Source organism: Lampris incognitus, chromosome 4 (genome assembly GCF_029633865.1).
Source record: "Lampris incognitus isolate fLamInc1 chromosome 4, fLamInc1.hap2, whole genome shotgun sequence".
Classification (NCBI taxonomy): Eukaryota; Metazoa; Chordata; class Actinopteri; order Lampriformes; family Lampridae; genus Lampris; species Lampris incognitus.
In genome coordinates, this window is record NC_079214.1 from 67903219 (window position 1) to 67963845 (window position 60627).

General features: G+C 48.0%; 2 protein-coding genes across 2 annotated transcripts in view; one reads left to right on the top strand and one right to left on the bottom strand.

Moving 5' to 3' along the window:
• Nucleotides 1-2670: 2670 nt before the first annotated feature.
• Nucleotides 2671-23698, bottom strand: nucb2a (nucleobindin 2a). The gene is made up of 13 exons (XM_056278159.1): nucleotides 23610-23698; nucleotides 21352-21495; nucleotides 20456-20563; nucleotides 15151-15283; nucleotides 12925-13028; nucleotides 12588-12773; nucleotides 7474-7564; nucleotides 7253-7311; nucleotides 6938-7030; nucleotides 6738-6827; nucleotides 6474-6644; nucleotides 4919-4979; nucleotides 2671-4822 (listed from the first exon to the last, which is right to left on the bottom strand). Exons 2-13 carry the CDS (start codon nucleotides 21493-21495, stop codon nucleotides 4584-4586), a joined length of 1479 nt encoding a protein of 492 aa, XP_056134134.1. The 5' UTR covers nucleotides 23610-23698; the 3' UTR covers nucleotides 2671-4583.
• A 25602-nt stretch (nucleotides 23699-49300) lies between these two features.
• Nucleotides 49301-60627, top strand: part of plekha7b (pleckstrin homology domain containing, family A member 7b) — a 176292-nt gene continuing 164965 nt past the window's right edge. Inside the window, exons 1-3 of the mRNA XM_056278536.1 lie at nucleotides 49301-49406; nucleotides 49537-49613; nucleotides 49741-49798. Coding sequence (XP_056134511.1) covers nucleotides 49324-49406; nucleotides 49537-49613; nucleotides 49741-49798 — 218 coding nt within the window. The 5' untranslated portion in view covers nucleotides 49301-49323. The remainder of the gene's footprint in view (nucleotides 49407-49536; nucleotides 49614-49740; nucleotides 49799-60627) is intronic.

The window sequence follows — 60627 nt, forward strand, 5'->3', positions numbered from 1 at the left end:
CTTTGCGCCTGGTTTAAAATAGGGCCCCATTAGACTAATAGATCCTCATTAAGTGTACAGGTCAGGAATAAGCATGCGTCACTGATTTGTCTTTAAAAGCAAAGATTCCCTTACACACACACACACAAAGCATACTTGAAGTTAATATTATGACGTAAACTTAAGTAAAGTTCAATGTACTAGTAGTATACTTGTAAGTGCACTATCTCAACACTTAAAACTTTTCTGTGTACTTGTCAGTATAAGCAAAGTGTACTTAAGTATAATTATGTTTAAAGCATACTCGCCGGTTTTTGGTTTAAAATAAGTATACTAATGGCACACTTGAATAAAGTACTTCTTTGTAAGGGTTGGTAAGCCCAGGGCAAATCCAAAGTGGATTCCTGAATGCAGGAGAAGTCATTTGACCCACACACTTTGATGAAGAGCTCGCTATCTCCGGCTGCTGAAGGTCTGTCATGGTCATGTAGAAGCTTTACAACTCAAGCAACAGCCGGTTCAACGACGCTGTCTAATGTGCCTTGTGTAATGGTTGTATTTCCAAGCTGTCCATGCATAACCATGTTTGCTTTGCATTGCATATGCATGATGTGATGGTTCGAACACTAACAGACCAACATGTCACACAACTCGGGTGGAGGCTGGTTACTGCTTTACTGCTTCTCAGCCAAGCTGCGGCATGATCAGATTACTTTTCCCGCAACCAAATCTAGAAGAAGAAAAGGAACACCACCAGCTGTGCAGCTAGTGCAACATGTAGTGAAACAAACACTTGGCACAGTTTATAACGGCTGACATGACATGAATAGTGAATTTGGTAGCAGTGGTGTAACGTATAGCAGCAGCTCGTCACCCGTCCCCCTCAAGTTGTGCTCATTTTTGAGGTTAGCTGGCGTGATGTGACGAATTAAAAACCTGCACACCTCTGACCGCATGTTCGACCTCCGTTATAATGGAAAGAAAACCACAAAGTAGAATGGGCTCATCACTTGCGAGATGCTGCTTTAACCTTCCTCAATGATAGGGGGCATAAACAGTCGTCACCTGGTTGCCATGGTCTTCATATAGTTTCTGTTGGCTTTAAGAAGCCACACAATGCAACCCGAATATTACAGCAGTCAAGATGACCCCAACCCCCCCCCCTTACCTTTGGATAGAAACACGCATGCTTTCCACTTCTGCTTAAATAGAGGGAGTTTCGATCTAACACGTGGAACAAGGAAGAAAGTAAACTCTGAACACAACATGACCAGACAGTCTGAACTTGCACCTTTTTCATGAGATGGAAGTGAAAGTTCTACTCATTTTCCACCAGCAGTTCCAGGTTTTCTACTTTTCTTATCACATTCACTTGGCATGTACCGCCAGGAACGATGGGGTATTTGACGCAGACCAAGTGCAATGGCTCCTATCACCCAAGACATCTGATATGATACTTGATATATAGGGGCTTCGTGGTTCTAGCTGAAGGACATGTATAATATTGTAGCGAATTCGGGGGGCGGTCCGAGATACCGTCGCCACAGCCGGGACGCGAACCCGTATCTCCTGCACCGCAAGCGACAACGTTAACCAGTCGACTAAAGGGTCCGTTAGTCAAGGACCAACGTGTCTACTTATCCTACCCCCCTCCTTCGGGAAGCGCGTGCCCGCGCTTAAGCATATCAGCTCCTTGACGCCTCAGGGCGCATGCGCTTCCGATGGCCTTACGGTCGCTCCATCCCACTTCTGACACCAATGTAGCGAATTCGGGGGACAACGCAACCACAGGAACTGCCGCGGCCGGGACGCGAACCCGTATCGCCCGCACCGCAGGAGGCATCGCTAACCGCTCGACTAAAGGGTCAGATCCGCGAGCCAGCGGCCAGCGTGTCTTCTTATCCATGCACGTTACAATATTGTAAACTACTAATAAGACCTGACCCTTTAGCCGAGCGGTTAGTGATGTGGCCTTGTGGTGCAGTACACCCGTATCGAATCCCGCACCGGGCAAGAAAGTAACCGGTGTGGAGTTAGAAAACAACGAGACAGGAGACGTGAGAGTAGACGTAGTCGAGGTAGTTTACTAGCTCCAACTTAGCATGTCATACATATGACGACACTGAACTGACTGTGAACCGGAAGCGGAAGTGCATTATCTGACCCCTCGCCTCTTCCCTTAAAGGTACACCGTCCTCTTAAGTGAATGTCTCTCGATATATAGATGTGGGTCACCACACCGGTTACAATATTGTTTAGAAATTAAACCCATTAGTTTCCCTTGCAGAGCAGAACGATTGCTCGGCTCCCTCAAACGCCGATCCATTCACACACCCCAACACAGAACTTGCACGAAAGAAAGACGCCACTACACCTTCACCCATCAATTCTGGACATCAAACCACTTTATTAAACCACGGCCAGTTCTGAGCAGCTCATACATGCTCGGCCTCTGCGTGTGAAACCGCATCAGACGCTCCGCGTGGCTTTCCTCGCCATCAGCAAGCCAGCCGAGTCTGTCGGGTCTGAAACGGCGGGGGGCGGGGCCAGCCGGGGGGGCGGGGCCAGCCGGCGTGCAGACGCCTCGGCAGGGGGGTGGGGCGATACCGGATCGAACTCCGGATCGTTCGATACGGTCTTCACGGTTCGAGACGCTCCCCATATCGCGAGATCGTGCGTTGTCAGCAGTAGAACGACCGGGATTTCACGCCTACCTAAAACGACCACGGGCGGTCAAAATGACGGCCGGTTTTTAAACTCTGCATTGCGTCAAGATAAATACCCAGCTGAGATACGCACGCATTGCATGTGTTAGTGTGTCTGTTATGAAACGACTGACACCGAAATTTGACATTTTAACAACTTTAACACTGCAGCGGATTCAGGAGGCAGCCGGGACGTGAACCCGGGTCTCCCGCACCACAGGCGACTACGGTAACCAGCCGACTAAAGGGTCTGACCCGTTAGCCCAGGGCTAGTCAGTCTCGCTACACTACTGGTTTTCAAACAATTTAAAATGGCCGCCGTCCAACGCCTGCAAACACCGCAGCGCCTCGGGGGCGGTCACGGCGCGTCTGTACTCACACATGTTGGGACATAACGCCTGAAAAACAAACCGGAAAACACACGCTGCTAATCTTAACACACGGAACCACGCCTATAAAACCCGGAACTGAACGTTGCGACGGAAATGACGTAACAACACACGTGACATGACGCGCAAATTACACGAGGTCATTTTGACCGCTCATGGTCGTTTTAGGTAGATCTTGTAACTTTTTTTAACGCAATTGATCTAAAACACATTTTAATGCAAATATATGCAATTTTAGGGGCGTTCGGGGAGCGGCAGGTCTGTATCTTTTTTTTATTTCACAAAGTTATTAAACTTTGAAAATCCAAAACGGTCAAAAGGACTGCCTTGGTCGCTCTAGTGGTTTTTAGTTTCAAGTTTTAAAGTAAAGCAACACGAAAAGGAAAGATGGCACAAAATGTTGCTGGAACTTTTGCACTGGCATTATGTCTGACTACGTGTCTTGATAATGCCAACATGTTGGGCCCGATTCTTCAAATAAATGCTCACCAAGGCGTCCACTGTGTCGTACCGAATCCACATCCTGATCCTGAACCGGGACACGTATCGAACCGTGAACTTTGTGGATCGTCCCACCCCTACTGAAGAGCATTTTGAGAAAGCTGACTTACTGTGACATTAACCACCATGTAAGCATCTGAAAGACTTGAGGCTGGAAATCAGAAATCAGAAAGTGCCCCCCCCCCCCCGATGATGTGAGTGACATATTTTGGGATAGGCCATCCAGAAGTTCTCCAAATTTAGGTTTGCAATTTAGTGGGGTTGTCTTGTGGTTCATAAGGCTCGGGATAGGATTTATTTTTAACAAACTCTCTCAGCTATCTTGTACTCAACATGTCAGAATGCGATACTGTCCAGGGGGGAAAAAAAACTGTATGAATATGAAAAACAAAAAAAGCAGCTTTACTCAAACACCTTGTGTGAGAGCCTGGGGTATCTGAAAAAGAGATGGTAGTCAAATCAGAAATGCAATGCGACACCTTGAAATCGTGCTTCGTAAACCAGACCCGCCTGGGAGCACGGGTCAGCAGATCAGCTTCATCTGGTTTTCAGTTCTGCTCTTTCACAAAGCGTGGAGTACACAAAAGGAAAGCTGAACAAAAATTGCGATTATCTCTCTTTATGATGTGGCTCCCAGAAAGTGTTGCGAAAATGTTATGATTGCAATCCATTAAACGCAGCCAAAACCCTTTGCAAGGAAAAACCAAACACACACTTTTACACACAATCCATGTACTGGGAATCTGAAACCAGATTCCCTGGGGGAGCAGCTTAAAATTCGATCTTCTATCCCCTGACGCCCTCCATCTCAAGTGTGGTCTGGGGAAAAACAGCAGAGGCCAAAAGGCGTAGCGGGACTTGCTGGTCTGCACTCTGGTGTCGAGGTGGAGTAGCATAGCTACTGAAATTGTCTGTGGTTGTGGGGCCATTGGATCAGGCATGTCTACGTTATGGTCCCAATCCTATCTGCTGGGTTAAAAAAGTGCGCCAGGTCCCGACAACAGTAACCTTACGGTACCGCATGTTGGCCCTGAGGAACGTCTACGTGGCCTGGGGGCAGATCATGGTGTGGGGGAGAATGGGGGAGGCCCTGCTGGGACAAGTCATGAGTCTGAGCAATTTCCTTGTGGTCCACCTGCTGGAGTGTATCCTGATGGTCTTGAGGTACCGGCTGATGGTCCTGGGAGAGGGCTTGGTAACCAGGAGGTAACTCGTTGTCAACACCATGCAGCTCTGGAACACCATTTCCTTTAGGTGGAAGAAAAGACACTAAGCTTAGAAGAAAAACAAAAATAATTTCAGAAGTGTTCCGTAGTGTGAAACGGTGCCGATCGACTCACTCACCCTGTATCTCCGGAGGAGGTTCTACTTTCTGCGTTTTCAGCCGTTCCATATGTTCCACTGCCTGGAAACAACACATTTACATGGTCATACCCGATAACCGAGTAGGTGAGTATTTCTTCAGAGAGGGGCGTGACAGTTACACATTCTGAGTTTTTTGGGATCTTCACTAGAGTCCACATGGATGCTCTTTAGGAACACCTTGATGCGAACTGCGTACTCACGATCCTGAAAGTGGCTGCTCCAAAACTGTTTGCTTTTTGTGTCCTTTGCATAAGAAAGGCCGCGTGTTGGCTCCAGCACAACTCTCTGACATTGACACAGATTTACAAAACTAATGAAATTAGGCTGAGGTGTTTAAAAAGTCTCGGGTGTGTAAAACCCAACGTGTGTGTAAAAACCAACTTCACATCAGTTATGACCTTATTGTGAGCTTCTGCGCAGCAGCTACTACAGTTAAGAGTACTGCCTTAGGTAAAAAACAAACAAAAAAAACATTACAAGTACAACATAAAGGCCCAGACACACCAAACTGACACCAGAGAACCAGCGGCGACGAAGGCTGACTGTTGCGTCGCCTGCGTCTGGGCCAAAAAGTAGCACCTGAACACACTGCAAAGACTACAGCCGACGGCCAGCTCGCATGTACATTCTGCGCCTGCGTGAGAGGAGGAAGCCGTGAAATGTTCAGGTCAGGTGAAGAGGAAGAATGAGAGGAGCCGTCTGTGTGTGGCCTCTTGACTTGGTCGTTTGCTTGCTTTCGTAACTTCCGTTTCTCCTCTCGTGCACTGATTCGCTAAGCTGAACAGCCAATCAGAGTGATCTCTCGCCGCTGATTCAACATGCTGAATCGGCCGAAAAGCTGCTGACAGGGGTCCGACTAGTGCCAACGGGGCGGGACACACCGCAAAAACTAGGGCCACAGATGCTCACCGACAGCCCGACATTGGCCGACCGTTGGCCTGGTGTGTCACGGCCTTAATGGATGTCAACATTCAGACCTAATTAGCAACAGGCTTGTTGTTACCAACAGAGTATAATCTAATAAAAGAGTTCATTCCAGACTACAAGTGAAATACTCTTCAAAATGAGCAATGTTCTACGAAGTGATTTTTTAGGGGGCAGAGGTGACAATCGTAGAGGTTGTTCTGAATGCTTTTAACTGGAGATGGCCTCCAACGGTTCTCAACCCACCAAAAAACTCACATCGAAAGCGACATGGCAAATGACCTCTGCCCCTTTCACCTCCAAATAGCCCTTCAGAGGTATGACAATGGAGTCTAATGGAGAGAAAAAAAATCCCTTTTTAAAATGTTACTGTGTATCTGCTACCCCATCATATTTACCCCAGAAAGTGAAATGCAGGGCAGCCAAATCAAAATGTACACTCCTCTATCTGTGTAGGATTCTGGTCGATTGTTAATGACCCGTTTGGCTTGTATGTAAATAACCGGCTGTGAAATCTGTGGCTTTGGTTGGTTGGCTACATCCATCATTACTGTATAGTGCCTACCATCCTTATTCAGTAACCTGAGGTGGTTAATGGGCCACTCCCTACCTGCTGCAGCTCCATCTTCTGTGCATTGAGCTGTTCCTGTTGTCTCTCCAGCTCCTCTCTCTGTTTCTGGAGGTCAACTGCTTTCTGATTGAGATCCTGCTCTTGCTGGACAAGGTGCTCCTCAAACTCCCTCATCTCCTCATCTGTGTAGGCCTGGTTCTGCTCCAAGGTCTGGGGGGAAACAGGGTGGGTGTGAATTCTTGATTATAATCCAAATTCTTTGGACAAAATATTTTAGGATTAAAGCATTTTTGACTGCGAGACCTCCCAACTGTCTGGCTCGAGAAATTCCTTTTTCTTCGTAGCGACCAGGAACTCGTCTAAGGAGACCAGTCTGTCCTTGTTGGAATCCACCTAGCAGAGAACAGCAGCAGACTTTGGTGTGAGATCACTGACGGTTTGTCATAAAATTCCTTGACATAAAGCTCAAGGCAGCTTTTTAAACATTCGTGAGTGTAGTTCACCTCATTCATAACATGCTCTCTCATACGCAGCCTCTCCTCCTCCATCTCTACCATATCATCCTCTTCGTTGGTGGGGTCATATATCTTCTCCAGCTGAAAGGAGAGAAACTGCGTCATTGCCAATTCCTACTACTGCCATGGAAATATCCTTCACTGCACTCGAGGTTGGGATTGAATGTCAAGGACACTGAAGGCCATTACTATATCACATTTGGTTGGACACTTATCAAAACGGAGACCCGATGGTCATGGCACTGTATCTCTAACCACCGGGCTACACTGACACTTATAGAAATGGAAGAGCTGTGATATTACCTCCTTGGTAAACAGTGCTTCCAGTTCCTGTTCATCAAAGAAGCCATCTCCATTGGTATCTGCACCATCAGGGCAAAGCAACACAAACAACATGAAAAATGAATGGATAACTGCTAGGTGGTCTGCAAATACACCACCCACTTCAGTACGTGAAACACAAAGTCATACACGGCTTTGGAAAACAGGCATTACTTGCCCTGGTCTTACACAGGAGGGCTTACCGTGCAGGTTGAAGAATGTCTTGGGGTCAAAATCTTCAGGGTCCAAACCGTCAGCTTCCTCCCAAACCTCCTTCAGCTGATTCTGGCTACCCTGTTGCACAGTAACAAATGTACATTTTATTTGTTGTTAGCCAATTTATAATAAGCCTCGCTTTGAAGTGTATAAGGTTCATACACCTAAAGTAAACGAGAGTACAAGAAGACCTGATCCTGTTATGTAGGAAGGGCATTGCTTTATTTGTGGTCGCCTCACTGAGATTGAACTTGGACCTTACACGTCAGCCAAACAGCCCAGCTCAGAGAGACCACGGCCCCGTCTGAGGTTTAAAAAAAATGCCAGAATCTGTGGAAATTTGTTGGGAGGGTCTACGGGTATCAAACCACGGCCTGCAGTTTTGTTTTTCCTTTTACCTTTGAGAGTATCTCAGTCTACTGGAGGGGCTGCCCTGCCCATAGACTACAACACTCATAACTCCCCACTCACCTCTGCTGACGTTACAGAGAGCAGAAAAGATGCAACACTTCAGCTGTAAAAGTCTCTTGGTGCATGCTCAATAATCCAGGAAATCACAGAAAGTTGAATCAGTTCATTTGGACACGTTTATTTTTTTTGGATTCCCCCTTTTCTCCTCAATTGTACCCGGCCAATTACCCCACTCTTCCGAGCCGTCCCAGTTGCTGCTCCACCCCCTCTGTGGATCCAGGGAGGGCTGCAGACTACCACATGCCTCCTTTGATACATGTGGAGTCACCAGCTGCTTCTTTTCACCTGACAGTGAGGAGTTTCACCAGGGGGTCGGTAGCGCATGGGAGGTTCACGCTATTCCCCCGTTTCCCCTCCCTGCTGAACAGGCGCCCTGACCGACCAGAGGAGGCGCTAGTGCAGCGACCAGGACACATACCCACATCCGGCTTCCCACCCGCAGACACGGCCAATTGTGTCTGTAGGGACGCCCGACCAAGCCAGAGGTAACACGGGGATTCAAACCGCCAATCCCCATGTTGGTAGGCAACGGGATAGACCACTACACTACCCGGACGCCCGACACAATGTTTACTGAGAGAAACATTTCATCACTCATCTAAGTGACTTCAGTCTCAAATGACTGCAGGTGTCCCCACCCTTATAAACCATGCAGTGGCATAACGACCCAAACCAACGACCGGATTCATATGCCAATTTCCTTGTTGTCCTTCTCCTCTCTTTGATTGGCTGGTGCTCTGTTTGGGCGTCTTCCTGGCTTTGACAAACGCCCAGTTAGGATAACCACACTTAACCAGGGCCTGTTTAATGTGGGATTTCTCTCCTTCTCCGGCTGCTGTGTCGGTGGAGACGTTGTCAGTTGGTGGTACAGCGCGCTGATGACTCAGTTTGTGCTCCAGTGGATGATGAGAGTCAAACCTTAAGTACTGATCAGTATGTGTTGGTTTACGGTAAACATCAACAATCAAATGTCCCCCATCACCAATTTCAATTTCACAGTGTAAGAAGACTACCCTGTCATGTTCCACATCCTCCCTGGTGAACTTGATGTGGTGTCCACAGAGTTAATTGGTCGGTGAAATGTGCTACATCCTGAGATTTAATTTTAACCCAGGTGTCGTCCACAAATCTGAACCAATGGTGTCTCTGGATAGGACCTCCTATCCAGGGACACCACCTAGCCCAGTGTTTCTCAACCCAGTCCTCAAGGAACCCCTATCCTGCATATTTTCTTTGCAACAATGAATAGGTACCGGTTTGTAGTTATTCAACCAATCAGCAATGAATTTTGTCAGATGTTGCACACTTTGCATAATTAAGTGCTGCGAGATGATTGGTCGAGTAAGTACAAGCAGGGCTACCTATGCAGGGTTACAATGAAAATCTGCAGGATAGGGTTTCCTTGAGGACTGGGTTGAGAAACACTGACCTAGCCATTGGTTCAGATGTGTTGATGCCCTCTCACTCTCATTCAAAACACCAAGACATGTTGTAGCTGGAGCCCTGTTTGTCATAGTTGTCAGAGTCCCACAGTTTTTTGGTGTTCATAGAAGGGCAGTGGGTTTCAAATTTCTCCTCCTTTCTCCGAGCCTTCCTTAATTTGTGCTTGAGTTCTTTCTGAATATTCCTCATGGCTAACAAGAACCTTGTACCTAAAAGATTTTTTTATTCTGAACCGTGCACTTTTATTTTCCTTGAAAATATAGAGTTTGTTGTTTGGGTAGTTAGTTGTTGACTTTGGGGTTTACAGATTAATGGTATGTGCTACCTCTTCTAAGTCCAGGCTATGAAAGAGGTCCCAGTTGGTACAGGAGAAGCAGCCTTTTAAAGGTACCATCACTGTTCCAAACATATACAGTTTGTACCTGTGGTTTACTGCTCTTAAGCAGGGGTTTGTAGGTGAGAAGGAAATGGACGGCGTTATGGTCAGAGGTCCCTACCGGGGGTTTAGCCTTCGCTGCGTAGGCATCTTTAATATTGCCACAGCATTTGTCCAGAATTCTTTTGCCTCCAGTATTGGAGTCTACATATTGCCTGAATCCAAGCAGCGCAGCTTCAAGCTTGCAATGGTTAAAATCCCTGACAATAAAGCAAGGCGCTGCAGGGGGAGTTCCAGTTTCCTGTGAACACCGTCAGCTATCGTAGTAGTTTCATTATAAAATATTCAACCCCAGAATTAACGGTTGATAAATTTGAGACTGATTTCATGAGACGGACTGACAACCCTGCTGCACCCACACTACTCCGGACAACACTCGAGTCGACAGCAACCATGGAGGCAAGAAAGAGCCCCAGAGAAGGTTGAATCAGGTCATCTGGACACAACTTTTACTGACGGAAACTTTTCATCGCTCAACTACGTGACATCTTCAGTCTAAACTGACTGCAGGTATCCCACCCTTATAAACAATACAGTACAATACAGTGCCTAACGACCGAAACCAATGACCAGTTTCATATGCAAATATGGCTGTGACCATTGAGCATGTGTCCTATTCACACAGGATCAGGCATTGTTGCAACCACAGCGTTGTAAGATTTCATTCGATTTTGAGATGCTCTATTGATCCCCGTGGGGAAATTCTGCTCTGCATTTAACCCATCCTAGCTGTTTAGCTAGGAGCAGTGGGCAGCTGCTGTGCAGCACTCGGGGACCAACTCCAGTTCATCTTGCCATGCTTCGGTCAGGGACACAGACAGGAGTATGAACCCTAACATGCATGTCTTTCTGATGGTTGTGGTGGTGGGGGGGACCGGAGCACCCGGAGGAAACCCTGGAGGAAACATGCAAACTCCACACAGAGGATGACCCAGGATGACCCCAAGGTTGGACAACCCTGGGGTTCGAACCCAGGACCTTCTTGCTGTGAGGCGAACAACGACTGAAACCAACGACCAGTTTCATGATGGTTGAAACTGGTCAGTAAACGCTGTGTCCAGATGAACTGATTCAACCTTCCTTGATTTTCTTACCTGGATTATTGAGCATGCACCAAGACACCAATTCTACAAACTACCTATAAAACTACACAACTATATATAAAACTATATATAACTATACAACTATATATATATAACTAGAAAATCAAACAAAAACTGTAAAAAAAAAAGCACCATCAAATTATTAAACTACTGAAAAATACAAAAATATGTAACTCGGGTCTGCCTCTCTCTTTCGATGTCTCCTGCTCAAATACTCCTCTCCTCAGCGGAAGAATATGAATGTTTTTTACTTATGTAGATGGAGGAAGGGCGTAGCCACGGGGTGGTGACTCTGTCACATCACAAAACCAAGCCTATGACAATCCATGGTTGTACTATCCATCCATTATCCGAACCGCTTAGCTTTCTCTCAAGGTTGCAGGGATGCTGGAGCTTATCCCAGCAGTCATTGGGCGGCAGGCAGGGAGACATCCTGGACAAGTCGCCAGACCATCACACAGGGCCCACACACACACACACATACATACACACATCTAGGGACCATTTAGTGTGGCTGATTCACCTGACCTACATGTCTTCGGACTGTGGGAGGAAATCAGAGCCCCCGGAGGAAACCCACACAGACACGGGGAGAACATGCAAACTCCACACAGAGGACGACCCGGGATGACCCCCAAGGTTGGACTACCCCGGGGCTCGAACCCAAAACCTTCTTGCTGTGAGGCGACCGTGCTAACCACTGCGCCACCGTGCTGCCAGTGGTTGTAATAACACAGTTATAACCACAGAAGCAGCACTCAGCTTAAATTCACTGCTTTGCATATAAACTTACCACAAAAAGTAAGGAAATGTGTGTTTGGTAGATGATGTCTTTGTTGTAACAATGCTTCTCGGCAATAAATCTTATATCAGGCCGCTGACTGTCAGCACCTGGGGTACCAGAAGCTCAAAACAAGAGTCAATAGCAACAGCAAAATAAGCTGTTTGGCACTGGCAGAGAAGATTTGGCAAATGTTTCATGGGCGCAACCCACATACCCAGCTCTGCTGCTCATCCCACAAATGCATGTTCCTTACAAATGTGGCACCATTTAAAAGGCAGATAAACAGGCTTTCCAACGGTATTAAGATTTACTGCCAAGAAGCATTGTTACAACAAAGACATCATCTACCTAACACACATTTCCTTACGTTTTGTGCTAAGTATAGATTGTATATATCACGCTACTATGGTATTAAGTCAGAATACATTGTTTTAGCGTTGTGTAGGCCTTTAAACTTGGACACAGTGGGGGGGGGGGTGAAGTTTTTCTGGCTATAGGCTGGATCTCCTTCTTCTGGCTCGTTCCCTGTTTCTCAGGGGTCGCCACAGCGGATTTTATAGTTTCCATCAGTACCATGTGGGGGCACAGCACCAACGACAGCTGCTGTTAACCCGGGCCTCGACCGATCCGGTACGGTCTTGTCAATCCGCATAATGATTTGGCAAAATGTTACGTCGGATGCCCTTCCTGACACAACAACCACTAACCCTGTGGACAGAGTACAGTGCTGGACGCCATCCCAGGATTCATGGACTTGTGTCCATGCCTGTCACCTGTCGCTGTAGGCTGGATCTAACAGGACCAAAACACAGTTTACACCGTGTGTGTGCGTGTGTGTGTGTGTGTACCTATTATCAGACTTACAGGGTGGTTGACTTTCGGGTGGTCTGCGTGTTTCTTCTTCATCTCTTCGTAATGCTCCTCCTCTCTCCTCCTCTCCTCCTCATCTAGCGTCTTCAGGTGTTCCCGTCTGTCGTGCTCCTTCATCATCTCGTACCTCTTGAACTCCTCATGTCTCTCCTTGTCGTAGTTCTCCAGGTCATTAGTGGCCTTTGAGAATGAAATGTAAATGCAGACTTCTTCTTGGCGTTGTTGTGATCAGTATGACTCGCCGTGCAGGGAGTTCTACTTAAACTGTTTGCTTTGTACAAGTGGACAGTCAAACTTGTCTTCATAGTTCTTAGTAACACACAGAACTTACGGATTTGATGAGCCGGTCCAGGTCCTCAACTTCAAATGTGTGTGGGTTCATGTGGTTTAGGTACTCGAACTGTTTCAGGAGTGCCTGGTGATCCACAGCCACATCTGCTCAGTGGAGAGTTATTCACATTAATCTCACACCACAGACGACAACCCACGTCCACCCCAAGTCACGTTCAACTCACACGCCGTCTGCTGCTGCTGGACTGGCTGTGTGTTGCTGCTGTCAGATGTACTGATATCTGCATCACACCACACCACAACAGCCTGGTGATGTGAAGGGCTTCAGGTTTTTTTTGTGGAATTTTTTCCCTTTTTTCTCCCAGTTGTATCCGGCCAATTACCCCACTCTTCTGAGCCATCCCGGTCGCTGCTCCACCCCCACTGCCGATCCAAGGAGGGCTGCAGACTACCACATGCCTCCTCCTATACATGTGGAGTCAACAGCCACTTCTTTTGACCTGACAGTGAGGCGTTTCACCAGGGGGACATAGTGCGTGGGAGGATCACGCTATTCCCCCCAGTTCCCCCTCCCCCCTGAACAGGCACCCCGACCAACCAGAGGAGGTGCTAGTGCAGCGACCAGGACACATACCCACATCCGGCTTCCCACCTGCAGACACGGCCAATTGTGTTTGTTGGGATGTCCGACCAAACTGGAGGCAACACGGGGATTCAAACCGGTGATCCCTGTGTTGGTAGGCAACGGAATAGACCACCACACCACCCGGACGCCCAAATGAGGGTCATTTTCAATCATGACTATATCAAGGCCTGCAGTGTGAATGTGCAGTACATGATTAAGTACTATTGATTTGAAATAAAAAGTGTCAGGCACTTTTCACAAGGCGGCATACATACATACATACATACATACATACATACATACATACATACATACATACATACATACATACATACATACATACATACATACATACATACATACATACACTACCGTTCAAAAGTTTGGGATCACCCAAACAATTTCATGTTTTCCATGAAAAGTCACACTTATTCACCACCATATGTTGTGAAATGAATAGAAAATAGAGTCAAGACATTGACAAGGTTAGAAATAATGATTTGTATTTGAAATAAGATTTTTTTTACATCAAACTTTGCTTTCGTCAAAGAATCCTCCATTTGCAGCAATTACAGCATTGCAGACCTTTGGCATTCTAGCTGTTAATTTGTTGAGGTAATCTGGAGAAATTGCACCCCACGCTTCCAGAAGCAGCTCCCACAAGTTGGATTGGTTGGATGGGCACTTCTTTGAGCAGATTGAGTTTCTGGAGCATCACATTTGTGGGGTCAATTAAACGCTCAAAATGGCCAGAAAAAGAGAACTTTCATCTGAAACTCGACAGTCTATTCTTGTTCTTAGAAATGAAGGCTATTCCATGCGAGAAATTGCTAAGAAATTGAAGATTTCCTACACCGGTGTGTACTACTCCCTTCAGAGGACAGCACAAACAGGCTCTAACAGGTACTATTTAATGAAGATGCCAGTTGGGGACCTGTGAGGCCTCTGTTTCTCAAACTAGAGACTCTAATGTACTTATCTTCTTGCTCAGTTGTGCAACGCGGCCTCCCACTTCTTTTTCTACTCTGGTTAGAGCCTGTTTGTGCTGTCCTCTGAAGGGAGTAGTACACACCGGTGTAGGAAATCTTCAATTTCTTAGCAATTTCTCGCATGGAATAGCCTTCATTTCTAAGAACAAGAATAGACTGTCGAGTTTCAGATGAAAGTTCTCTTTTTCTGGCCATTTTGAGCGTTTAATTGACCCCACAAATGTGATGCTCCAGAAACTCAATCTGCTCAAAGAAGTGCCCATCCAACCAATCCAACTTGTGGGAGCTGCTTCTGGAAGCGTGGGGTGCAATTTCTCCAGATTACCTCAACAAATTAACAGCTAGAATGCCAAAGGTCTGCAATGCTGTAATTGCTGCAAATGGAGGATTCTTTGACGAAAGCAAAGTTTGATGTAAAAAAAATCTTATTTCAAATACAAATCATTATTTCTAACCTTGTCAATGTCTTGACTCTATTTTCTATTCATTTCACAACATATGGTGGTGAATAAGTGTGACTTTTCATGGAAAACACAAAATTGTTTGGGTGATCCCAAACTTTTGAACGGTAGTGTACATACATACATACATACATACATACATACATACATACATACATACATAGTACATGCATACATGCATACATACATACCGTTCCCCCCCTCCAGGTCCTGCTTGGCTTTAATCAGTGTCCGCAGTCGGTTCACCTCCTGCCTTTTCAGCTCGTCCAGTTTTGTTCTGACGTGATGGCTGACAAAGTCCAACTCTTTGGCCAGCTTCCCTTGCTGAAAGACACATCCGTTATGATGCAATAGTTATCATTGAACACTAGGGGTACAAAGCTCCGTGTTCCTTAAATCTCCATACACTGGAATGAGTAACATCTCCAGTTACTGGCATGAGCTACATACAATACACATCCATCACATACACACAGATGTTGGAATGATTTTACCCAGTATGGGCTGACAAAATAAACACAGGTCAAAGGTGAGCTGGAGAAAATATAACTGCTCATTGTACACTTGTCTCCTTGTCAAATCAGATTAACAAGGTAATCTCAAGTGTTTATGTACATTTATATTGCAAATGGCCGACTGAGAATGTAAGGCGAGTTTAGAAAGCAAGATGTATTTTATATCCACTGCCCTCAGTGGATAACCTGCATTTAAAAAAATTTTTTTTTTTACTACTTTATTAATTTCCCATGGAAATCTGAATGGAAATCCATATGTTGTGGTTTGGAGACAGCGGCACTGATGAAAAGACAGGAGGTGGAGCTGGAGGTGTCAGAGGTGAAGATGATAAGATTTTCATTGGGAGTGATGAAGAAGGACAGGATTAGGAACGAGTATATTAGAGGGACAGCTCAGGTTGGACGGTTTGGAGACAAAGCAAGAGAGGCAAGATTGAGATGGTTTGGACATGTGTGGAGGAGAGATGCTGGGTATATTGGGAGAAGGATGCTGAATATGGAGCTACCAGGGAAGAGGAGAAGAGGAAGGCCAAAGAGGAGGTTTATGGATATGGTGACATGCAGGTGGCTGGTGTGACAGAGGAAGATGCAGAAGACAGGAAGAGATGGAAACGGATGATCCACTGTGGCGCCCCCTAACGCAAGCAGCCGAACGTAGTAGTAGTAGTAGTAGTAGATTAATCCCCCATGGGAAATTCTTTCTCTGCATTTAACCCATTCTAGCTGTGTAGCTAGGAGCAGTGGGCAGCTGCCATGCAGCACCCGGGGACCAACTCCAGTTCGTCTTGCCATGCCTCGGTCAGGGGCACAGACAGGAGTGTTAACCCTAACATGCATGTCTTTTTGATAGTGGGGGAAACTGGAGCACCTGCAGGAAACCCACCGCAGACATGGGGAGAACATGCAAACGCCACACAGAGGACGACCTGGGATAACAACCAAGGTTGGATAACCCTGGGGTTCGAACCCAGGACCTTCTTGCTGTGAGGCGACAGCGCTAACCACTGAGCCACCATACCACCAGGTGGAATGACGGGAGTGCAGTTTGACAGCGGGGATTTTCAACTGCCATCCATTATCCATTATCCAAGGTGCTTATCCCAATCGGGGCTGTGGGAAGCTGGAGCCTATCCCAGCAGTCACTGGGTGGTAGGCAGGGAGACACCCTGTACAGGCCGCCAGGCCATCACAGGGCCCACACATTCACACCTAGGGACAATTTAGTACGGCCGAGTCACCTGACCTACATGTCTTTGGACCGTGGGAGGAAACTGGAGCACCCGGAGGAAACCCACGTAGACACGAGGAAGACATGCAAACTCCACACAGAGGACAACCAGGGACGACCCCCAAGGTTGGACTACCCCGGGACAGTCCAACCTTGGGGGTCATCCCCCAACTGTGCTCCAGTCAATCCACATGCCAAATGTCTGCTCTCTGGCCAACAAAATGGACAAACTGCTGCTTCTAAACGGACAAAACAAGGACTCTTACAGGTCTGCCGCCCTGTGCCTCACTGAAACCTGGATTAGCACATACTGAACAGTACACTTCATCTGCCGCAGGTCCAACTCCTCCAAGCGGACCATGAAACGGAGCTATCAGGGAAAAAAAAAACGGGGAAGGTGGGGGGCAGCATATGCTTCTATATAAACGAAGGTTGGTGTACGGATGTCACAGTGTTGAAGACATTATGCAGCCCTCACTCAGAGACCTTTTTCACTGACTGTAGACTATTTCATTCACCGCGGGAATTTTCATCATTTATTCTGGTCGCTGTCTATATCCCACCCCGGGCCTGTGTTAAAGAGGCGTTAAAACACCTGGCTGATCAAATTACAAACATGAAGCGCAAATATCCAGACTCCCTTACTCATTATCCTTGAGGATTTTAACAGAGCAAAACTCAGCCACGAGCTGCCAAAATACAGACAGCATGTTAAATGTCCCACCAGAGACAAAAACACTCTGGATCCTTGCTACACAATATTAAAGGACGCTTATCACTCTGTCCCCCGTGCAGCCCTGGGACTCTCTGATCACTGTCTGGTTCATCTCTCAACCTACAGACAGAAACTGAAATCTACGAAGCCTGTGGTTAAAACTGATGAAATGGACCAATGAGTCAAAACTGGAGCTTCAGGCCTGCCTGGACTGCACTGACTGGAGTGTTTTTGAGGCGGCATCTACAGACCTGGATTAACTTACTGACACTGTGGCATCTTACATCAGCTTTTGAGAGGACATGTGTGCCCATCAAAACTTTCTGTACCTTCAACAACAATGAGCCCTGGCTCACAGCAAAACTCAGGCAGCTTCATCAGGCCAAAGAGGAGGCCAAGCCAGAAATACACTCACAAAGGAGATCAGAGTGGCAAAAAGGAGCTACTCTGAAAAGCTGAAACAGGTTTTCTGCCAACGACCCAGCATCTGTCTGGAGAGGTTTTAAAGACATCACCAACTACAGGAGACCATCCCCCCACAATACAGAAAACCATCAACTGGCTGACGATCTAAACAGGTTTTACTGCAGGTTTGATAAGCGCACTTCACACCCCTCAGCCTCTCTGGTCACCACACAATCAACTGCACCCCTGCCAGCCCCTCACCGACGACCCCCCACCCGTACTCAGGATCTGTGTTGAGGACAGGCGCCAGCTCTTCCAGAGACAGAAGACCAGGAAGGTACTGGGCCTGGATAGCATGTCACCTTCCTGTCTGAAAGTCTGTGCTGACTAGCTGGCCCCCATTTTCACACTGATCTTCAACAGATCACTGCAGCTGTTTGAAGTCCCACACTGCTCCAAGAGCTCCACTATCATCCTGGTCCCCAAGAAACCCCCTATCACAGGATTAAATGACTACAGGCCGATTGCCCTTATGTCTGTGGTCATGAAATCCTTTGACAGACTGGTATTGCCCCACCTGAAGGAAATCACAGGCCCCCTGCTCGGCCCCCTGCAGTTTGCCTACAAACTGGGACACATGGGATACATGCAAGGGTCGTTTGTGGGCTTCAGCTCAGCGTTCAACACCATCATCCCAGATATCCTCCACTCCAAACTCACCCAGCTCACTGTACCAGCCCCCTACCAGTGGATTAAAAACTTCCTGACAGACAGGAGACAGCAGGGGAGGATGGGGGAAAAATCACATCCAGCACCTGGACGATCAGCACTGGCGCCCCTCAGTGATGTGTGCTCTCCCCCTGTACTCTTCTCCCTCTATACAAATGACTGCATCTCATGAGACCTGCCTGTTAAACTCCTGAAGTTTGCGGACAACAAATCCATCATTAGCTTTATCTGGGATGGTGACGAGTCTGCATATAGATGGGAGGTTGATCAGCTGGCCCTCTGGTGCAGCCATAACAACCTGGAGCTGAACACACTCAAAACAGGGGAGATGTTGGCCCATCCGGGCGCCTGCAGCCAAGCAACCGAAAGCATTCTCCCTATGTGTCCTTCACGGCCTGAAGGTGATGCAATCCATGCGAGGCTTCAGCGTGTAAAATAGCGAGAGCAGCCGACACGAGTTTGAAGGAAGCTGGTGTTACGACTATCTCCTTCCAGTGGAAACGTGAGCCAGGGGAGTTATTCGACACGAGTTCTGGCCATATGCCATTGGATTAATCGGGTGGGATAAGGGGAAAAACTAGAAATAAATTTGAAGAAAAAAAAAAAACAGTGGAGATGACAGTCGACTTCAGGAGGAGCCCCCCAACACTACCCTCCCCCCCTTCACCATACTCAACAGCATGGTGTCTGCGGTGAAAACCTACAGATTTCTGGGTTCCACAATCTCCCAGGGCCTAAGGTGGACATCCAACATAGACACAATCATCAAAAAGGCCCAGCAGAGGATGTACTTTCTCTGCCAGCTCAAGAAGTCCAACCTGCCTCACGAACTGCTGATTCCATTCTACTCTGCAATAATCCAGTCTGTTCTCTGCACATCCATCACTGTCTGAGTTGGATCGGCCACCAAACAGGACAGGGACAGACTACAATGGACAGCTGAGTCTTCAGAGAAAGTCAGTGGTGCCAACCTGCCCTCCAGTCAGGACTTATACACCTCCAGAGACAGGCAGGCAACATCACTGCAGACCCATCACACCCTGGTCACAACCTATTCCAACTCTTCCCCTCTGGTAGGCGCTAGAGAGTACTGCACACCAAAACACTACTACTACTACTACTACTACTACTACTATTATTATTTTTGGCTGCTCCCGTTAGGGGTCGCCACAGCGGATCATCTGTTCCCATCTCTTCCTGTCCTCTGCATCTTCCTCTGTCACACCAGCCACCTGCATGTCCTCCCTCACCACATCCATAAACCTCCTCTTCTCCTCTTCCCTGGCAGCTCCATATTCAGCATCCTTCTCCCAATATACCCAGCATCTCTCCTCCACACATGTCCAAACCATCTCAATCTTGTCTCTCTTGCTTTGTCTCCAAACCGTCCAACCTGAGCTGTCTCCAAACTGTACACCAAAACAACAAGATAGAAAAACAGTTTCTTCCCACGGGCTGTCATTCAAATGAACGCTTATCATTGTCAGATAAAGCCAATCATTTTGCATATACTGTAAAATGTCTGTATACTTTATACTAGTATATAGTATATAAGTATACTTATATACTTTTTACATACACTCTGTCATGTCCATCTACCTCAGGGATGTATGTAAGTAACCTGCTAACATCTATTTCAGCATCTCTGATATATTCTTTGCATCACTGCACTTTATTGCCTCTTATTTCGCCTGTCCTTGTGTATACATCTGAAGATGGTTGTGTTGTTATTCTATGTTAAGTACATTGTGGGAGCCATGAAAGCGGAGTGAAATTCCACGTGCGTGCAAACGTACATGGCCAATAAACCCGAATCTGTTTCTGAATGTACCTCTCAGTGGGGTTGGCAATGTAGACCCACAGTCCTAATTCACAGATAAGATTTAAAACAGCAAATGGAATACCTTTATGTCTTCCATGTCTGTGTTGTGGAGCTTCTCTCTGAAGTGCTGATCTTTTTCCAGAAAATCGATGACTTCCCTCAGGTAGCGGTCATAGTGCAGTCCAGTGTCCTGTCATGTGAAATGAAATCAGCAACATATCTTAAATGCTCTATTTAATGCTCCTCAATGACCATCATCCATACTTTGCCATATTAGGTACAACTTTAAGGCCACAATATGTTTTGATTTTACTTATGTTTCTTATTCCTCTTACTATCAGAAACTATTAATATGAATACTATTGGTTCTACAGACCTAAAACTGACCTCTGTATTACACCATGTGCTTAACAGATTAATCAAAACATCTGCTCATCAAATACTGTTGGCCAAGATGCTCAGATGTGAACGATTACTATCATTTTAACATCTAGCAGTGCTTTTTCTCCTAACTGCCACATACTGTGGCTGCTCTGTGGTGAACATGCACAGCATAGACAAAACTGATTTTATATGCATGCTCCTTTACAAGCAGGAATCTGCCCCCTCCCCATAAAAAGAAGAAATAAATAATCTACCATTCTGCCTCTTAAATCAGTCAACAAGTGAATATCTTTATCACTTCAAATCCAGAAAGTCAAGGCCCTAATGTGTGAATTTACAAAGACAGCAAACCTAGAGCCGTTCTGTCAAATAATTAGCTGGGAGTTGTCACTCTTGTTTCCAACATCAATTATAACTGTACAATGTGACTTTTGATGACAGCAACAAAAAGCTTTGGCTCCATGTCCGGCTGTTTTATATGCCATTTGCTCAAGTTCACAGATGGTGGTTAGACTGGCTACCATTGTGAGGATAACACACTACGTTAGGCTAGTAAAACACAGTAGGGAGAGACATCAAACACTTTGGTTTTACCACACTCGCAGCGGGTTCTTCAGCTTTTTGCTCTGGCTCCTTGACCTTCGTCTTGTCCATGCTGATAGGTACTGCCTCTAGACATAACAGCTGGATCGCCAGTACCAGCCAGCAGCTGGTCACAAAGACCTGACTCCAACACATCTGAAAATAAAATAACAGGAAATGGTCTTTCAATAATTACACTTTGTGTACCTACTTTCAGTCTGTATCTCCACTAAGTGTACAAGACATTGGAGATGGTCTCTTAATATGGAGTTGCACCCCATTTGCCATGAGAACAGCCTCAGGGCCTGATTTCTTTGGGCTTGGAAGGACTCAACCAGGGATTTAAATGTGTACAAGGACGCTGGTCCACCAAGTAGGTTGAGCTGGCTGGTGGTTGATCTGTACCCCAAATAGGATCATCACACCCCACAATTGTTCCACTGCTTTGGGATTTAATGACTCAAGAGGGGATGGCATCGCATAATGTTATTGGAACCATGTTTCTAGATTTCTAGATGACTATTTCCTCTATTTCTATTTAGAAATATTAGCAATAATAAGAATATTTCTAAATATTCTTAACGTTTTGAAATAAAGCATTACTCTGCTTAAAAGCACACATTTGTAGATGGCTACACTGTTGTCATGAAGGGACGCACCTACTTGGCAGTGACATTCAGATATGCGTGGCATATATGCATGGCATTACCATGTTGCTATATTTCTATTAAGGGGAACACTGTGTGGCATGAAGAAACATGTACACAATCAACCTTCAATACTGACATAATGAAGGATAGTACGGATTCATTTAATTGTCTCCACACACTAGTCCTTCCATCGGTGTGAAACAGCGAGAAGGTAAAGATTTTTCAATCCTCCAGTTTCCACTGCTCCATTCTCCTTACCCCACTGCAACCCAGGTTTCTATTTGGTGAAATAAACAGAACTTTAAGGCCACTGGCTGCCATACCCCACTCATTTTAATAGAGCTATGCCTACTAGCAAATTTTTAATTAATCTTACAACAGATGTGGTGTTGGGCAGTCATTTGATTCACTATAGATGGTCTGTTCCATCCATCCATCCATTAGCCAAGCTGCTTATCCCAATTGGGGTCGCGGGGATGCTGGAGCCTATCCCAGCAGTCATTGGGCGGCAGGCGGGGAGACACCCTGGACAGGCCGCCAGCCCATCACAGGGCTAGATGGTCTGTTGCCCTGCACAATTTGGGTCAGCCATATTTGATCTCTTATCAATAAGCTGGCCCTGTGATAGCCTAGCAGCCTGTCCAGGGTGTCTCCCCGCCTGCCACCCAATGACTGCTGGGATAGGCTCCAGCATCCCCGCGACCCTGAGCGCAGGAAAAGCGGTTTGGATAATGGATGGATGGATGGATCAATAAGTTGTATTCAAACAATGGCCTTGTAGTTGGCTGGACGTCACTGGAGTTGTGGACTATTCCAGCTATACATGGGACACTGCTGTGTGGGGGAAACCAGTAAGCATGTCAGTGCTAGATAGACGCATGTCAGTGCTAGATGCATAAGCCTACGTAGCACGCTTACTATCACTTCCCCATTCATGTAAAATGAAATCTCGGTCTTGCGCAAGCCCCCAAACGCACACAAGCCAAAGTCCAGCCACGACTTGTCTCCCTCCGGCTCATCTGCACCGACTGGAGTAGGTTAAGAGAGATTAATAGGCGAGAGTACCTAGGCATCGGGGGGTTTACACACACTTTCCCCTGGTAAGTATGTAAAGGAGAAGCTCCCTAGATTTTAGTGCACATAGCACTTTAGGAGGAGGACCTGAATGAGGTCAGTCCCGGCAACCATGAGCTGGCTGTCCTATGACTAACGTGCAGTTTATTGATGTTGACTGTGTAATACATCACATCTCGTGTAATTATGAGCCATAGTTAGCTCAGGCTGTCAGTCAGTCAGGCTATCTGTCAGTCAGTCAGTCAGTCAGTCAGTCAGTCTGTCTGTCTGTCTGTCTGTCTGTCTGTCTGTCTGTCTGTCTGTCTGTCTGTCAGTCAGTCTGTCTGTCCCTCCCTCTTCCAGGCCACGGGGTGACGTTCTGTCATTGGCCGTAGCGGTAAGGGATAGCCAGTAATTCGCCTCGGCGGTGACTATTGACAGAAAAGGACGATGGAGGAAAGAAACGCGCGCCCCGACAAAACAAACGTTAACATTACTCGGCCTCGACGCAAAGCCCGGCATCGGATCTGGAGCGGCGACGCGGTAATATGATGTTGCGGTACTTACTTTGTCACGCACCCCACACGTACTCCCCTTCTCCCTTCAGACGGTCTTTCAATTAGGGAGGAAGCCGAAACCAGTTGGCTAGCGAGCCGGGGCGGGGGTAGGTTGTCCACGCGTTGTGATTGGACGGCGCTCTCAAGACCCGCCTTCTGTAACGTGTCGTTTCAGTTGCGATGATATTTTTTTCCAGCTGTCTGTCAAACTGGGTTAGCACGTTGCGTTGCACCGAATCATCGTACGTGGCGAGATGAGCTCACCGCAGGTGGGCGGTTCCTTTAAAGCAGCCGGAGCAGGTGGCCTACTGTCAAGCGCGCCGCGGCGCGTGTGATGCGGGAGGACAAAGGTCAAAGGATCAAGTCCGAGAGGCGGGAACGGGGGTTGGAATCTCACGGGGATACTGGGAACAGAGGGAGAGGGGATTAAAATCCCCAGGAAGGCACTATTTACTTTCTTAGGGTTTTTTTAAAAAAAATTTTATTTAAACGACACATTTACAACAACAAGGCAAACATTACAACCGAGAACTTTCCATCCTCTAGATTCTAGAGCAGTGTTTCTCAACCGGGGGTCCGCGGACCCCTAGTGGTCCGTGGTGTAATTGCAAGGGGTCCGTGAAAATAAAATATCTTTAAAAAAAAAAGATCCTATGACATTTATAGAAATAGGATTATTTCTTCAAATGTGACTGAGACCTTTATCCACCTAAACTATAAAGGGTAACAGGACTTTTTTCTCTAATTACATCTGTTTCACAAGTGTAATTTATTGTATTTTAATTAAGAGATCTCGCTCCCGTTTGCATTGTTAAAAGTTACTGCATAAAAATCCTGTTTTTACATATATCTGAAAGTTACTGAATACATATTCTGTTTTGTTACATATATCTGAAAGTTACTGAATACATATTCTGTTTTGTTACACATATCTGAAAGTTACTGAATACATATTCTGTTTTGTTACATATATCTGAAAGTTACTGCATAAGAATTCTGTTTTGTTACATATATCTGAAAGTTACTGCATAAGAATTCTGTTTTGTTAACTATATCTAAGTTACAACTGAAAGCTCTTATTTTTGCCCCAAAGAGTGAATAAATGCTATAATGCAATTTAAAATGCAGTTTCTACTGTTTCTATCAAATTGCAACCCCCCTCCCCCAAGATCAGGTGGAGGGGTCCTCAGGGTAGATCAAAAATACGCAGGGGGTCCAGGACCCCAAAAAGGTTGAGAACCACTGTTCTAGAGGATGGAAAGTGTTCTAGAGTTTTGTATTGTCTAGAAAACACTGAGCAGACACAAACCATACAAAAAAGGCATAAAATAAACCAATTAAGCAGAATAAAACATAAAATAACTTTAGATAAATCAATTAAGCAGAATGAAATGCACTTTCTTAAGTGACACAAGGTTGATGTGTAGAATTTACAATTCTATCCTCTTGGGTCTTCCACTGAAGTGTCTTCATAAACTTCAGTTGGTCCAGAGTTCAGCTGCCCGTATCATTACCAGACCTCCTTCCATAGATCCCATCACTGCCGTTCTTCAGCAACTCCATTGGCTCCCTGTTAGATACCGTATTGACTTCAAGATCCTGCTCCTCACCTTTAAGGCCCTTAATAACCTAGCTCCTCCATATCTCTCTGAACTCCTTCATATCCACACGCCCCCCCCCCGCACTCTCGGATCCTCTTCTGCCCTGCACGTCACTACACCATCGGCCCACTTGACTACCATGGGGTCTAGAGCCTTCAGTCGTTCTGCCCCCCTGCCTATGGACCTCTCTCCCACAAGACCTTCACAACACTGACTCTCTTTCAGCCTTCACATCCCATCTCAAAACGCACCTTTTCACACTGGCATATTCGGTCTGATCCACACTTCATTGAGTTTTGTGCAGATGATGATTTTATACTTATCTGTTGTGTTAACTTTTTATTGTCTACCCTGCTTTGTTTTGATTTTATGCTGTCTGATACAGCGCTGCCTGTTTTTACTGTGTTCTGTAGGGTGTCCCTGAGTGCTCTGAAAGGCGCCCACAAATAAAACGTGTTAATTTAAGAAATAAGAGTAAAACGACATGATGTTACACACTCGTGTACAGTAGGTGGCGGTATGCACCTTATCGTTGTTTGCGAGCCGCCGGTAAACCGAGAGAAGAAGAAGGCTGACTGTCAACCACACGGCAACCTGCTGACCCCGTCCCTGCGATTAATAGCAATTTAGAAAAGTGACTAACGAGGGGCGGAATATCGATAGTGATAAATTGTGGCCGTCAGAGTCTTTTTATCCCCTCATAAACTGGCTTGTCTTTGGATTTGATAAACGTGCCAAGGCACCCTGTCACAGTATTTCAAGTTCCTTTCCGTCACCTCCGTTTCATCGATCAAGCGTGTGTTTCCGGCCTCGTGTGGGCGGAGCTGTAGTGTTCCTGCGGCATAAACACGTGACTCGGCTGAGCAAGAAATGGTTACTTAATTGCTCTTCTTAGTAGCCGTTTCTGTTCTAATAGCTCACCTCCTCCTCTGTCGGCGGTCAGTTGTGTTTTCTGTCTGAATTAATCCAAACGATTTGATTTTGATTCGGATCTTTCTACTTTATTATTATTATTATGTTGTATGTTCTTCGCTCTGTTTTATGAAGATTTAATAAACTCAGTATACGTTTTTTTATTTATTCTTTTTATTTGCGCACTTTCACTCAGCGTGAAGCGCAGTGCTTTGCATCTCAATGTATGAAGTGTGTCACGCGCATAAGCAATATAGTTTGATTGATTGAAGCCTGCTCCACCGTCACGCGGCTGTGCGTAGCGGCTGATTGGCGGCTGCGTCTGACGTCAGTGTACGGGCCCGCCCACCGGCGCCTCTTCCAAATAGTATGCTGGAAGAAAGGTCGTGTCGGTGACGGCAGTGTAGCTGCTGCCTTCTCGGTGCCGGGCTGAGTTTGGGTCCAGCGTTCACCAGCGCCATCATCCTATCTGGCGGCGCGGGAAGAGGGGACCCAGGGGTGGGTGGGAGGGAGGGGGGGAGGGGGTGCGTGTGCTTGGTTGTTGGCCGACTGCCACCGGGGGTCCAGATTAAAGCAGGAACACGGTGCCTGGTGCCCTGCTGCAGGTCGTCCAAACACTTGATCTGTGACCGTCGTCTGTCTGACATCGGGGGGGACGGGACGTGGGGTCGTGGGGGTGGGTGATGACGTCAGGCACTGCGGGGGGGTTGGCAGATTGGTGTAGAATACAGTGTCTGTTAATGACGTCACTTTGGATTAGTTTGGAGGCACACTACCCACTCTGATAGCAGCTAGTCCGATGTTTACATTATAAAAATTGTTTACATTATAAAATCTGTTTACATTATAAAATGTGTTTACATTATAAAATCTGTTTACATTATAAAATGTGTTTACATTAAAAAATACACTCACTGGCCACTTTATTAGGTACACCTTGCTAGTACCGGGTTGGACCCCCTTTTGCCTTCAGAACTGCCTTAATCCTTCGTGGCATAGATTCAACAAGGTACTGGAAACATTCCTCAGAGAGTTTGGTCCATATTGACATGATAGCATCACGCAGTTGCTGCAGATTTGTCGGCTGCACATCCATGATGCCAATCTCCCGGTCCACCACATCCCAAAGGTGCTCTATTGGATTGAGATCTGGTGACTGTGGAGGCCATTTGAGTACAGTGAACTCATTGTCATGTTCAAGAAACCAGTCTGAGATGATTCGAGCTTTATGACATGGCGCGTTATCCTGCTGGAAGTAGCCATCAGAAGATGGGAACACTGTGGTCATAAAGGGATGGACATGGTCAGCAACAATACTCAGGTAGGCTGTGGCGTAGACACGATGCTCAGTTGGTACTAAGGGGCCCAAAGTGTGCCAAGAAAATATCCCCCACACCATTACACCACCACCACCAGCCTGAACCGTTGATACAAGGCAGGATGGATCCATGCTTTCATGTTGTTGATGCCAAATTCTGACCCTACCATCCGAATGTCGCAGCAGAAATCGAGACTCATCAGACCAGGCAACGTTTTTCCAATCTTCTATTGTCCAATTTTGGTGAGCCTGTGCGAATTGTAGCCTCAGTTTCCTGTTCTTAGCTGACAGGAGTGGCACCCGGTGTGGTCTTCTGCTGCTGTAGCCCATCTGCCTCAAGGTTCGACGTGTTGTGCGTTCAGAGATGCTCTTCTGCATACCTCGGTTGTAATGAGTGGTTATTTGAGTTACTGTTGCCTTTCTATCAGCTCGAACCAGTCTGGCCATTCTCCTCTGACCTCTGGCATCAACAAGGCATTTTCGCCCACAGAACTGCCGCTCACTGGATATTTTCTCTTTTTCGGACCATTCTCTGTAAACCCTAGAGATGGTTGTGCGTGAAACTCCCAGTAGATCAGCAGTTTCTGAAATACTCAGACCAGCCCGTCTGGCACCAACAACCATGCCACGTTCAAAGTCACCTAAATCACCTTTCTTCCCCATTCTGATGCTCGGTTTGAACTGCAGCAGATCGTCTTGACCATGTCTACATACCTAAATGCATTGAGTTGCTGCCATGTGATTGGCTGATTAGACATTTGCGTTAACGAGCAGTTGGACAGGTGTGCCTAATAAAGTGGCTGGTGAGTGTATGTTTACATTATAAAACATGTTTACATTATAAAATATGTTTACCTTATAAAATGTGTTTACGTTATAAAACATGTTTACATTATAAAATGTGTTTACATTACAAAATATGTTTACATTATAAAATATGTTTACATTATAAAATGTGTTTACGTTATAAAATATATGTTTACATTATAAAACGTGTTTACATTATACAATATGTTTACATTGTAAAACATGTTTACATTATAAAATATATGTTTACATTATAAAACGTGTTTACGTTATAAAATATGTTTACATTATAAAATATGTTCACATTATAAAATATGTTTGCATTATAAAATATATGTTTACATTATAAAATGTGTTTACGTTATAAAATGTGTTTACATTATAAAATGTGTTTACATTATAAAAATATATGTTTACATTATAAAATGTGTTAACGTTATAAAATATGTTTACATTATAAAATATATGTTCACATTATAAAATGTGTTTACATTGTAAAATATGTTTACGTTATAAAATGTTCCCTTGATGCACACAGTAAATCTACCCCCTGGCTAAAGGGCTTTGTTTTTGTTCAACATTGTCATCATTATTATCGTTGATACTACAGTTCATTCACTCCCTTTGTTTCCTGTTGTTATGACCATCGAATGTAAAGGTGTGAGGTTGTTTATAGATGATTGGTCTGATGATATATATGTACAGTGTTCCTGTATCGTTTGTATTCTTGTCAATAAAAAAAGCTTCAGGGTACGTCGCAAAATAAATAAATAAATAAATAAATAACCTATCCACTCTGAAAGGTGTCTGTGTCCCCAGACCAAATTTAAATTGCTGATGAAGTTCTGTTTTTTTTGTTGTTGTTAAACTGGAAAGCTATGAACTTCCTGCAGTGACCTGCTGAATGTATTTCTACCCCTGTTGACCCTCAGCAGTGGTCCACTAATAAACACAGGAATTTCCAGCTTGGCCGGTGTCTGAAACCTGCTTCAACAGTTCAGCCGACTCCCTGCATGCATCATTAATCCCCACATGCACGATGACTTACTTTTGATTTGACCGATGGGGTCGACCTACCCTCCCCGCACCTCATCGCCATTGTTACTTGACTGCACGTGGCTGCAGGGCTCTAAGTGGCCGCTTAGTTCACTTATGCCAACCCACTCGGCCCTCCTCCGTGTCTTAGCGAATGACCAGACACCACTGATGGCTGTTCACCACGGCCAAACTGATTCATGATGTGAACCTCGAGTCCGAGGGGGAATAATGGACACATCCTGCTGGCACGCAAAGTAAGTTTCCTTGACCACCCTGGCAGCCACGATTGGTTGCGCAACTTTGCACAATAAACAGCCTCACCTTTGCAGAACAAATGTGGATATAACGACCAAGGCAGTAGAAGGATTTATTATTCATTTCACTCAGCTAAAACGGTCTAATTGGCTCAGTATAACTTTGCTGTAATGCACCCTTTCAAAGTGGGGGTATTATGGAGATTTGTCTAGTCTCGGGGTGGATTTTGCCGTCTGTGAGGAAGGAGTACCATTTATATGCCTACACAGTACTTGGATCACGTCTCTGCTTCAGCAGATTTGTCATGTGATCAGATAGCACTGTTTGAAAAAGCCAATTAAGAGTCCCTCGGAGTGACGTCACACCGGGAACAACGAACTCAGATTTTACATAGATTTGACATAGAGCTGCCAGTAGCGAGGTCGCTACTGGCTGGGCAGCCATTGTATCTGTCCAGCAAGGGGGGGGGGGGATACTGCTATTATATCTACTGGTGGTCCCCTAGACAGTCTGTTTCATTAGAAGTGGTTGTGGAGCATTGGAAAACCAAATGACTTCTGGTGGAAAAAAATGTCAAAGATACGCAACTTGACTTAAGTAATAACAATTTGTCAAATGAGAAGGAACTTACCCCCCTTGAGACCAGGGAACGACAACATGTAGTAATATCATGGTATTATGATAATCACAATAACAGACGACATCCTGTCTCAGATCGCCATATTGATATGATGTCGCTGTATTGCCCAGCTCGACTGTCAAGTAGGAATTTCTTGGAAAAAATCCTAGGCCTAACATTTTACTGGAGCACTGCACCAAAGCAGCCAATTTCAGAAGCATCAAGCAGGTTAGCAGTGAGTTTGAAGTGGTTTATACAAGAATCTTTCTTTTGGAAAGCTGTAGTCTATGTCAACTAGATCGACCAAGGCCGTCATTTTGACGGTTTTGGCTTTTCAACGTTTAAAAGATACAGACCTGCCGCTCCATGAATGCTCTTAAAGTTGCATATATTTGCATTAAAATGAGTTTTAGATCAACTCTGTGTTCGAATTACGTGGGAGCCAATGGTGAAGGAGGCATTAGCTCCCCTTGAAAGCTGTAAAACTCTAGATCTGTGGGGGTCTCTAACAAAATATTAAAAAAAACATTATTTGATCACAAATAATGTATCTTTCAATGTTATTAGGATTCTTTATGTTAGTGAAATAAATTGTTTAAAATAAATATGTTTTCGAAAAGAACTACGCACCATTATTCGTCCGTGAATGGGACATTTGGCTGCACTTCACCACAGAGACGCTGTGGGGCGCTGTAGGGTGGCCTAAAGCAACCTTGGTTTTGGGGAAACTCGGTATGTTTGAAACGTTGACAGGGGCGCCAAGGTGCGGAGGAGGACCGTTATTAATGCTGTCTTAATATTGTCTTAGCTAGTTACATCAGGTAATGTGCAATATTGTAGCGAATTCGGGGGACAACGCAACCACAGGAACTGCCGCGGCCGGGACGCGAACCCGTATCGCCCGCACCGCAGGAGGCATCGCTAAAGGCTCGACTAAAGGGTCAGACCCGCTAGCCAGCGGCCAGCGTGTCTACTAATCCATGCACGTTACAGAAAAGCATGGCTAGCTAACATTCTTTCAGATTAATTTTGAATTTCCCGTTTAGTTAGCAGTGTTTAGGATACGTTAATGTGCGTTTAGGTAAACTAACGTTATGCCTTCCTATAGGTTCGCCTGGGCTCTAATGTTAGTACAGCTACTACCGTCGGGAGTGGGACCACAGATGGACACGCTGGACTTCCGGGTCCCTGTGCCATGCGTTTGCCATTTACGTGAGTGAGTGTTAGTGATCTCGAAGTGAGCAACTAATTGTTCTTGATTTTAACATGGCAACTGTTTTTTGTTTTGTTTTGGGTAAAATAAAAATATTGTTACATTGTGGAGTTAGAAAACAACGAGACAGGAGACGTGAGAGTAGACGTAGTCGAGGTAGTTTACTAGCGCCAACTTTGCATGTCATACATTCGACAACGACACTGAACAGTGTACCGGAAGCGGAAGTGCATTATCTGACCCCTCGCCTCTTCTCTTAAAGGTACACCGTCCTCTTAGGTGAAGCGAACCCGTATCGCCCGCACCGCAGGAGGCATCGCTAACCGCTAGACTAAAGGGTCAAACCCGCGAGCCAGCGGCCAGCGTGTCTTCTTATCCATGCACGTTACAATATGTAATACACTAATATCTCAATTAGGTATTTGTCTTGACAGAATATAGAGTTAAAACCCGTGGGAGGTTATTTTGACCGCCCATGGTCATTGTAGTAGCTTTTGTGTTGCGGTCGTTGTTTGGGACTGTTGCAATATTTATTTTCAGGTCTTTCTTTACATGTGACGTTTTATAGGCCTTGTTACGTTTGTTAGATTAGCAATGTGTGTTTTCCGGTTTGTTTTTCAGGTCATATTTTCACTTTTTCAATTTTGCTATTCAGGTTCGGCTATGTCTCTCTGAAGTTTAAATTTTTAAAAAATAGTATTAAAGTTGTTAAAATTTTAATTTTGGTGTCAGTCGTTTCCTAACAGGCATACTAACACATGCAATGTATTAATATCTCTTCTGGGTATTTATCTTGACAGAATATAGAGTTTATAAACAGGCCGGTGGTCATTTTAGGTAGGAGTGAAATCCCGGTTGTTCTGAGCTCCAGATCCAGATTTTCCTCTGGTTTGGTACCAAAATGGTGGAATGAGCTAACATCTTTCTTCAGAACTACAGTCTCTTCATTCAAGAAATGTTTAAGACCTTCCTTAATCCATCGGTCGTCTCTACCTACCTCATCGCTGCCTCTTGTAAACTGCTTTGGGTAAAAGAGTGTGCTAAATGAGAAACTGTAAAATGCAATTAAAGCCATAGTTAAACAAGCAAATATGACATAGCCAGCCTGCAGAAGAACCTTTCCAACATGTATTACAACAACAACAGCAACAGGAAACGCCCAGGTTCCAGCACAGGTTTAGTCTGCTGGCGGAGAAGGCGCCGGTGTAATGCTGTAATGGCCCTGGCACCTGTGTTTCATCTTGGGTGGATCTCAGGGATTTGGTACATCGTCCTACTGAGTGTGCTGTTTTCAAAGCAGCAGGGTCAGCTGTCTTGTTCATCTCTTCTCATCAGGATTTCTGTGCCGGGGTAAAAATCATGTGTGCAGTGTTGTGGGTTAGTGTAGAGCTAGTGGGATCTGCTTTAGCATATTGTATAGGATTAGTGTAGATTCAGGATGCAATAATGAACTGTCAACTCTCCTTCAGGTCTTTTGAGCCAAATTCTCTAAATCAGTGGTTCTCAGTCTGGTCCCTGAACGCCAGCAGGACTGCTGGTTTTCTATTTTACCAGCGCGTTCATAACATTCACCTGTTGTTCCACTTGTTCCAGCCTCCAGTAAGGGAGGTTTTCCACCTGGAAGAACAGGTCAAGTCAAGTCAAGTCAGGTGAAGGCAAGGAAGTACCCACAAGAATAGAAAACCAGCAGTAATGGTGGTACCTGAGGACCAAATTGAACGCTACTAGAATAAAACATGTGTGAGAAGACCGGGTGTGCATTTGACCCCAATCCCCAAAACCACTCAACCTTCTCACACACAACATCCACTGCACGTTGTGCGTCTTGGGAGAGAGATCCCTCCTCTGTTGCTCTCCCTGAGGTTTCTTCCTATTTTTTCTCCCTGTTAAAGGGTTTTTTAGGGAGTTGTTACTCATCCGATGTGAGGGTCTAAGGACAGGATGCTGTGTTGCTGTAAAGCCCCCTGAGGCAATTCTATAATTTGTGATAGTGGGCTATACAAATAAGATTGACTTGAGTTATCGTCAGGCTTTGTAGAACCTCCTCTGGTTCCTACTCTGGTTTTACTCACCAAAGACAATGTCAGAAGGCCTTCAGAGTGTGTCCTGCTTCCGTAATGTGACATATTTCCAGTTAGAGTCGGATATTAGGGTGGGACTCTGAGCGGGACAAAACATGGGGAGGAATGTGTTCCTATCTTACAGGATTTGAGTTATTGTTGCAAGACATTTTATGATATTATTGGTTGGAATGCTGCTCGCCCGCCGCCTCAGACATGGTCACACAATCACAAAGACTTGGCTGTTATGGCGGAAGTTAAGTTTAGGTAAAGAAAAAGAAAAAAACCCGGAATTTTTGTGATTTGCGTTTTGGCACAATTGTTGACTAGGCAGATGACATTGTGATCTGTAGTGAGAGGAGGGTACAGGTGGAGGAGAGCCTGAAGAGGTGGAGGTATGCACTGGAGAGAAGAGGAATGAAAGTCAGCAGGAGCAAGACGGAATACCTATGTGTGAATGAGAGGGAGGACAGTGGAATGGTGAGGATGCAAGGAGTGGAGGTGACGAAGGTGGATGAGTTTAAATACTTGGGGTCAACTGTCCAAAGTAACGGGGAGTGCAGGAGAGAGGTGAAGAAGAGAGTGCAGGCAGGGTGGAGTGGGTGGAGAAGAGTGTCAGGAGTGATGTGTGACAGAAGGGTACCAGCAAGAGTTAAAGGGAAGGTTTACAAGATGGTGGTGAGACCAGCTATGTTGTATGGTTTGGAGACGGTGGCACTGATCAAAAGACAGGAGGTGGTGGAGGTGGAGGTGGCAGAGATGAAGATGATAAGATTTTCACTGGGAGTGATGAAGAAGGACAGGATTAGGAACGAGTATATTAGAGGGACAGCTCAGGTTGGACGGTTTGGAGACAAAGCAAGAGAGACAAGATTGAGATGGTTTGGACATGTGTGGAGGAGAGATGCTGGGTATACTGGGAGAAGGATGCTGAATATGGAGCTGCCAGGGAAGAGGAGACGAGGAAGGCCAAAGAGGAGGTTTATGGATGTGGTGAGGGAGGACATGCAGGTGGCTGGTGTGACAGAGGAAGATGCAGAGGACAGGAAGAGATGGAAACGGACGATCCACTGTGGCGACCCGTAACGGGAGCAGCTGAAAGTAGTAGTAGTAGTAGTAGTAGTAGTAGCATTAGTAGTAGTAGTAGTAGTAGTAGTAGTAGTAGTAGTAGTACTTGACTCGGTGCATAACATGACAGGGGGAAATGAGCTAGAAGGGGAAAAAAAGTCAATTTTTGTTTCACGCTGTCCTTAAAGGGATAGTCTTGTCGGATCAGTTGTACTGGCCCCTGCCCACCACATCCCTCACACCTAACCCCCATCACAACGCTGCATCATCTCTCAACTTAGAACCAAGACGGGAAACAGCAGTTGATGTCCATGTCCACCTCTCACACCGTATCCGCTCACTGCACTCATGGGGAGATCTCGTGTGAAGCCTCCAGGCTGTACTTGCAGATGGTTGCACTCTCCTCAATGTACTCCTGATCTCATGGTCTGCTGAGGCCGTAGCCTGCCCAGCTTCCTCCTCACTGCTACCTCATGGCCTGCTGAGGCCGGAGCCTGCCCAGCTTCCTTCTCACCTCAATTATTGCAATGACTGCTGGGATAGGCTCCCCAAGGGGAAATTGAGTAAAATTTCCCCTCGGAGATAAATAAAGTATTCTGATTCTAATTCTGATTCTGATTCTGATCTCATAGCCTGCTGAGGCCGGAGCCTGCCCAGCTTCCTCCTCACCTCATAGTATGCTGAGGCCGGAGCCTGCCCAGCTTCCTCCTCATGTCATAGTCTGTTGAGGCCGAAGCCTGCCCAGCTTCCTCCTCATCTCATGGTCTGCTGAGGCCGGAGCCTGTCCAGGTTCCTCCTAACCTCATGGTCTGCTGAGGCCGGAGCCTGTCCAGCTTCCTCCTAACCTCATGGTATGTTGAGGCCGGAGCCTGCCCAGCTTCCTCCTCATCTCATGGTCTGCTGAGGCCGGAGCCTGTCCAGCTCCCTCCTAACCTCATGGTATGCTGAGGCCGGAGCCTGCCCAGCTTCCTCCTCACCTCATGGTATGTTGAGGCCGGAGCCTGCCCAGCTTCCTCCTCAGCTCATGGTATGCTGAGGCCGGAGCCTGCCCAGCTTCCTCCTCACCTCATAGTATGCTGAGGCCGGAGCCTGCCCAGCTTCCTCCTCATCTAATGGTATGCTGAGGCCGGAGCCTGTCCAGCTTCCTCCTCATGTCATAGTCTGTTGAGGCCGGAGCCTGCCCAGCTTCCTCCTCATGTCATAGTCTGTTGAGGCCGGAGCCTGCCCAGCTTCCTCCTCATCTCATGGTCTGCTGAGGCCGGAGCCTGCCCAGCTTCCTCCTCACCTCATAGTATGCTGAGGCCGGAGCCTGCCCAGCTTCCTCCTAACCTCATGGTATGCTGAGGCCGGAGCCTGTCCAGCTTCCGCCTCATCTCATGGTCTGCTGAGGCCAGAGCCTGTCCAGCTTCCTCCTAACCTCATGGTATGCTGAGGCCGGAGCCTGCCCAGCTTCCTCCTCACCTCATGGTATGTTGAGGCCGGAGCCTGCCCAGCTTCCTCCTCACCTCATGGTATGCTGAGGCCGGAGCCTGTCCAGCTTCCTCCTAACCTCATGGTATGCTGAGGCCGGAGCCTGCCCAGCTTCCTCCTCATCTCATGGTATGCTGAGGCCGGAGCCTGCCCAGCTTCCTCCTCATGTTGTAGTCTGTTGAGGCCGGAGCCTGCCCAGCTTCCTCCTCACCTCATGGTATGCTGAGGCCGGAGCCTGCCCAGCTTCCTCCTCACCTCATGGTATGCTGAGGCCGGAGCCTGTCCAGCTTCCTCCTAACCTCATGGTATGCTGAGGCCGGAGCCTGCCCAGCTTCCTCCTCATCTCATGGTATGCTGAGGCCGGAGCCTGCCCAGCTTCCTCCTCATGTTGTAGTCTGTTGAGGCCGGAGCCTGCCCAGCTTCCTCCTCACCTCATGGTATGCTGAGGCCGGAGCCTGCCCAGCTTCCTCCTCACCTCATGGTATGCTGAGGCCGGAGCCTGCCCAGCTTCCTCCTAACCTCATGGTATGCTGAGGCCGGAGCCTGTCCAGCTTCCTCCTCCCCTCATGGTATGCTGAGGCCGGAGCCTGCCCAGCTTCCTCCTCACCTCATGGTATGCTGAGGCCAGAGCCTGCCCAGCTTCCTCCTCACCTCATGGTATGCTGAGGCCGGAGCCTGCCCAGCTTCCTCCTCACCTCATGGTATGCTGAGGCCGGAGCCTGCCCAGCTTCCTCCTAACCTCATGGTATGCTGAGGCCGGAGCCTGCCCAGCTTCCTCCTCACCTCATGGTATGCTGAGGCCGGAGCCTGCCCAGCTTCCTCCTCAACATGACTGCATGACTGCACACATGCACACGCACGCATGTACACACACACACACACACACACACACACACACGCACACACACTCACAACACTCACCCTCAGTCTGACCCCATATCTTGGAATTTGTGATGAGTTGTATTATGATCGTTTGTTTCTGTGTGCCTGTGTCATCTGCTGCTTATGGAGCAGGTGGTGGTGGTGGTGGTGGGGGGGCTACATGTTAAAATCCATGTCAGTCAGTGGACATGATTCGGATCAGTCGGTCGGAGGAGGTAGAGCAGAACTTGGTGTATGTCTTCACTATCTGGTTGCATGTGTCTGTCTGGTCTTGTGAGCCACAGGGATGACAAGGGCTGGATGCAACTGGATTAAAAAGTAGGGATGGAGTTTAACCTAGCGGATGTCAAATTAGGTTAACTTAGGTCCATCCATCCATTATCCAAACCACTTATCCTGAGTAGGGTCGCGGGGATGCTGGAGCCTATCCCAGCAGTGATTACAATAATTTAGTCATTTATTTTAATTTATCTTATTTAGTTTACTTATTTAATTTTTTTAATATTATGTTTATTTATTTGATATTATATTTATTTATTTAATGTTTTTAGTATTTTATTTTATTTCATTCAATCTGTTGTATTTTATTTTATGTAATAATTTATTTTTATTTTAATTATAGTAATTAATTGCAGTGATTTAGGTCTTCAGGTCAAATCCAGGCACAGATGTGTCTTGTACTGTCCACCAGGGGTCGCTCTTATGATATTGAGGCCGACGCAGTCTGTGAAAAACATTTATCTAGAAACTACAGAAGCAGATGAAGACATAGAAAAACCAGGTTGATGTGGGTCGAGAGGTCCAGTTAGCTGAGCAGGCCGTGGTGTAGACAGTAGGCCGGGCCGGGAGCCGCCCGACCCGGCCTACTGTCTACACCACGGCCTTCTCTCGGTAGACTTATACACACCGGTCACTGCAGCAGCCGCTGGCGGTGTTCTCACTCCAGCAAGATTCAGGTTCAAGAAATCAGGAGAGGGGACCGGAAATCCACATTCAAACAGGCCCCTCCTCCATGCTGCCAATCCTCCTGGAAATGTGCAGCAAGCAGTTCAGCTGATACCGAGAGACGTTCCTGCAACGACCACTCCGCACGACAGAACAGAACCCGTGTAAGAGGTGACAGAACAGAACCCTGTGTAACAGGAGACAGATCAGAACCCTGTGTAAGAGGAGACAGAACAGAACCCTGTGTAAGAGGAGACAGAGCCCTGTGTAAGAGATGACAGAACAGAACCCTGTGTCAGAGATGACAGAACAGAACCCTGTGTAAGAGGTGACGGTACAGAACCATGTGTAAGAGGAGACAGAACAGAACCCTGTGTAAGAGGTGACGGAACAGAACCCTGTGTAAGAGGAGACAGAACAGAACCCTGTGTAAGAGGAGACAGAACAGAACCCTGTGTTAGAGGAGACAGAACAGAACCCTGTGTAACAGGTGACGGAACAGAACCCTGTATAAGAGGAGACAGAACAGAACCCTGTGTAAGAGATGACAGAACAGAACCCTGTGTAACAGGAGACGGATAAGAACCCTGTGTAAGAGGAGACAGAACAGAACCCTGTGTAAGAGGAGACGGATCAGAACCCTGTGTAAGAGGAGACAGAACAGAACCCTGTCTAAGAGGTGACAGAACAGAACCCTGTGAAACAGGAGACAGATCAGAACCCTGTGTAAGAAGTGACAGAACAGAACCCTGTGTAAGAGGTGACGGAAGAAAACCCTGTGTAAGAGATGACAGAACAGAACCCCGTGTAACAGGAGACAGATCAGAACCCTGTGTAAGAGGTGACAGAACCCTGTGTAAGAGATGACAGAACAGAACTCTGTGTAAGAGATGACAGAACAGAACTCTGTGTAAGAGGTGACAGAACAGAACCCTGTGTAAGAGGAGACAGAACAGAACCCTGTGTAAGAGGAGACAGAACAGAACCCTGTGTAAGAGGTGGTGGAACAAAACCCTGTGTAAGAGGTGACAGAACAGAACCCTGTGTAAGAGGTGGTGGAACAAAACCCTGTGTAAGAGGTGACAGAACAGAACCCTGTGTAAGAGGTGACAGAACCCTGTGTAAGAGATGACAGAACAGAACCCTGTGTAAGAGATGACGGAACAGAACCCAGTGTAAGAGGTGACAGAACAGAACCCTGTGTAAGAGGAGACAGAACAGAACCCTGTGTAACAGGAGACAGAACAGAACCCTGTGTAACAGGTGACAGATCAGAACCCTGTGTAAGAGGTGACAGAACAGAACCCTGTGTAACAGGTGACGGAACAGAACCCTGTGTAAGAGGTGACGGAAGAAAACCCTGTGTAAGAGATGACAGAACAGAACCCTGTGTAACAGGAGACAGATCAGAACCCTGTGTAAGAGGTGACGGAACAGAACCCTGTGTAACAGGTGACAAAACAGAACCCTGTGTAACAGGAGACGGATCAGAACCCTGTGTAAGAGGAGACAGAACAGAACCCTGTGTAAGAGGTGACGGAACAGAACCCTGTGTAAGAGGAGACAGAACGGAACCCTGTGTAACAGGTGACGGAACAGAACCCTGTATAAGAGGTGACGGAACAGAACCCTGTGTAAGAGATGACAGAACAGAACCCTGTGTAAGAGGAGACGGAACAGAACCCTTTGTAAGAGGAGACAGAACAGAACCCTGTGTAAGAGGAGACAGAACAGAACCCTGTGTAAGAGGTGACAGAAGCCTGTGTAAGAGATGACAGAACAGAACCCTGTGTAAGAGGTGACAGAACAGAACCCCGTGTAAGAGGTGACGGAACAGAACCCTGTGTAAGAGGAGACAGAACAGAACTCTGTGTAAGAGGTGACGGAACAGAACCCTGTGTAAGAGGTGACCGAACCCTGTGTAAGAAGTGACGGAACAGAACCCTGTGTAAGAGGAGACAGAACAGAACCCCGTGTAAGAGGTGACGGAACAGAACCCTGTGTAAGAGGTGACGGAACAGAACCCTGTGTAAGAGGAGACAGAAGAGAACCCTGTGTAAGAGGAGACAGAACAGAATCCTGTGTAAGAGATGACAGAACAGAACTCTGTGTAAGAGGAGACAGAACAGAACCCTGTGTAAGAGGTGACGGAACAGAACCCTGTGACAGAACAGAACCCTGTGTAAGAGGTGACAGAACAGAACTCTGTGTAAGAGGAGACAGAACAGAACCCTGTGTAAGAGATGACAGAACAGAACCCTGTGTAAGAGGTGATAGAACAGAACCCTGTGTAAGAGGTGACAGAACAGAACCCCGTGTAAGAGGTGACGGAACAGAACCCTGTGTAAGAGGAGACAGAACAGAACTCTGTGTAAGAGGTGACGGAACAGAACCCTGTGTAAGAGGTGACCGAACCCTGTGTAAGAAGTGACAGAACAGAACCCTGTGTAAGAGGAGACAGAACAGAACCCTGTGTAAGAGGTGACGGAACAGAACCCTGTGACAGAACAGAACCCTGTGTAAGAGGTGACAGAACAGAACTCTGTGTAAGAGGAGACAGAACAGAACCCTGTGTAAGAGATGACAGAACAGAACCCTGTGTAAGAGGTGATAGAACAGAACTCTGTGTAAGAGGTGACGGAACAGAACCCTGTGTAAGAGGTGACGGAACAGAACCCTGTGTAAGAGGAGACAGAACAGAACCCTGTGTAAGAGGTGACGGAACAGAACCCTGTGTAAGAGGTGACAGAACCCTGTGTAAGAGGTGACAGAACCCTGTGTAAGAGGTGACGGAACAGAACCCTGTGTAAGAGGTGACAGAACAGAACCCTGTGTAAGAGGTGACGGAACAGAACCCTGTGTAAGAGGTGACAGAACCCTGTGTAAGAGGTGACGGAACAGAACCCTGTGTAAGAGGTGACAGAACCCTGTGTAAGAGGTGACGGAACAGAACCCTGTGTAAGAGGTGACAGAACCCTGTGTAAGAGGTGACAGAACAGAACCCTGTGTAAGAGGAGACAGAACAGAACCCTGTGTAAGAGGTGACAGAACAGAACCCTGTGTAAGAGGAGACAGAACAGAACCCTGTGTAAGAGGAGACAGAACAGAACCCTGTGTAAGAGATGACAGAACAGAACTCTGTGTAAGAGGAGACAGAACAGAACCCTGTGTAAGAGGAGACAGAACAGAACCCTGTGTAAGAGGTGACAGAACCCTGTGTAAGAAGTGACAGAACAGAACCCTGTGTAAGAGGTGACAGAACAGAACCCTGTGTAAGAGGAGACAGAACAGAACCCTGTGTTAGAGGTGACAGAACAGAACCCTGTGTAAGAGGAGACAGAACAGAACCCTGTGTAAGAGGTGACAGAACAGAACCCTGTGTAAGAGGTGACAGAACCCTGTGTAAGAGGTGACGGAACAGAACCCTGTGTAAGAGGTGACAGAACCCTGTGTAAGAGGTGACGGAACAGAACCCTGTGTAAGAGGTGACAGAACCCTGTGTAAGAGGAGACAGAACAGAACCCTGTGTAATAGGTGACAGAACAGAACCCTGTGTAAGAGGAGACAGAACAGAACCCTGTGTAAGAGGAGACAGAACAGAACCCTGTGTAAGAGGAGACAGAACAGAACCCTCTGTAAGAGATGACAGAACAGAACTCTGTGTAAGAGGAGACAGAACAGAACCCTGTGTAAGAGGAGACAGAACAGAACCCTGTGTAAGAGGTGACAGAACCCTGTGTAAGAAGTGACAGAACAGAACCCTGTGTAAGAGGTGACAGAACAGAACCCTGTGTAAGAGGAGACAGAACAGAACCCTGTGTTAGAGGTGTCAGAACCCTGTGTAAGATGTGACAGAACAGAACCCTGTGACAGAACAGAACCCTGTGTAAGAGGTGCTACAGCGACTATGTGTGTTGAGATACGGCAGATACCACACAGCAGTGATTTGGGCCGTCACCAGAATGGCGGATTCAAGACCGAATATATCGTCCCTCTTGCAGTGTCCCTCGTGTAGCGGAGCAATAACGTTGTGTTAGACGAGACCTAAAGTAACGCTGTCGCTTATTTGGCTGAAAAAGTTGCCCGCCTTAATTATTAACGGCCACGCTGTGTTTACTGCTCACGCACACCTTTCAGAATCTAATCAGTGGAACAATCTCTCCCATCGGCTCTCACAGCCAGCACAGCCTTGCAGACAGGCAGCTGGACGCCGCACGCTCTCATTTGCATGTCCATCTATAATGTGACGAAGGGACAATTTGGACGAGCGAGTCTCGGCGTTAATTGGACGGGACTCGGGCTGTCATGCCTCGAGGATAGAAATTCCGATACCGTCAGAAGGGAACAGGATGGATCTTTATTGCAGTTTCTGCAGAGCCCCCCCCCCCCCCCATCACTAAGCTGTGATTCAGCGGGAGGAGGATCTCCGAGGAGACGACAGTAACATTGAGTCACCTTGCTGCATTGTGAGCCTCTGGCAGAGGAGAGGCAGGAATCAGCAGCAGCAGCAGCAGCAGCGGCAGCAGCAGCACACCATGCTGCAGAGCTGCACAGGGCTGCACAGCACCTGTGTGTGCTCGGGGATGTGTATGCTTGCATGGGTGGGTGTGTGTGGGGGTGGGGGCAATGGGAAGAGAGGGATGATAATGAATTGTGAGGCAAGGTCAAATAGCAGCAATCAATTGACTGGAGTTGTCGGCTGATTCCGCCGCAGTACGATCCCCCACCTACCCCGTGGTTCACGTCCTCGCACGTTTCCAGCCCTCTGAAGTGGAGCCAGGCTGACGGTGCCCTGATTCACACTTCTGAAGCAGAGACTAAAGTTTGGTACTGTCAGGTTGTCGACAGGACTTGCGGGATGTTGCGTCAGGGGGCAGACATGGCCTCTGGACTCCACATGTTAGCACCACAGGTTCTTTCCAGTGCGATCGATCTCTGCCGGCCCCGTCCATCAGACAACTGACCTTGTGTGAGTGGTGGTGCTGCGGTGTAATTCCGTCAGTCAGCACGCCACGTACTGCCCTCGGAGTTCAGATGCGGTACACTGCATCGTACATACCTCCCAGGTATGTAGGGCCAGAAGAAGACCACCAGTGCCGCATCACTGCCTGAAGTGGCCCACATCCGGATGCGGTCTGGGCTTACAGAGGAGGTATTAGGTGTCATTTACTTTGTGTTAGTCGTGTGTGTGTGTGTGTGTAGCATCATTGTCTGTCCTTCTGGGAGTAATGCGTTTCCTTATTACACATATTGCATGCGCCAAACAAAACATGTCTGCCGTGTTATGAATATGTAAATCACGTGGGAATATGTAAATTATGAACCAGATCCCATCTGAGAATCCTTTTCCTTCTCAGCTTCTGGTCTAAGTTACCCCAGTCGCTCAGCAAGGGCACCGAGGCCAGCTTTTCAAGTCAAGCTACAGGAAGCGTTTAGTCAACGGGGTCTTCACAACAAACTGGTTTAATCCGCTTCCGGTGTGGGAAGATGGCGGCGCGAATTCACGTTTGCCGCGGCCTCACCCAGTCCCGTCCGTGCAGTGTCTGTGTCCACGTCTGCGTCTAAGTTTGTCTTCATACGGTGGCTGGGAGAGCTGGGTCTGCTGCGTCCGGTGGGCCCAGGGACCACGGCCCTTGCCTGGCGCTGCGCCCGAGGAGGGAGCCCCGGGGGCGGTCTGACAGGTCGCAGAAGCGGGGCAGGCTAAGCTAACTGCTAGCCCATGCAGACGGGCGGTTCCGGCAGTCATCCTGGCTGGCGTTCGTTCCCCTGGTCAGTGTGTGTGTGTGTTCTTGTAGTTTTGGATGTGTGTGTTGTTGTTGTCTTTGTGTTGCGCTGCCGTGGGCTGGGGGAAACAATGTGTCGTGTCGTTTCATGTATAGTGTTCCTGCTTAATCTCTCACGATGACTGACCAACGGCACGTCAAGCCGCCAGACAACCCGCCAAACCAGCTGTCCCCATCAGGCTTGCAGCAGTGGGTGGAGGGAGGTACTAACGGCGATGCCCTTGCCGCTGCCTGGGTCTTCGGGCTCAGCCACACGGCTCCATTCCTCACGCCAAGCGCTGCACACCCCCACGCTGAATTTATGGGCAGCATGGGGGAACCGGGCGAGTCTTTCTGATGCAGTGTAAGCGTTATGATAATGTGTCATGACTGCTGCAAGAGCAACGTGGAGCTGACAGGCAAGGGCCCTAATCTCCAACGGTACTTAAGCAAGCGGAAGTGTTGGCTGCGGGGGGACAGACGGTTTTGCAGACACTGTGCGCAGAGGAGCAAATTCTGGGCGCTTTAACGTGTTTGTGGGGGGGGGGGTCGTATTAGAGGGAATACGGCCTATGTGGTCGCATGGGTCGGAGGACTTGGAGGTAGGCGCTTCCTGAATTCGTGCTCTGTTATGGCTAACCCTCTGCCGCTGCTGTTGCTGTGTTGGGCTGTTAAAGATGCTCAACCAAAACCTCCATAGACAACCATGCCTGCCTAAACCTTCCGTACAGTGTAAAGAATGATGCAGTTCCGATGTGATTATATGGAGTCCACACGTGTACCACATGTTATATCACCTGTAGTGACGCTCTCTTACATATCACACTATCAAAAGCACATGTTAACATTGATATGTTCCGTGTTGCACATGACCTTCATCCATGAAACCGTGAACATTTTCCAAAATCACGTTTCCCACGTGCAAAACAAACGTGACCACATATTGCCCGCGTGACCTTACCTGGCGGATCAGAATTGCACCTCTGCTCTTCGCAGGTGACGTGGTTCACCAGAACGTGACCTCCAGCACGCACTGCACTGGGGCGGTTTGCAGCTGAGTGTGAAATGGCCGGGATGAGAGTCAGCACCTCCAAGTCCGGGGCCATGCTTCTCTACCGGAAAATGGTGGATTGCTCCCCCCGGGTTGAGGATGCGTTGTTGCCCCAAGTGAAGGAGGTCAAGTGTCTCGGGATCTTGTTCACGAGTGAGGGTAGGATGGAGCGGGAGATGGACAGGCGGGTTGGTGCAGCATCAGCAGTAGTGTGGACGTTGTACGGGACCGTTGTGGTGAAGAGGGAGCTGAGCCGGAAGGCAAAGCTCTCAATTTACCAGTCAGTCTTGGTTCCAACCCTCACCTATGCTCATGAGCTTTGGGTAGATCGCGGATACAAGCGGCTGAAATGAGTTTCCTCCGTAGGGTGTCTGGGCTCAGCCTCAGAGATAGGGTGAGGAGCTCGGACATCCGGAGGGAGCTCGGAGTAGAGCCGCTGCTCCTTCGCGTCAAAAGGAGCCAGTTGAGGTGGTTCGGGCATCTGATCCGGATGCCTCCTGGTGGCCTTCCTTTGGATGTTTACCGGGCACGGCCAACTGGGAGGAGACCCCGGGGTAGACCCAGAACTCGCTGGAGGGACTACATGTCCAATCTGGCCTGGGAACGCCTTGGGATCCCCCAGGAGGAGCTGGAGGGCGTTGCTGGGGAGAGGGGGGTCTGGAGTGCCCTACTTAGCTTGCTGCCACCGCGACCCGACCCCGGAGAAGCGGCTGATGATGAGATGAGATGGGATGAGACAAGGCGTGTTGTTTTGGCTGTAGGTCCAGGCGGGAAAGCAACGGGTTCCCCTGCTCTGAAGTGTTGCTGTGGATGTGTTGTTACGGTTGCAGACAGTGGTGGATCTAGAGATTTTTTCCTGGGGTGGCAACAGGGGTGGCAAGACTGTGTCCCAGAGGTGGCAGCTGCCACCCCTTGCCCCTCTGTAGATCCGCGCCTGTGAGGGGGGAGGGGGGATTCTAAATCGGCGACTTCTGTTTGAGATGAGTTTGGTGCGGGTCTCATTGACCTTCACCATGCATGTACATAAGATATACTTTAAAAACATATTATCTGATTTATAAATGGGGTGGCAAGACTGTGTCCCAGAGGTGGCAACTGCCACCCCTTGCCACCCTGTGGATCCGCCCCTGGTTGCAGACCACAGTGACCCCACGCTGCTGGACAGGTGGGCCGGGACTGCCCGGAGCTCAGCACCGCCACATGGCACTTCACATGTCCTCAGGCGGAAATGAGCACCGGCAACAAAAAAAATCATCTTTCAGCCACAATTAATTCTACTCATACATTTTAGCTCTGCCTTCGTTATTAAAAGGATGCTTATATCACTTCACATGCTGGCCGTTCAGAGAAATAACGAGTCATGCTTTTTTCGAGTTGGAAGTGGCGTTGCGTCATCAGCGGCTGGCTGGCGGTCGTATCCGAGGGCCGCTATGCCCGACTCCGTTTTAAATCAAGGCAAACTCACCTTATCCTCATCCTCAGACAGCCAAGTAGCTTACTTTAGCTAGCTAGCTATAGCTGTGTCAGTAATATATCTGATTTTGCAAAGATTTTTCGCCGGATGCCTCAAGATGGAGGATCGGGTCTGAGCCCTTCCTTGTTTCCAATGGTGATGGACAGGTTGACGGACCAGATCAGGCAGGAGTCTCCGTGGACGATGGTGTTTGTGGATGACATTGTGATCTGTAGTGAGAGTAGGGAGCAGGTGGAGGAGAGCCAGGAGAGGTGGAGGTATGCACTGGAGAGAAGAGGAATGAAAGTCAGTAGGAGCGAGACAGAATACCTATGTGTGAATGAGAGGGAGGACAGTGGAATGGTGAGGATGCAAGGAGTGGAGGTGATGAAGGTGGATGAGTTTAAATACTTGGGGTCAACTGTCCAAAGTGACGGGGAGTGCAGGAGAGAGGTGGAGAAGAGAGTGCAGGCAGGGTGGAGTGGGTGGAGAAGAGTGTCAGGAGTGATTTGTGACAGAAGGGTACCAGCAAGAGTTAAAGGGAAGGTTTACAAGATGGTGGTGAGACCAGCTATGTTATATGGTTTGGAGACAGTGGCACTGATGAAAAGACAGGAGGAGGAGGTGGAGGTGGCAGAGATGAAGATCATAAGATTTCCACTGGGAGTGATGAAGAAGGACAGGATTAGGAACCAGTATATTAGAGGGACAGCTCAGGTTGGACGGTTTGGAGACAAAGCAAGAGAGGCAAGATTGAGATGGTTTGGACATGTGTGGAGGAGAGATGCTGGGTATATTGGGAGAAGGATGCTGAATATGGAGCTGCCAGGGAAGAGGAGAAGAGGAAGGCCAAAGAGGAGGTTTATGGAGGTGGTGAGGGAGGACATGCAGGTGGCTGGTGTGACAGAGGAAGATGCAGAGGACAGGAAGAGATGGAAACGGATGATCCACTGTGGCGACCCGTAACGGGAGCAGCCGAAAGTAGTAGTAGTAGCAGTAGTAAGTAGTCGTATTAATAGTAGTAGTAGTAGTAGTATTAATAGTAGTAGCAGTAGTAGTAGTAAGTAGTAGTATTAATAGTAGTAGTAGTAGTATTAATAGTAGTAATAAATATTAGTATTAATAGTAGTAGTAGTATTAACAGTATTATTAATAGTAGTAGTAGTAGTAGTATTAATAGTAGTAGTAGTAGTAGTAGTAGTAAGTAGTAGTATTAATAGTAGTAGTAGTATTAATAGTAGTAGTAGTAGTAGTAGTAAGTAGTAGTATTAATAGTAGTAGTAGTAGCAGTAGTAGTAGTAGTAGTAGTGGTAGTAGTAGTAGCAGTAGCAGTAGTATTAATAGTAGTAGCAGTAGTAGCAGTAGTAGTAGTAGCAGTAGTAGTAGTAGTAGCGGTAGTAGTAGCAGTAGTAGCAGTGGTAGTAGTATTAATAGTAGTAGTAGTATTAATAGTAGTAGTAGTAGTAGTAGTAGTAAGTAGTAGTATTAATAGTAGTAGTAGTATTAATAGTAGTAGTAGTAGTAAGTAGTAGTATTAATAGTAGTAGTAGTAGCAGTAGTAGTAGTAGTAGTGGTAGTAGTAGTAGCAGTAGTATTAATAGTAGTAGCAGTAGTAGCAGTAGTAGTAGTAGCAGTAGTAGTAGTAGTAGCGGTAGTAGTAGCAGTAGTAGCAGTGGTAGTAGTATTAATAGTAGTAGTAGTATTAATAGTAGTAGTAGTATTAATAGTAGTAGTAGCAGTAGTAGTAGTATTAATAGTAGTAGTAGTAGTAGCAGTACTAGTAGTAGTAGTAGTAGACGCTAATACGAGATAGTTTGCGGTAGCTATGGCAACAGTCACGGGAAGGTTGGGCGTTCTAGAAGGTGTTGGCGGCCCGTGTATAGTAGGTGTAAAATGTAACTAATTCCGGGTTAATGTAACCATTACAGAGACCGCTGTGTTCATGTTGCTTTGTGTTCTGATTCTCTTCAGCGGCGGCAGCAGCGCCATTGGCGCAGACACACAGGCGCGTGCAGGGACCGTCATCTGTAACAGTGCGCAAACGTTGATCGGCGTGTTAGTGTGCAGCGGAGCAGAGGATCGCCTCACCTCGTTATATTTTATTTACAGTTTGCCAAACGATACCAATCACAATTTGCAGTCTCTGCACACACACGTGTACCCATGGCAACCCTGAAACCACAGACCCCCCCCTCACACCCACACACATAACAAATCCCAATTTAACCCCTGCTGCTTGATAACCGGATTTGTAATGCGAGGCTGTATAACAAGGTATTAAACCAGCTGTGTGAGGTCAAAAGCTGTTACTGATGACGTCACTCTCAACCCTCCCCCCCCCGTGCGCCACCTCTTGACCCGCGTCACGTTAATGTCAATGCATTTTGGGATTTATGCGTCCATGAGCTGCGTTTGTGTTTGGATTCAGCGAGCAAGTGTAGTTGCTCTGACAGTCGGATATACCACCAGCCGTGCCAGGGAGGCCACTGTCCCGGCATGCCCAGCTTCCGGTAAGGCCGTGCCAGGGAGGCCACTGTCCCGGCATGCCCAGCTTCCGGTAAGGCTGCATTAATGCCATGCAGCCTTCTGCAGCCTGCTTTGGCGCTGCGGACCACTTTTTGTGCAAAGCTTCTTCCAGAAGTCTCCGCCGGGTAAAAAGTAGTCCATCCTGGGGTTACCCCCGCCCCTCCTGGGGTTACCCCTGATATTCGGTCAAAGGGGGACACTTGCTTATTGCGTTTCCATTTCCAAAGGAGAAACTGCAACATGCACAGGGTTGGTTTGATGGTTCTCCTGTTTCTGGATCATGAACTCGGGTTCACTACCGAAAGCAGGCGGGCTGCAGAGTAAAGTTGTGCGCCGCAAAATAAATCCTGTTGTTCTCCCGCACGAAGGCCCGGCGGGAGACGCCGTCCCCACGGGCCCCCTTTCACCTCCACATCACCTCTGCACGATCCGCCGCGACGGACTTGAGACCGCGTCGCCCTGCCGAAAGCAGCACCTTTCATGACCCAGCGCCTTTCTGGGGGGACACGTTTTACTGGGGGTGCAGAATTCGACGCCACGCAGCCCTTTCCGTCGGCGGAAGGCGCAGCGGAGCGCCGTGTGGTGTGGTGGAAGGTGGATTTCCCCCCCCCCCCCCCAACAACAAGTTCGGTCTTCCCCTTTAAAGACGGTGCAGCCCTAGCGGTGGTCGGGCTCCCTGGAAAAGTGCGAGGAGAGGAGGAGGAGGAGGAATGCAATACAAGCGAGCCGGGGAAGGAGGAGATCATGGCGGCACCTCCGGCGCGGGACGCCCTGCCGGACCACTGGTCCTACGGAGTTTGCAGGGACGGCAGGGTCTTCTTCATCAAGTAAGCCCTCTAAACGGACAACTTTGCAACGCCGTTCACGTTTCACCGCGACTAGCTCGTCGCAGTTCAGCTGCTGTTTTGTGTTGTTTTTGCTAAGCCGTCCGTTCAGTAACAGGTGTCTTCTTTGCAGCGATACAACTCGCAGCACTACTTGGCTGCATCCTCGCACCGGCGAGCCTGTCAACTCGGGACACATGATACGATCAGGTGCGCCCGCACACGCATGGTTGTGATGATACTGATTGGCCGTGTCGAGGCTGCCTTGCCTTGCCTTGCAGCAGCAGCAGCGCTTGTTCTCCGGTGCGCTTACAAGTGTGTGGTGTTCCTGTTGCAGATCTACCGCGGGGCTGGGAGGAGGGCTTCACGGACGAGGGGGCCAGCTACTTCATCAAGTGAGTGGCGTTTTTTTCTTCTTTTTTTTTTTTTTCTTGCACAGTTTGACCGTGAGAAATGCACCGCCCGGCCGCGCTGCTGGCTGTCCGTTTACGTCTCGGCTGTGCGTGTCTGCGTGTGCACGATCGTGTGCGTGTGTGTAGCACGTGTGCACGTAGCAGGGGTTATGTCTCAGCCAGCACTCCTGACTGACTGACTGACTGACGGACTGGGTCGTCCGTCTGCACGCAGAACTGGATTTTGGCGCATGCATGGCACGCAAAGTGTAATATCGTGCTACTTGTACGAATATCGGTGAGACCGGGTTGAGTATTTCCCAAGCGTGTATTTCACACGTTTGCATGCAACGGAGCGCTGATATCGACTTGTTATGGACTGAAACCACACACACACACGTGGTGTCTGATTACAATAAAACTGCTGCAGTGATAACACCGTGCTTTATGTGTATGCAGCCAGGCAAAGAAACACACACTTGCAAGTAAACACACATTAACCCGCATGCAGACACGCACACACACACACACACACACACACACCCTTGGATGGCTGCTACCAATTAGCCCAACTGCGGTCTCCTGCTCGCATTTTGGGAAGGAAAGGGCAATGCCTGGTGGGGCAGGAGGGAAACTATTGAGATGACGCTCACGTCCTCCACGCGGGACCTCTACCCTCTCCATTACACAGGCACACAGCGCGTGTGTGTGCGTTTTGTGCGCATGTCTGTGCGTGAACTAGATGGATGGGCGGACGGAGAGACAGATTGATGGATGGATGGATGGATGGGGAGACAGATGGATGGATGGATGGGCGGACGGAGAGGCAGATGGATGGATGGATGGATGGGTGGACGGAGAGACAGATGGATGGATGGATGGGTGGACGGAGAGACAGGTGGATGGATGGATGGATGGAGAGACAGATGGATGGGCGGAGACAGATGGATGGATGGGTGGACGGAGAGACAGATGGATGGATGGATGGATGGGTGGACGGAGAGGCAGACAGATGGATGGATGGGTGGACGGAGAGACAGATGGACGGATGGACGGAGAGACAGATGGATGGATGGAGACAGTAAAGCAGAGGACACGTGCCCGGTTGACCACGTGGTGACGGAGGTGTGTGGCGTGATTACACGGTTGAAGCGGGGAGGACAGAACCTGCAGTCTCTCTCCTGCACCGCCCTTGTTGAAAAATAAACGCCGTTGTTCAACAAGCAGGCGCCCGACGTGGCTCGGCCGAGCGCCGATTGCCGGACGCACATGTCCCCCTTCCTTCTGTCCACGGCGTGTCGGCCATGACAGCGAGTGGGTGTGGTGTGTCGTGCCGCGTGTGTGCTGAGCAGGGGTGGGGCCCGTGGCTCTCACTAGGCAGCAGATGGGACCCGGGACATGGACTCAAGACACAGGAGTAGGGTTGTGTACTGGCAGGAATCCGGCGATGCGATACGTATCACGATACAGGGGGGTTACCACTCAATATATCGCGATATATTGTGATACCGTCAGAAAGGCGATGTATTGTGACGTCATAGGCCTGTCTTCTTTGCGCTTATGCTGCTTGCTGTCTCAGTTCACGTAGTTGGGTGGGATCGGAAGAGTCAAATGGCTGGAGATAGGTTACAACACTGCCATCTAGCGGTCGTGGGGGTTACACAAAATGTTTGTCACGAACCTTTACATGTAAACAATCAAACATCGATACAGCGGTTTCGAGAATCGATGCAGTATCGCAAAAGATAATATCGCCATACTTCGAGGGTATCGATATTTCCTCATACCCCTACACAAGGGCAGATGTAAATCACCCAAAGCCAGCTGATGAATCAAACTATCAAGGACGAAAGGCGAGCCTCCTGCCAGACCCAGTTCTACACACACATTCTGAAGTGGAGGCAGATCATCATAAACTAGAGCAGCAACTCCTCCCGGTGTGACGAGTTTGTTGCTCCTGTGTCCACGGTCCTGTCTTGCCCTCTAGGGTTACACCCACATATCCATATCGACCATGAGTGGCTAGACTCGCTAGCCCTCGGCTAACGGGTCGGACCCTTTAGTCGACTGGTTAACGCAGTCGCCCGTGGTGCGGGAGACCCGGGTTTGCGTTCTAGGCTGCTGCGGTTCCCGGCTGCCCCCCCGGATTTGCTACATCTATCTGTCTCTCTGCCTGTCTGTCTCTCTCTCTGTCTTTCTGTCTGTCTGTCTGTCTGTCTGTCTGTCTGTCTGTCTGTCTGTCTGTCTGTCTGTCTATCTATCTATCTATCTATCTATCTATCTATCTATCTATCTATCTATCTATCTATCTATCTATCTATCTATCTATCTATCTATCTGTCTGTCTGTCTGTCTGTCTGTCTGTCTGTCTGTCTGTCTGTCTGTCTGTCTGTCTGTCTGTCTGTCTGTCTGTCTGTCTGTCTGTCTGTCTGTCTGTCTGTCTGTCTGTCTGTCTGTCTGTCTGTCTGTCTGTCTGTCTGTCTGTCTCTTTGTCTGTCTCTTTGTCTCTCTGCCTGTCTGTCTCTCTGCCTGTCTGTCTCTCTCTCTGTCTTTCTGTCTATCTATCTATCTATCTATCTGTCTGTCTGTCTGTCTGTCTGTCTGTCTGTCTGTCTGTCTGTCTGTCTGTCTGTCTGTCTGTCTGTCTGTCTGTCTGTATATGTACTATTTTGTTGGGACAGAGGGGTGGATATGTGTGCACCAGTCCATGCAAATCTTCAGAAAGTGTGAAAAGGGTTTCAGACAGGGAGCTGACTTCACCAGACACACAAACCAATCTCTGAAACTTGTTATTGCAGACACTTTTGTTGTGCGCTGGAAGAAGGCGGTCTTTTTCCTCCTCTTGTTCCCTCGCTATGTGGCTCTAGTGGAGGAAGAAAAGAGAGAAACCCAACAGTGTCGGGGGGGGGGGGGGATGTACGGCGGTCTAAATGTCAGCGGCGGTAAATCAGGCCCGCTTCTTGCCGGTGGACACTGTGTCTTTGTCTTCTTTTTTTCCCCCCGTGTTGCTTTGTGATCAATGGGGAAGGTGAAGACACATCTCTGGAGGCCAGACCGAGGATGGAGATGCATCTTTGGCCCTCCGCTAGTTGAACTTCTCAGTTTATCTTCAGATCATATACTAATTCACGTGGCCCTGGCTGGGGAAACAAAACATTTAGAGCCATTAAAAAGTCACGGCGGGGGGCGTCCGGGTGGCGTGGCGGTCTGTCCCGTTGCCTACCAGCACGGGGATCCGGGTTTGAATCCCCGTGTTACCTCCGGCTTGGTGAGGCATACAGACACAATTGGCCGTGTCTGCGGGTGGGAAGCCGGATGTGGATACGTGTCCTGGTCGCTGCACCAGCGCCTCCTCTGGTCGGTTGGGGCGCCTGTTTGGGGGGGAGGGGGAACTGGGGGGAATAGCGTGATCCTCCCACGCGCTACGTCCCCCTGGTGAAACTCCTCACTGTCAGGTGAAAAGAAGCGGCTGGTGACTCCACATGTATCGGAGGAGGCATATGATAGTCTGCAGCCCTCCCCGGATCGGCAGAGGGGGTGGAGCAGCGACCGGGACGGCTCGGAAGAGTGGGGTAGTTGGCCAGATACAATTGGGGGAGAAAAGGTGGAGGGGGGTAAAAGTCGGAGCTACCATGAACATATAAAACATGAACATGTAACACCGTCATCAGAGGGACCAGTAAAAACACTAGCCCTGGACCAGTGGGACCTGGGTTGGGCGATAATTCAGTATCATCATTCATCGTCTTTCAGCGGTCATTGTATCAGGATGAAATCCAGATACGGTCATATGGCGATACACAAGTTTGATGTGTAAATGAATGGTAATGAGACTCTGTTTCATTTGACAACTTGTTTCGGTTTGATATTATCACATTACATTATATCATACTCTACATCCGTGAGGTGCGGTGAGGTCAGTGGCTGGGTAGGTGAGGTCTGTGGCTGGGTAGGTGGGGTCTGTGGCTGGGTAGGTGGGGTCTGTGGCTGGGTAGGTGAGGTCAGTGGCTGGGTAGGTGGGGTCAGTGGCTGGGTAGGTGAGGGGTCAGTGGCTGGGTAGGTGGGGTCAGTGGCTGGGTAGGTGAGGGGTCTGTGGCTGGGTAGGTGAGGTCAGTGGCTGGGTAGATGGGGTCAGTGGCTGGGTAGGTGAGGTCAGTGGCTGGGTAGGTGAGGGGTCTGTGGCTGGGTAGGTGGGGTCAGTGGCTGGGTAGGTGAGGTCTGTGGCTGGGTAGGTGAGGGGTCAGTGGCTGGGTAGGTGAGGTCTGTGGCTGGGTAGGTGAGGTCAGTGGCTGGGTAGGTGAGGGGTCAGTGGCTGGGTAGGTGAGGTCTGTGGCTGGGTAGGTGAGGGGTCAGTGGCTGGGTAGGTGAGGGGTCAGTGGCTGGGTAGATGGGGTCAGTGGCTGGGTAGATGGGGTCAGTGGCTGGGTAGGTGGGGTCAGTGGCTGGGTAGGTGAGGTCAGTGGCTGGGTAGATGGGGTCAGTGGCTGGGTAGGTGAGGTGCAAATATTTTAAAAAGTGAGTCAACATAATCACAAAAATTGTATAGTGAAAGTGAACGGTAAATATTATTTATGAGTAACTGCACTGATTGTAGAAATGGAAGACAGACTGGGATGACCTGCACAAATCTCAACCCAGTCCTCAAGGACCCCCTATCCTGCAGATTTGCATTGTAACCCTGCATAGGTAGCCCTGCTTGCACTTACTCAGCCAGTCATCTCATAGCACTTAATTATGCAAGGTGTGCAAACTCAGACGTTCATTGCTGATTGCTTGAATAACTACAAACAGGTACCTATTCAGGATTGCAAAGAAAATCTGCAGGATAGGGGGTCCTTGAGGATCTGGGTTGAGAAACACTGCTCTACATCACCGAACAGCTCAATGAGATGAACCTCAGCCGCGTTCATGGTATTTTGCATATGAAGCAGATCTGATGATATATATTGCCGTCATGGAAAATCCCTCGTGCTACTTGTGATATCTTCCATAATGCCCAGCACTAAACCGCAGTGCTAAACGACTAACTGCTTGATCTGTGGTTATTTAGAAGTCGGAGTCCTTTACTGCTGCTGCTGGTTTAAATGTTTGCTTGTGATGGACGTGACCTTTTCATTACAACAGACTGGGGACTTCTTTTTTTAAAAATTTCTGCTAATAAAGCTGTTTTTATTTCCTGGCAGTAGTTTGCTGTTGATTTCTTAAATTGGCTAGTCCATTTTCTGGGCTCTGTCAGATTTATGGAAGCCCTGGCTGGTGCCGGCTTTTCCGTGTTTGTTCCTTGTGTCTGCAGGTTATATTTAATGGAGGCTCATAGACTGCAGTGGCCACCTCCAGCACTCACACACACACACTCTCAGACGTCACAAGAGAGCCCACGGTTCAGTCATTCATTCCTACTGCAGTATATAGATGTTCTAATACTTTTATTGCACAAATGAGAGATTATCCGTACGTGCCAAAGATGATTTAGATGTTGCTGTTAGCCAGCAATCGAGCACAGAAGGTGGTTTCAGGACGGGTTCCAGGCCTCTGACAGTGACCGTATATTTTACAAGGCTAAAACTGTTAAGTGAGGTTTCAGCCTGTTGAGGGATGGAGATAAGGGAGTTACTTAATCTTAAGTACTTTTAATTTGTCATTAATGCTGCTCTTTTATATGGATTTGGCCACTTCTGACAACCTCATCGTCGGCACCAGGTCTACGTTTTCACGCAAGTTTCTGAAAATGAGAGGCTTTTTGATGTCCGTAGGTTGGATTGTTTGTGTTGCATTTGCTTTCCAAGATACCTCGGATGACCGTGTTAATATGCCGTGTGACGTTATCCATATTCAATCCCTTATTCGATATGTGCGTCATAGTCCAGTTGATTTTTCAAATGGTTCTTCAAATTCTACAACAGCATGTTGTATGCAAACAGAATTAAACCCGACTAATGACTGGAGACAGGGATCTTTCATTGTGTGTGGGATGTAGATGAATGTCGAAAACACTTACAGAGGGTTGGTGTGCTTCCTCTTGTGGCCTATGACACGTTCTGAGGTGAGGTAACTATAATCTGATGTGTGACTCAGAAGGCAATTTTCAATAAAAGATTGCATCCTTGTGTTAGGATTAGTTTTTCTCTCGAAACGTGTGCTTCCCCTGAAGGTGTTCAGAGCTCTACGACAAAGCTTATTTGGCTTTCACTTTGGTTTCGAGAGTTTCAATTCGTGGTTTGACGTAGTCAGTGTATTTTCACTAAAGGGTCATCTCATCTCATCTCATCTCATCTCATCTCATCTCATCTCATCTCATCTCATCTCATCTCATCTCATCTCATCTCATCTCATCTCATCTCATCTCATCTCATCTCATCTCATCTCATCTCATCTCATCTCATCTCATCTCATCATCAGCCACTTCTCTGGGGTCGGGTCGCGGTGGCAGCAAGCTAAGTAGGGCACTCCAGACCTCCCTCTCCCCAGCAACACCCTCCAGCTCCTCCTGGGGGATCCCAAGGCGTTCCCAGGCCAGGTTGGACATGTAGTTCCTCCAGCGAGTCCTGGGTCTACCCTGGGGTCTCCTCCCAGTTGGATGTGCCCAGAAAACCTCCAAAGGAAGGCGCCCAGGAGGCATCCTAATCAGACCCGAACCACCTCAACTGGCTCCTTTCGACACGAAGGAGCAGCGGCTCTACTCCGAGCTCCCTCCGGATGTCCGAGCTCCTCACCCTGTCTCTAAGGCTGTGTGCCCAGACACCCTACGGAGGACATTGAGCTTCACGAGTATGGCAGTGGTTAAACCAGTGAAGAGTTGGTCCCCACGGCCAGGACGGAATCCGCATTGTTCCTCCTGGATCCGAGGTTCAACAGTCGGGTCGGAGCCTCCTTTCAGCACCTTAGGGAAGACTTTCCCAGGGAGGCTGAGCAGTGGGATGCCCCGATAATTGGAGCACACCCTCCGGCCCCCCTTTCTAAAGAGGGGAACCACCACCCCAGTCTGCCACTCCTGCCATTTTTAAACACATTTTTAAAATACAATTGTTTTAAGTGGAAATCGTGAAATCTTTTGAATCAGTTCATCCGGACACACCATTTATTGACAGAAACGTTTCATCATCATCTAAGTGACCTCTTCAGTCTCAACTGACTGCAGGTACCCCCACCCTTATAAACAATACAGTGGCACAACGATATGCAAATCAGCTTACCTAGGTTATTGAGTATGCATCGAGACACTTTTATCCCATGGAACAGATTTTTGCCTTTAACCCTGTTCCTTGTGTACTGTAATCTGATTTAAGCATAGCCTTCACACTGTTAAGTCCCCGTGTCGTTGCAGAATGATGAAAAAAAAAAATTCTTCTTCTTTTTGGCCATATTTGATCATTTCCACTCATGTTTTGGTCAGTGGGGGTAGACACAGGCGAAAGCTTGACGCATACGAATACTGATTTGTGTCACACCTTAGTCATTTTCACTGTAAAAGTGCCCGACATGGCCGCTGCCCTGCTGTCCCGGCTGGCTGAGCAGGCTCCGGGTCCACATGGTACCGTCCTGACCGCGGTCGGTGGATTGGCTTGTGTGTTGCTGATGGAAAGCAGCCACGGCGGAGCACAAAGGAGGGATTGTTGGGACGGTGCCGCTGTGGCAAAACTCACATTTATTGCGTCTAGCTGTGGGCCAGAGACCCGATCGTCTTCCCACCATGGGTCCATTTCAGTAATAATAATAATAATAATAATAAAAAAACAGGTTCGACTGGTCGGTCACATCCCAGACCCAGTTCAGTGTCTGGTTAGGCTGCAGCTTGTTGATGTGAGGCATTGTTTCTGTGTTGGACAGATAAACTCTGATAGCGACACAAACAGTAAATGAGCCTTTAACGATGAATTAGTCTCCATTGCTATGTGCAAACCACTGACTTTCCCCCCCCCCTTTTCTCCCCAACTGTATCCGGGCCATTTACCCCACTCTTCCGAGCCGTCCCGGTCTCTGCTCCACCCCCTCTCTGCCGATCCGGGGAGGGCTGCAGACTACCACATGCCTTCTCCTCCTCCCATACATGTGGAGTCTCCAGCCGCTTCTTTTCACCTGACAGTGAGGAGTTTCACCAGGGGGACGCAGCGTGTGGGAGGATCATGCTGACCCCCCCACCCCACGAACAGGCGGGCACCCCGGCCGACCAGAGGAGGCGCTAGTGCAGCGACCAGGACACATACCCACATCCGGCTTCCCACCCGCAGACACGGCCAGTTGTGTCTGTAGGGACGCCCGACCAAGCCGGGGGTAACACGGGGATTCGAACCGGCGATCCCCGTGTCGGAAGGCAATGGAATACCGCTACGCTCTCCGGACGCCCCAAACCACTGACTCTTGAGCTGAGAGAGACGAGGGCGAGACAGGGCTGGAATGTTGAATCAGTACGGCGGTCCACATCACGCAAGTCATGCAGTCTTTCTGCAGTTCCCCCGTGTTGGCAAGGGCGTCCATAACCACAGCTGTCACACGCACTCACTCACAAACATTTCAGAGGAGGTCGCAGCCCCCTAAACTCCCCGCTAAACCTCTGTGCTCCCATTAACGAAGCCGTGCCGGTAAGCCTTCGTGTGAGACGTGCCGGAGGGGCCACATGGCTCCGAGTGCTCTTCCCCAGCTTGCCGCTCTGCAGCAAGTGGGTCGCTCGGACACTCGGCCTGCGTTGGAAATGTGCAACCCTATAGCTCCCGTAGGAAGGCCTGATCCCAGCCAGGTATGCGGCGCTGTCCTGTTGGGACACAGCTCGTATTGTTGGACGGGCTTACAGTGCCGCGAGGCAGGCCAGCGGGAAGTGTTGGATATCCGGGGTTGTCAAGACTCCCACACACAGCGCTCCAAATACCGGGGGCAATTCAATATTACCCTCCTTTGTCTTTCCACGGCGCTGCAGCATTGGGACGACATCCCGCTACTCTCACGTTGTGATGCGCCGTTTGGTTTCCTAAAAGTAACGAGACCCTGTTACCTAAAACGTCCCACGGAACGAGGTCTGGAATAGCCAAGTTCATTTAATATTTGATTTGATCGAATATTTGATGGGCGGCACGGTGGCGCGGTGGTCTGCGCGGCCGCCTCACAGCAAGAAGGTCGGAGGTTCGAGCCCCGGGGTAGCCCAACCTTGGGGGGTGGTCCCGGGTCGTCCTCTGGGTGGAGTTGGCGTGTTCTCCCCGTGTCTGCGTGGGTTTCCTCCCACAGTCCAAAGACGTGTAGTGGCGTGTAGTGGCGGCCTGTCCAGGGTGTCTCTCCGCCTGCCGCCCAATGACTGCTGGGATGGGCTCCAGCATCCCCGCCGCCACCCTGAGAGCAGGATAAGCGGGTCAGATAATGGATGGACGGTTGTTTAGTTATTTGAAAACTAGTTTTGGTTGGATGTCGGGCTATACTAACCTTGGATTCATAGATATGGTATTTTTGCATTTGTTAGCCGATATAGTGCTGTCTGTCAAAATGGTGTAAAATTCCTTAACGTTATCATCCATCCATCCATCCATCCATCCATGTAAAATTCCTTAATGTTATCCATCCATCCATCCATCCATCCATGTAAAATTCCTTAATGTTATCCATCCATCCATCCATCCATCCATGTAAAATTCCTTAATGTTATCATCCATCCATCCATCCATCCATCCATCCATCCATCCATGTAAAATTCCTTAATGTTATCCATCCATCCATCCATCCATGTAAAATTCCTTAATGTTATCATCCATCCATCCATCCATCCATCCATGTAAAATTCCTTAATGTTATCATCCATCCATCCATCCATCCATGTAAAATTCCTTAAAGTTATCATCCATCCATCCATCCATCCATGTAAAATTCCTTAACGTTATCCATCCATCCATCCATCCATCCATCCATCCATGTAAAATTCCTTAATGTTATCATCCATCCATCCATCCATCCATGTAAAATTCCTTAATGTTATCATCCATCCATCCATCCATCCATGTAAAATCCCTTAACGTTATCATCCATCCATCCATCCATCCATCCATCCATCCATCCATCCATGTAAAATTCCTTAACGTTATCATCCATCCATCCATCCATCCATCCATCCATCCATCCATGTAAAATTCCTTAATGTTATCATCCAGCCATCCATCCATCCATGTAAAATTCCTTAACGTTATCATCCATCCGTCCATCCATCCATCCATGTAAAATTCCTTAATGTTATCATCCATCCATCCATCCATCCATGTAAAATTCCTTAATGTTATCCTCCATCCATCCATGTAAAATTCCTTAATGTTATCATCCATCCATGTAAAATTCCTTAACGTTATCCATCCATCCATCCATCCGTTATCCAAACTGCTTATCCTGCTCTCAGGGTCATGGGGATGCTGGAGCCTATCCCAGCAGTCTATTGGGCGGTAGGCAGGAAGACACCCTGGACAGGCCGCCAGTCCATCACAGGGCCCACACACACACACACACACACACACACACACACACATACACACACACACATCTAGGGACAATTTATTACGGCCAATTCACCTGACCTACATGTCTTTGGAGTGTCGGGGAAACACGAGGAAACTCACACAGACACAGGGAGAACAGGCAAACTCCACGTACAGGACGACCTGGGACAACCCTCAAGGTTGGACTACCCCGGGGCTCGAACCCAGAACCCTGTTGCTGTGAGGCAACCGCGCTAACCACTGCTCCGCCCTCCTTGTAGACAACGAACTTCACAATTGTATGTGAAGGAGTTTCAATGGAGCTCCTACGAGAACGATAAAGGAACCAAACAAACTAGTTTGTTTGTAAAATCAGCATGCTTTGACCAT

What these genes read in the sequence shown, in the direction of transcription:
- nucb2a (XM_056278159.1), bottom strand. Translation starts at nt 21,495, where the DNA reads ATGTGTTGGAGTCAGGTCTTTGTGACCAGCTGCTGGCTGGTACTGGCG. An exon ending in AAGCACTGTTTACCAAGGAG is followed by an intron (nt 7,031 to 7,252) that starts GTAATATCACAG and finishes CTCTCCTTTCAG; the next exon opens with CTGGAGAAGATATATGACCC. An exon ending in TCGAGCCAGACAGTTGGGAG is followed by an intron (nt 6,645 to 6,737) that starts GTCTCGCAGTCA and finishes GTTTCCCCCCAG; the next exon opens with ACCTTGGAGCAGAACCAGGC.